Source organism: Myotis daubentonii, chromosome 3, assembly GCF_963259705.1.
Source record: "Myotis daubentonii chromosome 3, mMyoDau2.1, whole genome shotgun sequence".
Classification (NCBI taxonomy): domain Eukaryota; kingdom Metazoa; phylum Chordata; class Mammalia; order Chiroptera; family Vespertilionidae; genus Myotis; species Myotis daubentonii.
Genome location: NC_081842.1, coordinates 165,326,435 through 165,398,523, shown reverse-complemented (window position 1 = coordinate 165,398,523; position 72,089 = coordinate 165,326,435). Strand labels below are relative to the sequence as shown.

The window sequence follows — 72,089 nt, the reverse complement described above, 5'->3', positions numbered from 1 at the left end:
TGCTTTTTTAAATCCAAACAAAATAATAAAGAAAAATAAATATGTTAATGGATTAGTTTTTCTTTTGTGGTTTTAGGAATTTCTTTTTTTTCCCCTCTTAACCATCCAAAGTGAGTTTTTTTTAAAAAAACAAGATGACAGGTATTTAGAATTAAGTTTCAAAAGCACGGAAAACCAACTTTCTCATGCTTGATACGCACGTCAAACTTCCAATATACAGTTAGTGTGCACACGTGCATATACTTATTGTTATTCTGTGATACCATTTAAACTTTAATAGGCATAGTATATGCATATATAATTTATATGTATATATCTATATGTATATATCTATATATAAAATACATTGTGTTTACCTGTAAATCTTGAGATAGAAAACAGGTAGGAAAACCAAACCAACTATTATAATTCTTTACTCTTCAAACACTTGAGTGTCTGCCCTCTGCCAGCATTGTGCTAGGAGCTTAAATTCTAGGGCAAAAAAAAAAAGTTAAATCAAGAGAGGAAAATATTTACTCCTGAATACCAACTGCTTATAATACTGCTTATAAGCATCAGCCATTCTCTCTTCTTCCCCATTATGTGATGTATAGCCATTTGCTTTCACAAATGGTTTGAGTGACACCTGGTGAATAGCTGCTCCCACATTCCACCCACCTTCCAGAGGGGAAATGCCATGCTCATCTTCTAAATTCTGCGCACAGAGATATATACTTATCTTAGAATTAATCGATGATTCATTTCTCCAGATATGACTCTTCTATATCTGGAGAAAGGGGAATAAATGGGGAATAAATGGCATGGACAGGAGTACAGGCAGGAAAGTTCTGAGTCTGAAGGGCAAATTAGAGGATAAAGCTGAGCAGCATCCACTACCTTTGATTGGCTAGAACAGTGGTTCTCAATCTTTCTAATGCCACGACCCTTTAATACAGTTCCTCATGTTGTGGTGACCCCCAACCATAACATTATTTTCGTTGCTACTTCATAGCTGTAATTTTGCTACTGTTATGAATCATAATGTAAATATCTGATATGCAGGATGAATTTTCATTGTTACAAATTGAACATAATTAAAGCATAGTGATTAATCACAAAAACAATATGTAATTATATATGTGTTTTCTGATGGTCGTAGGCGACCCACAGGTTGGCGACCCACAGGGTGAGAACCACTGGGCTAGAGCTTGGGTAGATCAAGTAAAGTGATGAAAATAAAGCTGGAAATTGGAGGTTAATTATGGGTTTGATACAGGGTTAGGTTTCATTTTGTGGAAGGATGACAGTTCAAGGTAATTGAGGGTTTTCTAGTGACCGCTGAGGCTTGGTGGGATGTGGGGGCTGGTCAAGGCTGGTGGACTGAGAAGCAACAAGGCATCCAATGAATGGGAGAACTAAATCAAGTCAAAGAGCAGGTATAATTAAAATAAGGGGAAAGGAGTTTAAACTACCTCTGTTCTGGAAGCTGACTTCTTCCCTCTCCAGTCACTTTAGAAAGATGCTGTAATGCATATTTTCCAGTCCTCACCACCTGGGGGCTGGAAGGGAGGCAGATGAGGTCACTGCAATGCAGTGGTAATAACACAAATTGTATGATTTCAGAGAGCACAGTGTCTGGGCCAGAGCATCCGGCTCCCTGAGAAATCTTCCCCCAGGCTGTCTAGACCAAGTCCACTTTCCATGGTTCTGCGGTCTAGCAGTGGGAGTGCTGCTGCTTTCCTGGTGTGAACTCCGTCCCCCGTCTGCCTCCGACACTCCCCGAGCTGTACTAGGACCCACCGGATTGCAAAGTCCCCCTTCATAGTGCTCTGAAATTTTAATGCTAAAATGCATTGTGAGTACATTTTCATGCAGCAATTAAAGTACATTCCATAAATCAGTGCATAATAAATATTGTTTAATGTATTCGATAAACATTTCCTAAGTCACTTCTATGTGTGAGGCACAGAAATGGGTTTAGGAAATGGAAGACACAGTCCCTGCACCTAAGAAATTTATAGCATTCTAGTCAGGAAAACAGGCAAATAAATAGCAAACTGCAATAGTGTAAAGTGTGTATATTTGTTTCTGTTTGGAGGGTATGTGTGTGTGCAGAACCATGGTCTTCCAAAAAGAATGTGATGCCATTGGCAGGCGGGCCAGTGTTCAGACTTACTCTGGGAGCAGAGAGGAAGGCTGCCTAACTCGGGCTGGTGGTGGTTAAGGAGGGTTTTCTCCAGGAGGTCATCGTATTGCCTCATCATGTCATAAGGCCTGACTTTCCATTGCTGTCTTACAGGCTTAGCTCCTGCAGGAGGAGCAGCGGAAGCGGGAGGAGGAGGAGGACAAGGAGCAGCAACAGTAGTAGGGTAGGAGCCAACACTAGTTAAAGGCTTTTCACAGTGTTCTTTTGACCTCCAAGGATATTTGTTAAAGTTTGCAAATTCCTAGGCCCCCTCTGGTCCCAGAATGAGAGGAGGGATGCTTAGGAGTTTGCATTTTAAACAAGCACCCCAGGTGAGTTTTATGCGTAATAAGCCGTTTGAAAACTATTGGCCTACAATGTGCTGGGTGCTAATCCCAGGGATGCTTGCTGTCCAATTTAATGCAATTATTTTTCAAGCTCCCAGTTTTACCAAAGCAACAAAGGGTAGTAATATTTTAAGAGAATACACTCCCAGGGACATGGCGCTTCTGGGATTAATCTCAAACATGGGCAGTTCTCTTTGATGCAAAGCCAAGAAAATAACAAGAGAAGATACAGTAGACCAATAATCATGACAGTTACTGAGCACTTGACCAGAAAAAAAAAAAAGAAAATCAATCAATCAATAAAAATAAAGGCTTAGCTGTGAATTTCCCTACTCTTGCCAAATATGCACGCCCCCCCACCCCCCCACCCCCGCCCCTCAGTGGGAAAGGCTCTCCAACCACTTAGTTCCTCTACGGGCTGGACTGACTACAACCCATCCTGCCCTCCACTTAGTGAGTGTTACCCCTCTGCCAGCCCTGTGAGACTCTTCCAACAAACCAATCACATCCCCACCTCCATGGGTACCAGGGGGGAGTCTACCCTCTTGGTACAACAGAGCCTGCCTCCTACACCCCCTTCTGACTCATTCTGCTCCCCAGTGTAACCTCCATGTGGCCTGCCTCCTGGCGGTAAGTGCCTTCTTCCCCAACTATAAGTGTATATGACTAATAACTGCTGCCAGTCTCACTCAACCAGTGTTGGGTATTGTGTGTTTGGCCATCTCACACTATTTAGGGTGAGGGATCCCTCTTTCACTGCAGGAGTTGGTCAGAACAGTCATGTTAGTTGAGTTGTGAAGGATGAATGAGATCTAGATAGGTGGGGAAATGGAGAAAAGCAGGTTAGAACTGAGTTATAAAAGAATATGATGTATTTCAGGAGGGACAAGCAGGTTGAGAAGATGTGGGTGTAGTGAAGAGTGAGGCTAAAGAGGCAAGGCATTTGTGCAAAGCTAAGGAGTTTATTATTTTTTTCCTAAAGCACATTAGGGGATTTTACTAACACGTTTTACAACGACCACTCTGGTGGATTTAAAGTCGGGCAACGAAAAAGGCCGAGCAGTCCATAGCAACGCCACCTCAGAAAGCCACGCAGGAAGCGTCAAGAGCTCAGACATAGGCACTGGAGGTGAGCCAGGTTCTGTAGGTACAGAGACAATAGAAGCCATTCAACTCAGTGGCCAGCTGGATGCAGGGCTGGGACCTGGGCAAAGGAAGCATTGAGAATGACTGCTGGACTTGGGTAACCAGGTATGTTGTCTTCAATCACTGAGATAGGAAACACATGAAGAGGAACAGGTTTGTGATTGGGAAGAATTCAATTCTGGACACACTGATTTTGAGAAGTTTGTGAAACCTCCAAGTGATTTTGAAGCAAGAAGGTTAGAATAGCTAACAAAGGCCTCAAGCTCTACCCATACCCTTCTCCATCTTGGCTGGAACATCACAGAGACGAACTTCACTGACCACCTGTTCCCCTGCTTCCTTCTCCACAATTTCCTGTCATCAGGAGGTCCAAAATCGCACTCTGGAGAGGACACAAGGACAAGCTGTCACCCCACCAGTGTCAGAAGCAAAGGACCACTCTATCCCCTTCCTCCTCCTCCCCCGCTTGGCCACATTTAATAAAAACGTTCTACTCAGACTCCATCAAGGCTTCTAGTTCTCTGAAGTCTCCTGCTCTTACTTCTCAAGTGCATACTATCACTTTAATAAATTTACTGTGCTCGCTAAATCCTTCTGTCACGCTCTTGAATCCTTTCTTGTTCTGTGACAAGAACCTGGATTGAGATGAGGCCTCCTTGACCTCTCTGGTGCCACCCTGCATCAGTTTCCAGGTGGCAGTCCATATGGTCCTTCAACCACGTTGGAGACAAAGGTTTGAGAGCACAAAGGTGATACCAATGCCTGGATTCTGATGCAAGCTAAGGGGAATGAAAAGAGGAAAAAGAAAGGAAGACACACCAACTTTTAAAAGGTGATTGTGAGAAGAGATGTCTGCAAAGCAAACTGAGAGAAACCAGGGGTGTCAGAAGAATGATATTCTGAAAGGCAGGATGGGAAAGAAGTTGAGATGTTTACGATGAAACTATAGGATTCAGAGGAAAATTCATAGAGCAAAATTCATGAGGAGGCTAGGGCAAGGCAATTCAGAAAAAGGATAGAGAAATTATGCTTAATAAGAAGGAGGTTCATCACTTCAAATGAAACAGAAGATAAAGACAAAAGGATGCAAATAAGTTTGTAAGTGGGAATAGGGTTAGTATTTTCTTCATTGTGAAAAAAAATTCAAGATAAATTGCCTACCATTGGGTGGAACAAACTCTAAAAAACAGTGTTCCTTATTTGGTTAACCAGCAAGCTGACAATAAAAAGGCAAGGAATTCCAGCAATTTAAGTTTTCATTTATGTGGAAATGAAGTTGGATAGACATAAAAGGGAACATAATCTGTGAAGCACTAAGAAGCTATGATGATAGGTCTATAAACAAGACCACGTGAAACCAGCTAATAAACTCAAAACTTATTCCAGATTTAAAAAAACTGCAAGACATAAAAACTCAAATTACATGAATAAACTGTGAAACAGAATTATGTAGTGTTAATTCCTAAGCAAAATAATATCTCACCAAATAATACATGGGCACAATTCCGTTCAAATGCATTTGTCACACCTACTAAAAGTGCTTTGATTAGAAGTGATGCTTACAATTGGATTTCAGATGGATGCTATAATCAAAATAAACATCCAAAACAAACTGATAAGTCCAAGTTCATATTAGGGCTTTTTTATTAATCATGAGTTAAACTGAGAGTTCATTACTAGAGATGTAAACACCAAGTTTTCCCAAGATCAGATAATTCTCATCACCTGAAGAATATTTTATCTTTTAAACACAAAATGAAATATTTTCTAAGGATAATTTATTATTTCAAAAACAAGAAAAAAATAAATTATGATCTATTTAGTGCAAATTTAATACAAATACACAACAGGTTTTCTTTTATAGAGCATTCATAAGAATAAATAAATTACCAGCATGGGTCAGAACTAATTCTGAATGTGCAAATATACAATTACTAGAGTCCCGGGGCATGAAATCTGTGCACTTGGGGGGTCCCTCAGCCTGGCCTGTGCCCTCTCACAGTCCAGAAGTCCTCAGGGGATGTCTGACCGACGGCCAGTCGGACATCCTTAGCGTTGCCACAGAGGCGGGAGAGGCTACTGCCGCTGCCCTCACCAGCCATGAGCCCAGCTCAGGGCTTCTGGCTGAGCAGTGCTCCTCCTGTGTTGAGTATCTGCCCCCTGGTGGTCAGTGCATGTCATAGCGACTGGTCGTTGTGTTGTCAGCCAAAACTGGCTGTCCAACATCCCCTGAGGGGTCCTGGATTGTGAGTGGGTGCAGGCCAGGCCAAGGGGCCCACTGGGGAGAAATGCGGGAGGTTGGCCATCTGGGAAGGGACTGCGGGAGTGCTCTAGGGTGTGTCTGGCCCATCTCGCTCAGTCCGGATCTCTGGACTCCAGCAGCAAGCTAACTACCAGTCAGAGCATCTGCCCCCTGGTGGTCAGTGCACATCATAGCCAGTGGTTGAGCGGGCTTTAGCATATCATTAGCATATTATGCTTTGATTGGTTGAATGGCTGACCGGAAAACCAGACACTTAGCATATTAGGCTTTTATTATATAGGGTAGAAGATTCAAAGTATATATATATTCTGAAATTTAATGTAATTTTCTATATTAAATTCTTTAGAGCCTAATATTTATTATTTAAGAAAGCATTTCTCAAGGGAAGGGAATAGGGAGATTGGAAGAGATTAACCAAAGAATTTATGCATAGCCCATGGACACAGATAATAGTGTAGTGAAGGCCTGGGGTGGGGTAGGGGCTGGATGGAGGGATGCAAAGGAGGGGGAAAATGGGGGACATCTGTAATACTACTAACAATTATATGTCTATGTATATGCATATGTATATGTATATGTAAGTATTTATAAATATGAAAGCACTTCTCTTAAATAGTATTTAGCTGTTGATTTGTCAGAAATAACTTTTTGTTAAAATATGTGAAAATGTTGGAAAAATAAAAATGATGGGAAGAAATATTAATAATTCCACTAAGACAAATTATTTTGATGAACATCTATCAGGTATCTCTTAAAATGCCTAAGTAAAGGCAGACAATTATATACAAGAGAAATGATACATATTCTGTATCTGCTTTTTAAACTAAATATTCTTAATACTATGCCTTGAACATCTTCCCATGTTAGTAACTATACATCTGCATGGTCATTATAATAGCTACACTGCATTACACTATATGAATATATTGACTTTTTAATCACTCAGTTGATGAAAATTTAAGCTGTTTCTAATATTTTACTATGGTAAGCAATGCTGCAATAAAAACAATCTTGACACATGTCTCTACAGACATGCCTACCTCTTTAGGATGAGTTCCTGTAGTGAGATTAATGGGTCAAAGAGGATTCAGGTTTTAAACTTAAAGACATTGCCATCTGCTCTCTAGGACAGAAATAATATTATACTCCCATTAAGATAGACCATGTGTGTCCATTTCTTGTATTACTAATGAGGTCGAATAGCTCTTTACATAAGTGCTCCTACTTGTACCTATTCTTATATGAATTACCCACTGATGTCCATCTCTCTGATGGGGTGTTCATTATTTACTAATTAATTTTTGAAGAATTCTTTTTTAAAGATTATTAATCTTTATTTGGTATTGGAGATTTTCCTACTTTTCCTACTTTGCTCTTTCTTTCATAGTTTCGGCTTTTGAGTAACACTGTAAGAGCCTTCTTACCTCCCAAATAAGCAGGCATTTAGTTCTTTTACTGAGTAGTGACCAGGCCAGCAGGGAAAAGCAGTTAAGGGTGACCAGGCCAACAGGGAGGGCAGTTAGGGGTGACTGGGCTGGCAGGGGAGGGCAGCTGGGGGGGCCAGGCCTACAGGGGAGGTCAGTTAGGGGCGACCAGGCCAGGAGAGAAGGGCAGTTGGGGGAGATCGGGCCAGCAGGGGAGTGGTTAGGGGGTGATGAGGCTGGCAGGCAGAAGCAGTTAGGGGCAATCAGGCAGGCAGGCAGGCGAGTGGTTAAGAGCCAGTAGTCCTGAATTGTGAGAGGGATGTCTGACTGCCAGTTTAGGCCCGATCCCTAAACCGGCAGTCGGACATCCCCCAAGGGGTCCCAGATTAGAGAGGGTGCAGGCTGGGCTTAGGGACACCCCCCCAACCTCCTGCACAAATTTCATGCACTGGGCCTCTAGTTCTTGAAATAATAGGACTCTAGTAATTAACATGGTAAAAAAATTTCTTATCTGCTGGCACTTGTTTCAACTCATTTTTCCCCTGAATTTCTCTGGCTATTTCCCCTTTTTTCCTCACAAAAAAAGTTCAGAAACTTTTTTCCTTCAGATTTCTAAAAAGTCCTATTGATATTTTGGTATGATTACTTTGAATTTCTAGAGTATGAGGAGAAAGAAACTCTTTATGTGAACCCAAACAAGAATTATTTTTTGAAAATGCTTTTATGTCCCCAGGAAAGTTTTAGAGTTTTCTTTGTAAAGGTCCCATGTTTCTTATAAATTTGGTCACTCATATTTCACTGCTTTTTATATTAGTAGCTAGAGGCCCAGTGCACAAAATTCATGCATGGATGGGGCCACTAGGCCAGGCCAGTGATCAGGGCCTATTGGGGCTGTCTCACCCAGTCCCAATTGGAGCCAGACTGGCCAGGGCCTGGGGGCCTGCTGGCTGCCAGATAGGGCCAGAGCGATGAGGGGAGGAACAGGAGAGCGACCATGGGAGGTTGGCTAGCCATGGGAGGTTGACTGTGGGAGTGCACTGACCACCAGGGGGCAGCTCCTGCATTGAGCATCAGCCCCTTGGTGGTCAGTGCACGTCATAGCGATTGGTAGACTGGTCATTCTGGTCGTTCGGTCATAATGGTCACTTAGGCTTATATATAGAGAGATAGTAGTACTGCTATGGTGAATGTGCTCTTTTTTTTTCCATTATATTTTCTAATTTATCATCTGATTTATATAAATTTTTATATATTTATTATGCAATTAGCCACCATTGTGAATTAATAGTTTTTCCATTTGTTTTCTTATATTCTCTAGGTTTTGAATAACATAACTACAAATAATTATTCTTCTGCATGCTCCCTTCTAATATCTAATTATGTAACATTTTAAAAACTTAAGATATGCCTTATTACTAATTTTCATTAATTTTGCATAGACATAATAAATACTGTCAGTGAATAAACTTAGTTATTTTGGTGATGTCCAGAAAGTTTTAATTATTACTGCTTTTATTTTTCTGGGTTTTGAGGAGGCACATTTACACTTCAAAGGTTGCATTTTCTTTTCTCATTTGCTCTATTTTTTTCTCATCTTTTTTCTCCATATTTTTGGCAAGTGACCAAATTACCCATATGACCAATGATATCTTCCATCATGTCAATTATGCTGATTCGTACATTCTATGGGAATCTGCATTTGGGTTTCCTTTTATTTTTCACGTATTCAGGATACTCCCTTTTCATTCCTCCCCTTTATCTCACGGCTCATATAAATAAAAGAACTTTTGTCTAAACACTTCGTGCAAGACAGAGTCCTGAGTATTTCAGAGACATTATCTTGCTTACTTCTTACACTCCAGGTAGAAATTACTCCCGTGTTACATGTGAGGACATTGAGACTCCAGATGAATAGGTAATTTGCCCAGGACTCCACAGCTGGTCAGTAGTAGAGCCAGGATTTAAAGCCAGGCCATCTACCTCTACAACCCATTCTCTCAGCAACTCCGACACAAGGTTGCATATTCCCTTGGCCCGCCTCCCTGTGTACAAGGGAGCTCAGTTCCTATAAAATCTATACCTGGAGTGAGGTGGCCTCATAAGCACTTTATGTCACTCCTAGTGTCTGCTGGACTAAGGTGTGCGCGTCTGCTGCTTCACGGGAGTCGGGCAAATGTTCTTTGTACAAGTGTCGTACAGCCTCCAGCATTCACTGCAGCTCAGGGGCCCTTCCCTCTCCACCCATTTGCAAGGCTTTCTCTGTGTGACTGGACGTCCAAGGGTACAAAGTGCCCCTGCCTCCTGAATCTTCAGTTACACCACAAATTGAAGCCCGTAGTCCCTAAAATGCAAAGGAAAGTTAGAAGCTGAGGGAGACACAAATCCCCAGCTAGCTCAAATGTTTCTTAGCAATAAGGGGTTTGATTTTCTAGGCAGTGCAGCACCGGGGTCCTGAGTAAGAAGCAGTGGCTGAGTGGAGGCTTTTTTCCTACCTACCTTGCAGCTAACGTAGGTCAACGTACCAAATGATTGACATAGAACTTAGTGTAAATTCCCAATGGGTTTTGGCAAAGGTTTTCCTCTTTAGTTTCTTGTTCAGTTGCAGTCTTGGTGCGTAAGGATAAATGAAGGACTGCTAATCTGTGGCCACATTTAACACACTTTCATGAGCAGCTGTACCACATGAGTGGCTTAGAATCACTCTTAAAGTACATGGAGTGTCCCCACCGATACCTGTGTCAGTGGTCACTGACATAGACCAAAGTACTCTAGATTTCTTTCAATGATATAAAATTTCCTATACTCTTCCCTTAAATGCAGTAAGTTACCACAATATGAGCTATCTCAAAAGCCCTATGGGTTAGTAAAATTGTCTCCTGACAATTTTCAAACGACATTTTAGAAAATCACTACGCTGTAAAGCAGCACTACTGGAGAGAGAATGAAAGACGGAGTGGGATGTTTTCTGTAAGATGTGGCTGAGGACACAGAGCCAGGCCAAGGTGACCTGATAGGTTTTGGTGTTCTTGAGAACTGTCTTGAATGGAAAAAAGCTCTTTACACTGTAGATTGTGGAAACTCCTTGGCACACATAGAATGTCTTGCCTCGATAAAGCTGACCAGAGGATTTTATGAAATGCTACCTGATTGGGTTTTTATTTTTCAGGAGCATCCAAGTTATTTTGTAGGTCTATGGCCAAAGCTACTACGGACTGAGGGAGCTAACTAATGGATCAAAGACAATAAATGTGTAATCGGAAATCCCAGCTACCCTAAGTGTCCCACATCTGTGTCCCCAGGTCACCCCTTGATGGTTAGTTTTATGTTTACAAAGTCACCAGTTGCTTTTAAGTAGATAACCCTCAATAATGCAGGTGGGTCACATTCAATCAGTCAATAGTCTTAAGAATGAAAAATGAGTTTTCCCAGAGAAAGAATTCTGCCTTAAAACTGAAACATCGAAACCCTGCTGGCCTGTCCTATAGATTTAGACTTGTCAGCACCCATAACTGCATAAGAAAAATTTTTTTTAAATCTCTTTAAAAAAATTGCATATATGTGTAATGTGTGTATGCAATACTCCAAAAAATGTTTTGCTTGGCTCTTGCCCCTACACAACTGTAAGCTCAAGGATGTAGACTATGTCTTATATATCTTTGTATCTGCAAATTCTAGCACTGTGCCTTCTCACTCTTATGAACTCAATAAATATTTTGAACTAATGGATGAACAGAATTATCCCTTCATAAAATCAAGAGATAAGTGACAAAGGAGGCAAGCATGACTATAATATGATCAGAAACTAGGAATCTCAGGCAAAATGAAACTCAAAAGCAGGCAGTCCCCTGAGTTACAGCAAGTCAGGAAAGCCAATGGCCTGGAAATTTCAATTCAGGTTTTTATTTTTATTTTTTAAATATATTTTATTGATTTTTTTACAGAGGGGAAGGGAGAGGGATAGAGAGTTAGAAACACTGATGAGAGAGAAACATTGATGAACTGCCTCCTGCACACCTCCTACTGGGGATGTGCCCTCAACCAAGGTACATTCCCTTGACCGGAATCGAACCCGGGACCTTTCAGTCCACAGGCCGATGCTCTATCCACTGAGCCAAACTGGTTAGGGCTAAATTCAGGTTTTTATATCAAAAGCCTACTAAACAATGTTGGCTGAGTTTGAATGTACTAGTCATGTGACCTTTAGCCTGTCCTTTCACCTTCTTAAGCTCAGGGTGACTGATCTATTCATCTCTAACACATTATATGATTCTAAGGTCAAAGCAAATAGGAACAGAAATTCAGATGGTTGAGACATGACATAATCCTTATAGATTCTACAGGTTATTCTCCACTTTGCATCAGGGACAGCACTAGTCCCTGAGGCTGCAGGCACCAACAGTGCAGTAAATACGTTGGCTGAAAACTGGGACTAGAATAGAACTAGAACTACAAGATCCATACAGGTAACATGTCCAATGCTACAAAATCATGAATGTGGTAGTTAATAGAGAGTTTGTCTAGTAACTGAAGTGTATCAAGGGATTGTGAAGTGTGAAGTGAGCAGTATGCTTCAGCTCATTCTATAGATGAGGGGTGATTATTCTGTAAAAGGCAGATTTAGAAAAGAGACAGAGGAAGATGGAGAAGAGTCACTTCAAGATCTGAAACTGCTGGCCATTGTGATCCTTGTAGTCCAGAGGATCCACAGGGTTGCAGGCGAGTTTCCAGGTGCCTGTGGGTCCTTGCCTTCTAAGCTGCCCGCAGGGCTGTAGCCATCATAGCTTTGGCCTGACAGGGAAGGGGGAGACTGGGCCAGGAGGGTCCCAAAGAAGGGCCGAAAGGAACTGAGAGCCAGGCCCTCCAACTGGGGCACCAAAAAGATTCTCACTTTTACAGAATAATGATTCCTTCATCTTTTTGTATGGGAAGGAATCTTTCATTTTAGGATGTATATAACATACTAGTTTCTAGAATCATGATACTGTTTTGTTTTTACTCCTCACCTAAGGATATGTTTTTGTTTTAATTGATTTTGGAAAGAGAGGAGGAGAGGGAGGGCAAGGGGGGGGGGGGGGGAAGAAAGAGAAAGAGAGAGAGAGAGAGAGAGAGAGAGAGATTAATGGATTATCTCCCATACATGCCCAGACCAGGAATTGAACCTGCAATCTAGGTATGTGCCCTGACTAGAATTGAACCTGAAACATTTTGATGTATGGGACAGTACTTCAATCAACTGAGCCACCCTGCCAGGGCAACATTGGTTTTTTAACACTTTTTAAAACATGTTATTTCACAGGGCACTAATTTATAAAAGAAATAGTGAATGAACTTGAAAAATGCTAATAGCAAAACACTTCAGCCATGGCACATACAGCCAGAAGCCAATGACAGCCTTCAATTATAAAAGTTAGCAGGGCTTTCTGTTCACTTATATTAAAGCAGAATTCCATGTCCAGACTAGAAACATGACTGTCATTCAACAGAACAAATCAGGTCAAGAGGACCAACCACATAATGCTACAACAGATAAGAGGCTGTGTTCACAGGAAGAAAAAACAAGACAGGATTAGCAATCAAACCTCATTTCCTTGGACATAATGTTGATGGCAAGATTTCTAAGCAATCACTTCTTTAGTTTAGAGAAAGACTTCCAGCACAGAACACTGTTAGAACGGGGCCATTAGGAGCTATGTAAAAGTGAAGTAAGGCAAGTAAAATATACAATCACAGTTTTTAATTTCCCACAGAATCATTGCAGGTTACCATGTTATGAAAACAAAAGCAGATCATTCTTACTGTGTCTAATTTATTTATTTATTTTTAAAAATATGACCCCCATCACACAAACATATAATTCTAAATCTAATTTGAAAGCAAGTCAGTCAAGAAGTATCTATCTGGAGACTATGCACCAAAAAAAGGCTGCTGGCCCAGAATGTACAGACCACTGGTAATCAACCATGAGCATAGTGAATGTTGTAGTATTTTGGTAAATATTAGAAATTTAACAAATATTGTTTATCTGGCCCTTCCAAGCAGCATGTAGATCCAGACAAGATTAGCTTGGACAAGGGGTCTTGTTTAGTCCCCAAAATCTGCAGAGTCCAATACAGGTTGGGCTAATCAGAGATGAAAGAAACTTTCTAAGGAGAAGTAGGCTTGGAAATCAAGCAGTCTTATTTCCAATTAGCACATTTTAATCAAAGGTATAAAACTAATGATCAGGTAACAGGAATATCTATAATGTACCCCAATGTCAATGACCACAACATTCTACTTCCTACTATGACTGCTTGATTACAGCATAAAGAATATTGTCAGCTACAAAATAAACTGTGCTCCAATGCCCAGGATCTCTAAGGACAAATCTTGTTTTTTAATATAAGAAACTCACTGAATTAAATGAATGCCAATTAAAGCAGAGATAGTGTAAGTAAAACTGGGATAACAGACCTCTAATTACATAGGAAATACATGAAAGAATTAATTATGACACCAAAAGAATCATTTTTCCAGTAGCCCCACTGCTATGGATGATGTTTTCATGAGCCTGGGCCGCCTTCTCCAATGGATACTGAGAACCTATTACAGGTTTCAACCAACCAACTTCCATTCCAGCTTGAAGAGCTGCTGCAAATTGCCGAAATTCTTCCTAAAGTGAAAGAAAAAGGTTTTTGCTTTTTTTTTTTTTTTTTTTTGTAGAGAAACATAGGAGTTGATTTTCAGAAGTATTAAATATTTTCAGAATCTAAAAAAGCATAGTTCTTACAAATGTGTGGCTTTTGTCAACTTATCCAGAATTACAGAAAAAGAGTCCTCTATATTTGTTTGAGACAGTATCTGATTACAAAGTACTTACTGTTCTGAAGTGATTACGAATAGTATCTTCTTTTTCTCTCAAAAGTGTCCTCACTTGGAAAATAAATGATATTGTCACCCTCGTTATCTTCCGGTGACTAAGCCTTAATGCACACATATAGTCAAATAACTAAGTTTAACATCTGCTTAAACTTTCAGCCTGCCTGATTAGGAAAATTTAAGTTACCAAAATCACAATGACTTCTTTTCCTACCTTGGTTGATGAATACAGAGCAACTCCAATCATACTGGCTTCCTTTGCCATGGTGTCCCGGGGGTTTATTTCAATAGGGCCTCTGCTGCCAACAATCTATTATGAAGAACAACATGCTACAGTTAAAGATTACTGCAACATAGTGTTAAATTATGATAAAACTACAAAGTGGTAAAAAAAAAAAAAAGAGAAACACTTACTATTACTCGTCCTCCATATGATAGAAGATTCAAATCATTACTAAGATTTACGTTAGCTAACATTTCAATAATAATATCAATTCCTTTTTCGCCAACAGATTTCTATATAATATAAAAGAATGCAAAATAAATTAAGAAAGCAAGTGAAAAAAATCTATACAAGTTTTAATTGTCCCGTGTATTACAGAAATGTGTTTTGAATGATATAAGCTACAAGACCTCATGGTCTTAAAATTAGATTACTGCAAAACAAAAATATCTTCTTAAAATAACTGGCTGTTTTTCAACTTTGTAAATACTCTTGGAAATTGATACCAGGAGTGAATACTCCATTAATTGTAGGTTTCCTAGACATATAACAAAGGAGTGCCTTTACTCAGTTTTGTGGCAAGTTGATTTAGTGGTAATAAACTCTCACTCATCCTTTCCTTAGTTTGTAATGACCTAGTTTACATAGTAATCAGTAACTAGAAAACTCTAATTCTTTCTCAACATGAGCAAGTACTTTGAGGGTTAGCAAAGTAATCAGTGTTTAGTATATTGCTACTAGAGCACAAATGGAGAACTTCAGAATCTGCTTGAATTCTATTGTAGCAACGGAACATATGCAACCACTCACTAAATGCTACCTAGCTGCTTTGGAGGAAGTAGTGATTAGTCCACCAAATTTTGGAGTCCAAAGCATCTGGTTAACAAATAAATGTTCTTCTCTAGTCTAGACAGATCCAGTTTGTAATCTTAGGATACTTCACCTTCCATGAAAAATTTATACCAATAGAAATTATATTGATAACACCTAACAGATGCAAATATAGAGCTGTGGATTTACTTAAACTGTGACTGGCATTAAATTTTGATAGCTAGAAGACTTGAGAGGCAAAATTTTATTTGGCAAACATAAACAAGACAGAAATAAGAGTGAAAGTTTAAAAATTAGACATCTCTGCTTTTTAAATGAAAATATTAAAACACACATAGGCAAAAAAACATATAGGCATTTGAAAAAAGAGGCAAACAACTTTAAGAGAGTGGTTAAAAAGAACTTATAAAAATGTGTCTCTCAAGAAACAAAATTTTACTTTTATAAAACTGTAGAACAATTTTACCTTAATTTTATCAATATAATTAACCTCTCTGTGATTAAACACTTCATGGGCTCCATTTCGCAAAACGATGTTTTTTCCTTCCTCAGTACCAGCTGTGCCCAAAACCTTTAAGCCATAAGCTCGAGCAATTTGGCATGCTGCTAGTCCTACCTGAAAAACAAAATACAACCCAATAGTTATATTTATTTTTTTAGGGGGAGGGTGCACATTTTTTATTTGTCAATTACAGCTGACATCAGTATTATTTTATATTGCTTTCAGGTGTACAGCCTAATGGTGAGACATATATGACAATTTATGAAGTGATCCTCCAATAAGTCTAGTACGCACCTGGCACCATACATCGTTATTACAATATACTGTATTATTGACTGTATTCCCTATACTTCACATCCACAAGACTATTTTGTAAATACCAATTTGTACTTCTTAATCCCTTTAGCTTTTTTGTCCAGCTTCCCAACCCCCTCCCATCTGGCAACCATCAGTTTGTTCTCTTAACCCAGTGTTTTTAGATTCTTTGCATTCTTGCAAACATTTGTTAAGTATAGATAATGAACTCAAGGTTCTTCTAAGTCCTATTCTATTATTAAGGAAGTTCAAGTATAAATGAGGAAATAAGGACAATAGGTAGCTTTTATTGAGCATTTATGAAATGCCAGGTTCCACACTAAATAATATATATGTATCACTCTGCTTCATCCTCACAAGAAGCCTATGATAGAGTTTATTATTCCTAGTCTATAGATAAGAAAACTGAAATTATAAAATGTAAGTAACTTGCCCAGGTCACAGAGATGGAAACAAGAGCTGGACCAAATCAGACTGCAAATCTTGAGTTTTTAACCAATGCATCAAAATGTTTACTTAGTTTTGTGCAAAGGTACGGGGTTTAGAGATGATCAAAATATGTTCACAGACTTCATACTTTAATTATACATATAAAAATACTCTATAATAAATGTTAGGCCTCTACCATTTAAGTGGAAGAGACAGATACATGGGCAAATTAATTTATTCATCTATATGATAAACACTTATTGAGCGTTTACTATGTGCATGGCATGGTACTTGACCCAAGAAACTTACATTCTAAAGAAGGGAGAAGATGATAAACACATAAACAAATACATGAATAACATAAATTCAGAAAATAAAAAGTATGAAAAAAATAAAACAGCCTACTGGGTTAGAAAGAGATAGGGAGAGGAGGCAGTTCAGTCGTTAGGAAAAGCTGCTGTGAAGAGATGAGGCCTGAATAAGTGAGGGACAAGCCACGTGTGACGATCTGGGAAGCCACGCGGAGAATGCTGCAGGCAGAATGGTCATGGCTAACTTGGTGGAGTGGGGATGAGCGTGGGGTGCTCAAAAGAAAGAGAGACAATGTGGCCTCAGGGGCACATGGGAGAGAGTGGAAGAGGCCAGAGGGGCAGGGAGAGGCCGAGGCACACACGGCCTTGGGGGTGAAGGTTGGGATTATATTAAAGAACCATGCAGAGCTACCAGAGAGCTTAAATTGGGTGTGATTCGATTTAGGCCTTAAAAAGAACACTCAAATTCTGTAAGAGGAAAAAAGAAGGTTTCGGGGAAATTAGAGTAGGAAGACCAGTTAGCAGCTGACAGAGTGGTCAAGAGGTGAAGCTGGCTTGGACTAAAGTGGCCACACCGGAAAGAATAACAAGTTTAGATACAATTTAGAGGTAACCTGAAGGGCCTTTCTCATAGATTGTGGGATGGAGGAAGAAGAAAAATCAAGGATGTCTCCTAGGTCTTTGGCCAGATTAACTGGGTAGATTAATGGGATAAGGAAGATTAGAGAGGATCAAGTTTGTGAAAGCATCAATAAATCACTTTGAACATTCTGAATTGCTCACCTAACTGGTGACATTCAGTAATCAGCTCAATATGGGTATGGACTCAAAAGAGTTTAGAGCTGGAAATAATAAACCTGAGATTTATCAGTTTACAAATGGTATTTAAAGCCATAGGATTAGATGAAATCATTAGATCCACACACACACACACACACACACACACACACACACACACACACACAAAATGTGCTCAGGATAAAGAAGAAATAAACATATACAGATATAAGCAATTATTCAAATTACAATACTAGGCCATATATGTTTAATTACATGCTAAATGAATGGTACAGATAAGTGTCACAAACATTTACAGCAGCATTTCTCAAACTTGGCATTATTGACATTTTGGGCCACATAATTCTTCCCTGTGGGGCTATCCTGTGCATTGAAGGATGTTTAGCATAATGTCTGTCTGCTACCAACCAGATGCCAGAACCCTCTACCCAGATACAACAACCAAAAATGTCCCCAGACACTGCCAAATGTCCCTGAAGGAGGGGAGGGATGATGCAACATCACCCTTTATTAATAACAACTGGCTTAGAGGAAGGCAAAATCATTATGGATTGGGCATGATAGAAAACAAGTGAAATTATTATGGAACCTAATAAAAGTTGTCACAGCATCACAAACTCTCAGGCCTGAGATAGACATGTCAGGCATGCAGGCATGATAAGCCTGAACTCAGTTGGGTTACGACAGGAATTTGTTTAATTGATCCAAAACAGACATATGAAACTCATTGTCTGAGACAGACATTCAATTCCATGAAGTGAACTATGGGATTATTAGCATGATCAATTTTTACTAATTGAGTTTTTAATTTTCAATTAAAAACTTCAGTTAAAAAAGGCCTTTAATAAAACCACATTTTAACCTAGGATTTAATGTAACTGTTTCTCCTTAGCCTCTAACTACATTAAAGGGCACTCAATTGCTATCTTAAAGGCAATGCTTATTCTATTCTTGTCAACAATTATACTAGCCATACTCCCCCAGTAGATTATACAGCATTATGTGTCTACACTTTTCTTCTATTTACTTTGCTGACATTATAATAGGGCACTCCCCACCAAAATATCTGGATAATAGCTGTGCTAGTAAGTTCCACATCAGTTTAAATACACAACATAATCCCAAAGGAATTTGAATTAAACGAGGACAGAAAGTACAAACAGAAGCAAGAAAAGCCCTGTGCTGTTTCCCTCTCACAGGGCAGGGGGATCAGAAGTGCTTCACACACCAGGTCGCCGCCTATCCCTGTCAGTCAAGGATGAGCAAACTCAGCCAGCACAGAGAACAGCGTGGATTTTGCCTTAAAAAAAAAATCATGGTGGAGCGACAGGGCTTTTTACAAGAGGGTAAAGGGAATAAAAGAGATTTTCTCTCCTCTTCCTATTAAAATTTCTCCCTTCTCTACAGAGTACAAGCTGCGCTCTCTGAAAGCCAACGTGATTTAAATAAATTTATGTTTGACAGAGCCTTTCATTATTTAGGGTTGAATTTAATTTAACCCCAAAATAGCCTCTTCGGTGAAGCTAACCAATGAGAGCTCTTGACAAGATATATTTGTCATGTTTTCTCAAGCCCCATAAGGAGAATCTTGGTGTTTTTTAGCAAACAGTCTGATCTGTGAAATCCTTCAGAATTGATCTATTTGAGGTACACACAGGATGCTGGGTGTGAAACCTTGCAATTCATCTATCTAAAGTAACAGAGACACAATGGACTGAACTGTCTGCATTACCTGGCCACCTTCAAAGGTAAATTCACATTTTCAGGACGCCACTCATTATTCTGGAGACAATGTACCGTTTAATAGGTTACTTCTTTCAATCTCCTGTGCAGAATACCTAGTGCTCGGACAGGGTTAAGCAGCTTCCCAAGGTGAGTCTTCAAGCCCTAGCCAGTGATGGCGAACCTCTGACACGCGAACTCATTTTTTTGGTTGATTTTTCTTTGTTAAATGGCATTTAAACATATAAAATAAATATCAAAAATATAAATCTTTGTTTTACTATGGTTGCAAATATCAAAAAATGTCTATATGTGACACGGCACCAGAGTTAAGTTAGGGTTTTTCAAAATGCTGACACGCGGAGATCAAAAGGTTCACCATCACTGCGTCCCTTTCTGCTAAAACTGCAAAATCCTGTCTCTAAAATTTCTAAACCTCTACTTGCAGGATAGAGGTTGTATGGATTTCTTGTTCAGTTCTGACCTCAGAGCTCTAACTTTTCCTCTAAGCTCCTCAAAGACAGATTGACAGCAGGTTTCTTGAAGAGGTTTCTGACGGCCCTGCGTTCGGTGACTTCACCAAAGGGCTTAGTTCATACATTCTGAGTCCCCATTTCCCGCACCACCACTAGCATTTTAAGCCACGGGTTGTGGTGTTAAGGACACAGCTGTATACTTTGCGTGGTGAATGTCATCAAAGCGCAGCAGGCAGGCCGCCGAAGAGAGACAGAAAGGACAAAGAGTTTAGTGTGGCTTTGCAGTGCTGTCTGGGGCAACATATGTAAAACTTTAATGAGCCTTAGGTCCTTATCTAAGGGAATAAGGAATTAGTATTCATCTTAAAGAACTGTTTACAATTCTACATAAGCATTCTTATAACATATGCCACTTGAAGGCAAAAACAAAGCCAGTTTATCTTGGTCCACACTCAACACAGGTGGAAAACCTAATAGATATATTTTCAATGGGGTAATCTGGTGAATTTATTAACCAAGAAATGCTAAACTAATGACAAGGAATCACCTTCAGAAGACAAAACTTACAGAAGCTTTACCACATAAAGGACAAAAAAGCACCCCTGACTATATTTATAAATTTGGTTTTTAAAATGGACTTAGATGTGCAACCCAAAAACAAAAGCTCATTTAAAAATAAACTTAAAGAAAAATACTTACTCCTCCACTAGCCCCATGAACCAGAACACTCTCTCCAGCTTTCCCACGGGCACTACAAAAGAAAGCACAGGTTCATCACCTCCCCTTAAAGCTAATTAAGCCCAGGTACTTTCAATTATTCTCAAGGAACTCCTACCCTCAGTCCAGCTACCACTTACCCAAAGAGGAAACTCATTGTGAGACATTCTCCAGGCTCCAGAGGATCAAACAATGACTCTTCAGAGCCACAGATAAGAGAAAACCTCAGTTCTTTTATTCATGCAACACCCGTTTATGGGAGTCAATGTGTGCCAGGCCCCGTGCTGGATGCGGGATCACCTCATGGTGCTATGCTGAGAGGCTGCAGTCCTTGGAGGCATGCTAGTGAAACTGCTGAAGCTAGAGGAACTGGAGTTTCTCCTTGACTCCCACAGGAAACATCCCAAATCAGGTCCATTATAGCTAGACACAGAGCACTGCCCAAGCAAACACAGTGGCTAGACTATTTAAGAAAACACGTTTACTTTTCCATGCCTTCAAACATCAGGTTGCACCAGCCTTTAAGCCCTCATTTCAGGAAGCAATGTTGAGTCAGCAATGATAAGACCATAATAAGTACAATAAATCTTGTCACAAAGGTTCCCATGTCACCCCTAAAATGTCCAGATCCTCTGAACTCGCTGTGTTTTATTTCTGGTTCACACCACTACTTTTCTATTATACTGAAAACAAGGAATGCGCAGCAAGACAGAGAGGGGGTCCTTCATTATTCCAGATGGACAAGTGCAGTATCACAGCTGTGGTTGGTCCAGATCTGGCTCTGAGAGGATCTCTTGCTTCCTAGAACAATACGGGGTGGCCACAGTCATTATGTTCAGTCTGGGAGTGAGAACACGGTAACCTGGAGTCCTGCTCAAGGCTGTGGGCCCACAGCTGACAAATGGCAATTATGAGCAGTGAATGAAGCTTTCTCCAACCCTCTTGTGGGAGATGAGGGAGTTGGGGGTAGTGAATTAAACTGAGGGTTTCACATGATAAACTACAATAACTATTACTAAAACACTTCAACATTTGAAAAGTTAAAATTCAAATGTAAGGGAATAGGACTACTAATGTTATACTATGGGATATGAAATACTTCCCAATGAATTTTTAAAAATTCTTAACCCCCCTAAACACAATGAGCACATTCTCCTAAATCTCTGGACCTGTGGTGGGTGGAGAAAGAGGAGGCTAACCCTCTCCGAGATCCCCACTGCCATGACCCTTCTACCCTGGTGTGGAGTCACTGTGAGGGTTATTTATGTGTCAGCTTGGCTGGGCCAGGGTGCCAGCTTTAGGTCAAACATTGTTCTGAATGTTTCTTTCAAGGTGTTTTTTGGATAAGAGCAACATTTAAATCAGTAGACTGTGAGTAAAGCAGATTGCTTTCCATGAAATTGATGGGCTCATCTAATCAGTTGAAGGCATTAAAAGAGCAAAAGACTGACTTCTCCCAAAGCAAGAAGGAACTCTGACAGCAGACTGCTTTTGGGCTTAACTGAACTCTTTCCTGAGTCTCCAGCCTGCTGGTATACCTCATACCCCATCAGATTTTTTTTCTTTTTAGACTTATCAAGTCTCTACAATCATGTGAGCCAATTCCTTAAAACCTCTCTCTCTCTCTCTCTCTCTCTCTCTCTCTCTCTCTCTCTCTCTCCACCCTATATAATAAAAGGCTAATATGCAAATCAACCGAACCACAGAATGACCGGTCTCTGTGATGCGCACTGACCACCAGGCGTCAGATGCTCAATGCAGGAGCTGCCCTGTGGTGGTCACCGCACTTCTACAAGGGGAATACAGCTCAGCCAGAAGCCAGGTTCACGGCTGGCGAGTGCAGTGGTAGTGGTGGGGAGCCGCTCCTGCCTCCGCAGTAGCGCTAAGGATGTCCATCAGTCAGACATCCCCCAAGGGCTCCCAGACTGCAAGAGGAAGCAGGCCAGGCTAAGGGACCACCCCCCCCCCCCCGCCCCTGAGTGCAAGAATTTCGTGCACTAGGCCTCTAATATATATATATATATATATATATATATATATATATATATATATATATATATATATATATTAGAGGCCCGGTGCACAAAAATTTGTGCACTCGGGGGGGAGAGGGGGTCTCTCAGCCTGGCCTGTGCCCTCTCGCAGTCTGGGACCCCTCGGGAGATAATGACCTGCTGGCTTAGGCCCGCTCCTGGGTGGCAGAGGGCAGGCCCAATCCCTAGGTGCAGCCCCTGGTCGGGCTCAGAGCAGGGCCGATTGGGGAGTTGGGGTGCCGCCCCCTGTCATGCACAGAGCAGGGCAGATCGGGAGGTTGCGATGCCACCCTCAGTCACGCTCAGGGTAGGGCCGATTGGGGGGTTGGGGCACCACCCCCTGTTACACTCAAGGCAGGGTTGATAGGGAGGTTGCGGCGCCACCCCCTGGTCACGCACAGAGCAGGGTCAATCAGGGGGTTGGGGAGCTCCCCCCTGTCACACACAGAGCAGGGCTGATCAGGGGGTTGGGGAGCTCCCCCCTGTCACGCACAGAGCAGGGCCCATCAGGGGGTTGGGGAGCTCCCCCCTGTCACTCACAGAGCAGGGCCGATAGGGGAGTTGGGGCACCGCATACTGTCACACACAGAGCAGGGCAGATCAAGGGGTTGGGGTGCCGCCACTGTTACACTCAGGGCAGGGCCGATGGGGGGGGGGGGTTGGGGCGCCGCACCCTGTCACACACAGAGCCGCAGGGCGATCAGAGGGTTGGGGAGCTCGCCCTTGTCACGAACAGAGCAGGGCAGATAGGGAGGTTGTGGCCCCACCCCCTGTCACACACAGAGCCGCAGGGCGATCAGGGGGTTTGGTCGCTGCCCCCTGTCACGCTGATCCCGGTGCTCGGAGGCATATTACCCTTTTACTATATAGGATAGAAGCCTGGTGCATGGGTGGGGCTGGCTGGTTTGCCCTAAAGGGTGTCCTGGATCAGGGTGGGGGTCCCGCTTGGGTGCCTGGCCAGCCTGGGTGAGGGAATGATGGCTGTTTGCATCTGGTCACACCCTTTCAGGGTGGGGGTCCCGCTTGGGTGCCTGGCCAGCCTGGGTGAGGGGATGATGGCTGTTTGCATCTGGTCACACACCCTTTAGGGTGGGGGTCCCCACTGGGGTGCCTGGCCAGCCTGGGTGAGGGGCTGAGGGCCGTTTTCAGGTTGGTGGGTGACTGAAGCTCCCAACCTGTCCTTTTTCCCTTTTTTTTTTTTTTTTTTTATTGTGGGCCAGGTTTAGCTCTGAGGCTCAGCTCCAGCTATGAGACCTCCGCTGCTGAAAGCAGGTTTCTGGCCTTTATTTACCTTCTGTATTTGAAACAATGTTGCGGTCCTGCTGGCTAAAGCTTCTATATTTGTTACAATGTTGCTTAGAGTGCAGCTGAGAGGCTGGCAAGGCAGGCGGGGAAGCTTGGCTTGCTCTGTCACTGAAGCAAGCAAGCCTCCCTGTTCGCGTCAGCTGCCTGGCTGCTGGACGCCATCTTGGCTGGCAGTTAATTTGCATATCACCCTGATTAGCCAATAGGAAGGGTAGCGGTTGTACGCTAATTACCATGTTTCTCTTTTATTAGATAGGATCCTTTTTAAAAGAATAGTCTCCATTCAAGGAACAGATTTCCTCTTCCTTCCTCAACCCAATCAGCTTCTGTTTCACAACTCTACTGAAAACAATCTGACTAAAGTTACCAATGACCTCTTAATTGCTAGGCCCAACTGCTATTTTCCAAATACGCCTCACTGCTGCTTCCCTCCTTAGAAGCAAAATCAACTACTACCCCTAACACTATCAACCCTGAATTAGTACTTACTCTGTGCCAGGCTCTATACTAAGAAGTATGCATTACTTCATTTAATTCTTGTCACATGCCTATGAGAAAGGTGCTATTAGTTTTTCAAATCAGTAAACTGAAGCTGAACAGGAAAGTAACGTGACCAAGGTCATATAGCCAGTAGTGGGTAAAGGTAGGACTCCAACCCAGGTCTTCCTTTTTTCAAAGCCCACGAGCTTAACAAATGTTTAATGGACACCATGGCTTCTGGACTCCCTTTGTCTAAGAATAACTCCTTTTGGTTCTCTTGGGACTCTGTCTCGTACCTCCCGACTATACCCTTAAATGTTGATATTCACTAAGGCTCCATTCTCACTCCACTGTTCTTCTCACTCCTGAGGGATTTCAAGCACTTTCATCTTGTCAGCTCTCACCTCCATGCTGATATCCCCAAGGGTACACCTCCAGCCTTCAGGCTTCCGACTCTTTCATCCAACAGCCTGCTGAACTTCTCCATTAGGATGTCTGTCTTAGTTTTAGGTCCAAAACTGAACTCAGCTTCCCTTTGAAACTTTTTCCTCTTTTTTTTTTTTTTTTTTTTTTTTTTTTGGTCACAGTTCAATATTACTCAAGCTAGAAAGCTAGAAGTATTTTTAAGCTCTTCCTTTATCTCATTCTCCACATGTAGTCAACCAAATATTCCCAATTTTACCTCTAAAATTTACCTTTTCTCTTCACCTCTTCCTCTATGACCCTTGCTCTGGCCTAGAAGATACTCCAATAAGACCCTCCCATCTCCTTCTCCTTCCCTATGGTCAAATCCGTCCTCCATACAGCTGATAAGTGATACCAATAATACAAAAAGATGACAATATCAGTCTCCTGAATAAAACATTTCATGAACCCTCAATCCCTTACAAAACAATGTGTGAGCTTTATAATCTAGCTTTTACAATCTGAAACCTACAGATGTGGTGATGACAGCTAACATTTATTGAGAGATTACTTATTCTTTCCCAGTCTTTGCCTTAAAATCTTCTATCCAACAAAACCACATTGCTATAGCTCTCCCCAGATACCATGTTTTCTCACACACCAACTATCCCATTGTCTAGAATGCCCTCTCCCTTCCCAGCTCTTTCACCAGGCTAATTCCCTCTGATCTTTTTCAGATACCCAGGGAATTTGATTAAAATAGAGATTCTCAGGCCTCAGCTATGGAAATTGATCAGTGGGTCTAGGGCACAGCCCTATACTGTACTTTTAAACTGCAGTTTAAAAGTTTTCATGGTTGCATAATCAGATTTTTGAACCATGGCTTTAAAATAATCCAAGCCTTATACCTTGCCAGGAAGACCTATCTCATCACCATAGGCACATCCCTTGCATCTCATAAATCCCTATGCACATCTCCATCATGTACTTTTGACTATAGTATATAACTGTTATTCCTCTTATGTCTACCTCCCTTACTAGACTGTGAGCATCTTGAACACAAAGACAGTGTTTGCTCTTCTTATCCCCAGTAATTAGAACAATCTCCTGAATTAGCAGTTTCCACTTCATAAAAGCTTAATGGTAACTAAATGGTACCCCAAAATGATAAACAGGTGATAAGAAGAAAAGCAATTAATACTGCCCTCCTTTGTTGTTGCTGTGTTGCTGATGGTTGTATAGTTGGCAGTGTTAGTACCTGTGGAGCAGAGCTCGGTACGCAGTGAAATATGGAACACCGAGGGCAGCTCCTTGCTTAAAGTCCAGTTTTTCTGGCAGTGTGTACACAGCGTCATCAGCCGCAACAGCAAACTCTGCATAGCCTCCCGAGATCGTGCCAGCAGTGAAAACTCTGTCACCTTTCTGGGGAAGCAATAAATCAATACATGCATCAGGGATTAAAAATGATATTGAAATGGGTACAATCTCTTTTTTAATGATTCCTTCAAACTTTTTTTTTCAATTACAGTATAATAAAATACAATATTAGTGTACAACATAGGGATTAAACATTTATGTTACTTATGAAGTGAACATCCTGAGCTACAACCCTTTTTAATGCAACTTTATAACAAAAATAAGTATCTATATATTGTTTTCTACATCTTAGGGCAGCCGTGGGCAAACTACGGCCCACGGGCCGGATTCCGCCTGTTTGAAATGAATAAAACTAAAAAAAAAAAAGACCGTACCCTTTTATGTAATGATGTTTACTTTGAATTTATATTAGTTCACACAAACACTCCATCCATGCTTTTGTTCCGGCCTTCCGGTCCAGTTTAAGAACCCATTGTGGTCCTCGAGTCAAAAAGTTTGCCCACCCCTGTCTTAGGGTCTCATAAAAATTATTTTAAAATACTGAATATTTAAAAATATTTTATTAATGGGAATCAGTGAGAAGAAAATTTTATGAGAAAGAGAAAAAAAACAAGAAGAAAGTGAACCTCCAGAATGGTATAATGATGATAATGACAATTAACCTTTATTGAGTGTACTGTGCTAGGTACTGTATTAAGTGTCTTATGAATATTATCAAATTTGATCTTTGCAACAGCTTAAGGGGTATTTTCATTATTTCCACTTTAGATTAATCCTACTATGTAGATAAGGAAATTGAGGGAAACAGTTCAGTCATTTGCTCAGACTAAAGAGTTAGTAAATGGCAGTTAATAGAACAATTTTTGCCCAAAATACTACGGAGAAGAAACAAATAAAAAGTAAGGTTTCTTCCACACACCAACTACCTGTGCTAAATCCTTTCCATAGATTTCTTCACCGCTGCATTTCCTCCATTTTTCATGTTTATAACAAAAAGCAGGCCACTATGCCTGGATGCTGACAGAGGCTGAGCTAGGACAGGCTTCTTCACTTGCCACAGCCCCAGGAACAGCAAACTCTCAGTAAATGTCCCTGTGGCCCTTACTATTGGAGAGCAGATGCACGGGAGGTGAGATAAGGCCCTGGATAAGCATCATAGGCCTGCCCAGAATGCCTGCACATAGGGAATGAGACTGCCAGTACAAACACCTGCCCTAACTTCTCTTTTTGAAAAAAAAAAAGGAAATGTTCCCTGGAATAAGCAAAACATTGAAGCAGTAATTCTCAATATACTTAAATTTGTCCTTTAATTAAGAGATCTGAAAAGGTAACAGCAATATGCAGTGGGGTATAAACAAGCAAGATTCAAAAGGCACCTAGGAGTCAAAGACAAGCATTGCTGTTAGCAGTGTTACCTGTAAATGGTCAAGTATGACTAGGTTAAGAGTAATCCTGTTTTTACAGCTTAAAAACATGTTGCATTAATTTTAACATAATTCAAACATTTACTAAGAATCCACTATATAGAAAGCAGTGCTTTAATTTCTGCAAAAGATCTTAGCAGCAAGAAACTCTCTTTAATCTCAAACATCTTACACTCTAGGAAGAGAGAAAAATAAAGAGCATGGAAATAATTACAAAGTAAGGTAAACATGCTGAGCCATCAAAGACAGATACAAGAAAAAGAAAGGAATGATTTCTAAGATGAGAGACTCAAGCATACCTTTATTGAGAAGTTAATATTTGAAGTAGTTCTTGAAGAACAGGAAAATAATTGAGAACTAGAATTGGGAAGAGTCGTTATGGGTGAAGGAAACAAAGTAAAGGGACAGTGGCAAGAAAGATAAAGCCGGTCTTCATTCCCAATGGATACGTAGTCTAATGTGCGGACTGCAATGGTTAGATAAAAAGAAATAAAAGCTGGAGTGTGGAACCCCCTGAACCCATGTTTATAAGTTTCAGTTTAATTCTGCCAAACAGAAGAATCAATATGAATAAAGACACAGAGATGAAAGAGGATGGGCTATGTAGGGGAGAACAAAAACTTATTACTAAGCTCAGGGAGAGAAGGAATGGGAGATAATATGAAAGAAAAGATAGGTGGGAGAGAGAGCATAAAATAACATAACAAGCGGTTTCAACAACACCCTAAAATCTACACGAAACGAATCCAGTAATTAATTGTGAAACAATCAGAATAACATTTTAGAATACGCCCCTTACAGAGCAAGGACAGATTCAAAGAGGAAGGAGGGAGGGTGGTAAGGTATGTGTCTATTACAGAAATCCAGGTAAGGGCCTATGTAAGACAACCTAAACTAAACTACAGAGAAGAGGAATGGAAAGAGAGAGAAAATGGTTCTAATAAGGGAGAACTGAGTGAGGGAGAGGAAGAAATAAGCCTAAAACCCGGGAAGTCACTAAGGCAGGCATCAGAGAGAGAGGAGCAGAGATGAAGTGAGAGAAGACAGGCTCAGTTGTAGACACACTGAGTAAGCAGTTCTGGAAGATGGACCAAGTGGGTGTCCTGCTCTCTCCTGCATGTCCAACGGGAAAGCCAGACACCTGGGACTAGTGAGCACTGGACAGGCTGCTAGTGTAACTGAGGAACTGATGAACTGATTTTTTTATTTTAAGTTAAATTTGAATTTTCAGTAACCATCAGCCATTTAAATGTGGCTACCACATTGGACACCACGCGTCCAGAGCTTAGAAGCTAGACGTATGGGGGGATCATTTTTAAAATTATATAAATGTCTAACCACTATGCTATAAAGCTGAACCTAATATAACATACTGAATGTCAACTGTAATTGAAAAATAAAAAAAAAAATGTTTGTCTAATACAAAATAATATTTATTTTTTTAAAAAGGAGCCTAAATATTAGGAAAATGTTCATTACCTAAGAGACTTGACATGCCCCTTATGTAAGCATAGAAAATAATTCTTTTATGCGATTAATATTTGGTTGAGCTTAAAATACTACCTCAATAAAAAATTTAGAAAATGTTTATATTAAAAAAGAAAATCCTAAGCAAAAGATACCCATGTGATATGGCAAATGTGGGTGCCCATGAGATCATCTTAAAGAAGGTATACAATAAAAACAGCAGAGGTTTAAGTATGGACAGGGAGCACTGGGCAAACCAAGATTTGAGGAGCATCCAGAGAAAAAGAGGCTTGAAAAGGATACTCTGAAAGGAAGGGCGGGGGAAGAGCAGGAGCAATGATGTCACAGAAGCTGTAGAAAAAGTTTTTTTAAGAAACAGTAAGTGACTGAGAGTGTCAAATGTCACAGAAAAGTCAAGAGAGATAATGACATAAAAGGGCCCATTAACTCCAGCAGTGTAGATGCTATTAGTGACATTAGCAAGAATCATTTTAGTGGAGCGATGGGGGCAGAAGCCAGATTGCCAGGGCTGAGGCGTGGAAAGCTGTAGGAATCTGCCTGTCTCCCATTCAGGGGCCACGTTAATCTTCTGTCTCAGTCCAATTTTGGATAAATGAGTGGCCAAAGTTGAGCAGGTCAAGGAATTATGAGGAAAGATGCTAGAACATGAATATGCGCTCTCTGCTTTAAAAGTCTTTTAGAAAATAAATAACAAAGCCCTGATCATAACATTTTCATTGACTCCATCACCTTGTTCTGAGTCAGAGCTCAGAAAATGTATAGTGACCTTGCAGTTTTTCATTTTTACTTATTATTAGCATTTTCTTTACTTTGTTAAGCTAAATTTGGAGAAAGTATTTAAAAATATGTTGGTTTGTGTATTATCAAGAGTTAGGGAATAGTATAATTTTCTTGCATGTTTTTTTCCTTTACATACTTCTGTTAAATTAAAAGGTTCACCGTTATTTCTGTGGGGATGTGAAGATATAGAAATGACCTTGTACTTATTCCCAACAATACAAATAAACAGGGCCTCTGGCTAAAAGATAATTTCTTTTGTTACTAGAGGAGTCCCCCAAGTGGCAAAAATGGTGTAATGGGGCCTTTGAAAGCCTTAAATACAGACACATTTAAAAAGTATGTTAAAATCTTTTAAGGAAAAATATTAAGCTAAAATAGAAATAACAAAAAATGTAATACCTTGAAAGCAGATACATTTTCTCCAACAGCTTCTATTACCCCAGCCACATCTGAACCGGGAGTATAAGGTAAGGGTGGTTTCCTACTATAAGTACCAGAGCGAATGTATGTGTCCACTGGGTTTACTCCGCATGCATGGACTTTGATTAGAACCTGCAAAGACAATGTACTAGTTTACACAGACTGTTCATGGCTGCTGGGGCTGTCATGATTATGGGAGCTATAACAATGGAGGGGAAAACCTTGCCTTCCATGAGCTCACATTCCAGTTTTGCAAACCCACGTGTAAATAAAATTCTAAGACATAGTAAAATACGTTTTGAGAAAATAGTGATGGAAATAGTTAAGGGGATGTGTGTGGCAGAGACGTCTATGTGCTCATCAAACCTATTTCCTCCTCCTGGGCTCATAGGAAGAACATTGTTTCCTGCCTCACTTACAGTGATGAGGAGCCAAATGACTGCGTTCCAGCCAAGGGGATGTGAACAAAAGTGATGAGAGCCACTTCCAGGCCCGACCCATAAAGACCTTCCTGCTCTGCCCTTTCATGTGACTCCGAAGACAGGTGTTGAAAGTGGCAGAGGAACATGATGGAGGAAGCCTGAGTCCCCAACTCACTGCTGAAGGAGAGCGACTCACCAATATTTTAGAATTTGGGAATTTAGTGAATAATAAATAATTTTCTATTGTTGACTCATTGAGATTTTGAGGTTACCGCTACTATGGAAGCTTACTTTACCTTAACTAATACAGAATTACTTCTACTGTCAGAGTAAGGGAAAGCATTTGAAAGGATGTGGTACTTGCACTGGGCCTTAAAGAATGAGTAGAAATTCTTTGGGATTTGGAGAAAACTGATATTTCAAGTTAAAGGACTATGATGTGCAAAGACAGAAGGAATGAAAGGGCCTTATGGAGAAACCGGATAAAGCTTGATGTTGTTACAGCACAATCTATTGAGAAGGAGAGATAAGAGATAAATCTATAAAAATGGGTATGGCCAAATTATAAAAACTCTCAGAAGGCTTGCGAAGGAAATTAGACTTAGGAGCCATGGAAGGTACAGTAATAAAAGTACATAATTTTTATCAAAAAAGTATATTGTTAAAGTTATTGGAAATGATTAAGCTCTACATTTAAATTCTCTTAAAGCATATGTGAAAAACAAACATGCAGAAGAAAATGGTTTTCTTATTGTACACAAAATAAAAATTGGGGAAGTTTGTAAAAGAATAACTATTCAAAACTACTTATGACTCCATTCAGAAAAATCCAACTACTGCACTGCATAGATGATTATGAACTTCAAAAAACTCTTATATAGCCCTAACCAGTTTGGCTCAGTGGATAGAGCATTGGCCTGCGGACTGAAAGGTCCCAGATTCGATTCCAGTCAAGGTCATGTACCTTGGTTGCAGGCACATCCCCAGTAGGAGGTGTGCAGGAGGCAGCTGATCGATGTTGCTCTCTCATAGATGTTTCTAACTCTCTATCTCTCTCCCTTCCTCTCTGTAAAAAATAAATATATTTTAAAAAAAACAACAAAAAACTCTTATAACAACACTAGAGGCCCAGTGCACAAATTCATGCACAGGTGGAGTCCCTTGGCCTGGCCAGCAATGGGGTGATCCGGGCCGGGGAGAGGGACCACAGGAGGTTGGCCTGCCGCGGGAGGTTGGCTGTGGGAGCGTACTGACCACTGGGGCACAGGTCCTGAGGTGAGCATCTGCCCCCTGGTGGTCAGTGAGCGTCATAGCGACCGGTTGTTTGGTCAACCGGTTGTAACAGTCACTTAGGCTTTTATATATATAGATGTTATTCCTTTTCATATATCTGCTCCACTAATTATTAGAATTATGCCATCTTTGTCAGAGCTCATAGATGTAAACCAGGGGTGGGCAAACTTTTTGACTCGAGGGCCACAATGGGTTCTTAAACTGGACCGGAGGGCCGGAACAAAAGCATGGATGGAGTGTTTGTGTGAACTAATATAAATTCAAAGTAAACATCATTACATAAAAGGGTACGATCTTTTTTTTTTTTTAGTTTTATTAATTTCAAACGGGCAGGATCCGGCCCACGGGCCGTAGTTTGCCCACGGCTGATGTAAACAGTGTAAACTCTGTCCTAATTCAATGTCTTTATAATCATTGTGAGTCTGCTTCTTTTGAATATTAACTTGATGTGCTAGAGCAGTGGTTCTCAACCTTGGCTGCACATTAGAATCACCTGGGAATCTTTTTAAAATCCTGATTTCTGGGCCTCATTCCTCAGAAATCAGGATTTCAAAAAGATTCCCAGGTGATTCTAATGTGCAGCCAAGGTTGAGAACCACTGTGCTAGAGGCTCATACTCTGTAATTATTGACTTTTTTAAAGTAATTATTTCCACCTGGTGGTCTTTTGGAATTGGTACTGCAACATCCGACTGGAATTTCAGCACGTCTGGTCCACCAAATTCAAAAACTCTAATAGCTCTCATCAACTTCTGTCCAGTTGCCATGGCGATCTAGAGACTAAGAAAAAATATTAATGTATTGTCCTATTGTATCTAGGCTATCACTATGTTTTCTCTCCCCCCGGAGGGTCAGATCAAACAATTTTTCATATGACAATTTAAATCACAAGATTACTACTGATTTCATTTCATGTTTAAACACCTTTCATCTTACAAATCCTTCAGCTACAAAGCAAAATGTTACTTCCTGTAGAGATTCAATGCCTTCAACAAGGGAATCAACATGCCCACAAAAACATCTGGATAGGTACAGCATAATGAATATCATAGGCGTCCTTGTGTGTAAGCTTGGGCTGCAACATCTTGGACATTTTAGAAGTTCATGCAAGTTTTATTAACATTAGATAAATAGATCTTCTCTTGTTAGATTATTACTTCAAATACATAAAGAAATACAAAAGATACAATAAACACATTCACCTGCCACCCACCTTTAACAAATCTTAAAATTTTAAAAACCTAAAACATTATAGATATCCCTGAAGCCTCCGGTACCCATCCCCAAACCCACTTCTGTCCCACCCTTCCACGAGGTAACGAGGTAACTATTACCACAAACCCAGTGCTCATCATTCCCAGGCATGATGTTATCTCACTACTACTTGCGAATGCATTACCAAGCAATATATGCTATTGTTTTTGCATGTTTTCAAACTTTGTTTAGATTAGATTGTACTGTACTTAATTCTGCAACTTGCTTTTTCCTCTTAGCGTTATGTTTTTGGTATTTATCAATGCTAAAACACTTTGCTTTATGAAGTTCAGTCAGTTTAACGAAGGAGGAAAAACATTAAAAACTAAAAACACTGCTTTGTATGCCATCTTTTATAAATTACAAGGGTAATTTACAGTTAACCTTTCTGGCCTACCCCCATTAACATTAAAATGAAAAGAAAACAAAGTTTTAAAATAGAGTGGCAGAAACTAGAACTTGAGATGAAAGAATTCAGACTTTTATTGAATGGAAGTTCAACACAGGGCTACTCAGAACAGAGTCCATGCTGATTACAAAATGTCATTCCATGTATGGAGGGAGGGCAGGAATGGAGAGGTCAATGGGAAAAAGGGGAGACTTATGTAATACATTAAACAATAAAGAATTTAATTTTTTTAAAAGCAATCTGATGGTGTTCTTAATAGACAGCTCTAAGTATAATTAGTCAAAAGTTGCATCATTAAAAAACCTTTATTTAAAACGATTTAACATAGTACCCAGCACAGAGAAGAAAGTAACACTTCCATTGCTGAAAGGTTGTTTAGCAATGATATATCCTGAAGGACAACCCTCGGATAAAAGGGGGCAGAAGCGGGCAAAAGGCACAGATCTAGAGCACGGTGGGGCAGCTAAGCAGTCCCTGAGGGTGGGAAGCCCTGTGCAGACTACTTACTCCAGGGCCTCATTACTGTATTTCCATCTTCACTTAAGCTGGGTATTTCTTAGACAAAAATAATTATAAAAAAATAAAACAGGAAAAACAAAAGATTGCCTAGATCAGAGTTTACCATTCTGAAAATAAGAACACCACTTCCTTTTTTCCTTTCTGCCTTCAGCATGGTGTTAGGGAAAGCGTGGGCTTAGAAATCCGTCAGCTCTTAGTATGAATCCCAGCTCTATTGTTCACCAGCCATGTAGCCTTGGGCAAGGCAGTCAAGCTTTTTGCGCCTCTTCATCCGAACACTTTTTACCGTGCTAGTCACATGGCAAGCACCAAGTACAGAACCTGGCCGAGGTTTACTCCTATGTATAGAAGACACCATTATTCCTTTCCCATCTATTTTCTCTTTTCTAATTTCTTATTAATGAAAACATTCTTGATTCTATAATTCTATAATCACCTTTGATTTACTATTACAATATTTACAGGATTCTGGTTGTAAAACCAAGTCCTTAGCCCCAGAGTTCAGAGTCTAGAGAATGATTTAAGCTACACATTAATACCAAAATTGGTCATTATTCATTCAACATTTTTATTTAGCATCAATCGTTAGGGAGGCACTGTGCTAAACTCAGCGAACACAAAGGGCAAAGAGAAAATGCCTCAGCCCCCCCCCCCCCAGCTCCTGCTCACCCCCACTCCCTCCCTCACATGTACACACACACTGGGTAAGATTTGTAGCTCCTTTTCCGCTTTCAGTATCTACTCACTTCTACCTATTCATTTCTTTCATGCACTCGCATTTATCTTTTCACCAACAGACATCACTATTATCCTCAAAAAACTGTAGCAATAATAAAAGCAAAATTACCCTGAAATAGAATCTGTCAAAAATATCTAGCACGTACATTTTTCCCCTCTACATTTTGACATTTTCTAAATGGGGAGAAAAGAACAAAGTAAGGAGGAGACTCATCCTTAATACTGGGTTTAGAAGGTACCCTGCTTTGTCCAAAACTATCACATTATCCTGTGGCGCCGGTAAGGAGACAGGCATGACCTTGACAGCTCTGTCTTCCACTTTGCTTCTGGCCATCTTATTTCCCACTGAGCTTTTGCCACTATGATTGATCAGGCTCCAGTCTGTACTCCTTGCCTTTGAACACCCTCAGCTCCCCACAGGGTCATGATCCACTTCATAATACAGGTACTATGTCAGAAGGTATAATAAAAAGAATAAAATAACACAACACACAATTAGAAATTGTGATAATTCTTAAGCCCCTGCAATACCTGATTTCTTCTCAGAAGCACATCTTTCACATCCATTGATGTAATTATTTTCACAATAGGAAGAGAAGCAATGGTTATTAAAACCACCACCTAATTGTATGAAAAAGTGGAAATAAAATCACCATCCATTTTATGGATGAGAACATATTCCAAGAGGTTAAGAGATTCACCAAGGTCACACAGAGACAATGCTAGAACCCAAGTCCTATGTCCTAAATTTTGTTGGATGATTTTATTCTCTTACTATACAATCCTTTTCATCTCACCCTTTGAAATGTTGGCAAAGAGGACCTTAATTTCTTAGGAATGTACTTTATTATGATGATAGTGAGACAGACTGTTAGAAATATGAAATTTGGCCCAGCCGATGTGGTTTAGTGGTTGAGTGTCAACCTTTGAACCAGGAGGTCATGATTTGATTCCCAGTCAGGATACATGCCCAGGTTGCAGGCTCAATCTTGAGTGTGAGTGTGCAGGAGGCAGCTAATCAATGATTCTCTCTCTCCTGCTCCCTACCTCTCTGAAATTAATAAAAATATATTTTAAAAAATAAAAATATATTTTTAAAAAGAAATATGAAATTCAACTAACCTGCAGGTAGGATTGCATATTTTATGACCAAAGCATCTGCTTACAATTTGAATGATCTCAAACGCCCATAAGTTAGAGGATCTACTAGAGATATACAGGACATTACTCTACAAGGGGAACTAATAATTTCCTTATCTGTAAAATGGGGCCAATACTCCCTAGCATAGAATCTTTGTGAGAAGTAAGAGCAGCGGCCCATGGTGCGTGTGCCGCAGCACACCTAGCATGCAATAAGCTCTGTCATTCAGAGTAAATCACTTGCAGTCAGCAGGTCTGTCACATTGCTTGTGTTTGTTTTTTTTAATTAAAGTGTACTTCAAATGACTTTTTCTATTGATCAAATACAAACTTTTAAATTTTTCACCAGAGTAACTTGGCTTCCATTTTTATTGTTTAATCTGTGAAAGGTTGCTAACCATACTTTGCAAATCTAGGAAATTCAGAATTTAAAATTCTTCCCCAAACAGTGATCTTCTCCATGCAACAATTGAATCCATTAGGTTTAAATGAAAAGTAAAGGATAAAGAAAATGTTAGAAATCTATTTTAACATGGTCAATTTACAAAGCCAGAGCAAAGACACAAAAGTAACATTAAGTAAAAATTTTAGGCAAGAAATAAAAAAACAAAACAAAACCTTGGGAAGACAATCAATCATTATATAACTAGAGGCCTGGCGCACAAGATTCATTAACTGGGGGTGGGGTCCGGGGGAGGGTGTCCCTCAGCCCAGCCTGTGCCCTCTCACAGTCTGGGACCCCTTGGGGGATGTCCACCTGCCAGCTTAGGCCCAATCCCCCCGGGGTTGAGTGTCAACCAGGGATTGGGCCTAAACTGGCAGTCAGACATCCCTCTCGCAGTCGGGGATCCCCTTGCTCCTTATGGCCAGCCTGCAGTGGAGGTGGGAGAGGCTTCTGCCACTGCTGCTTCTGGCTGAACAGCACTCCCCAGAGCTCACTGACCACCAGGGGGCAGCACCTGCATTGAGCGTCTGCCCCCTGGTGGTCAGTGCATGTCATAGTCACCAGTCATTTGGCTGTTGGATCCATTGCACATTAGGATATAATATACTAGGGGCCTGGTGCACGAAATTCGTGCACTGGGTGTGGGGGGAGGGAGTGTCCCTCAGCCCAGCCTGCCCCCTCTCACATACTGGGAGCCCTCAGGTGTTGACCCCCATCACCCTCCAATTGCAGGATCGGCCCCTTGCCCAGGCCTGACGCCTCTGGCCTAGGCGTCCGGCCCGGGCAGCGGGGACCTGCAGTGGCAGCGGGGACCTGCAGTGGCAGCGGGGGGCGCCGCGATCGCGCGGGCTCCGCCCCTGCCCCTGCAGGACGCCTCTGGCTGAGGCGTCCAGCCTGGGCAGCATGGACCTGCAGCTGCAGCGGCCCCGCGATCGTGGGCTCCGCTTTAGGCCCAGGCAAGGGACCCCTAGCTCCCGGGACTGCCAGCTTCGACCGTGCCCAGCTCCCATTGCTGGCTCCACCCCTACTTCCTGCTATCACTGGCCAGGGCGGAAAAGGCACCTGATTCTCTGATCATGGCTGGGGGGCAGGGCAAAGGCAGCCCCAGGGCCGCCTTTGCCCTGCCCCCCAGCTCTTAGCTCCCCCCTGGGTTTCCGATCACTGTCAGTGGCAGGGGGCTTCTTCCTGCTTTCCCTTTCACCTCCCTGCATTGTGCCTACATATGCAAATTAACCGCCATCTTGTTGACAGTTAACTGCCAATCTTAGTTGGCAGTTAATTTGCATATAGCCCTGATTAGCCAATGAAAAGGGTATCGTAAGCCAATTACCATTTTTCTCTTTTATTAGATAGGATTCCTAACCCCAAAGAAATTTTAAAAAGTTAGAAGTGGCCAAGGATAAGTCTCTTCCTGGCTGTGACCTGGGCGGGTGGGTGCTGGCCAGGACCTCCTCCCCACTCACCTCCCACCGGAGAGGGGGGAGGAGGAGTTAGTGACCTACAATTCTAACCTCCTCCCCCCACCCCCACCCCCAGGCTCTCCCGTGGGAACTGAACCGGGCAGGCCACCGGCCCTGCAGCCTCGGGGAGCTGAGCTCCGTGGGGTTTGCTGCTGCTGACCAGGCCTTCCCACAGCCACCCACTAGCTGCGGACAGACAGTCCAAACTTCAGCCTTTCCGTGGTCCAATCATTAACACCCTCCCAGGTCACGGCGCAAGGCTCCTGGAGGGACCGGGTAAACATCCAACCGTGTGTTAACAGGGTGCTTTGTACTTTTTTTTTTCCTTTGAAGATTATTCTAGGTGGGGGAGATGGGAGGAAAAAGGTAAAAAACAAAAACAAACAAAAACAAAAAAAACGAACAAAAACACAAACCACACATTCCTCTCCAAAAGTAAGATGGCAAACCCGATGGACAAGCAGCAGGAAGGCCCGGCAGACAGAGCTCGGGGCCCCTGCAGTTGCAGGAACCAGGGACAAACCAGTTCCCAAGGAGCGCACAGCCTGAACCTCGGGGCGCTGTTTAAAACCACTTACCGGTTCCGGAGAGGGAACCCACACCGCCAAAGCTCCCAGACCCCACCGAAGAGGGGGCGGGCCTGGCCGGCTCCCACGATCCCGGCTCCGCCCCGCGCGCCCGCCCCGCTGCTCCCAGGACACGGCCTCCCGAGAGCGCGACGCCGCGGAAGTTTGGCCCTTCCCGGCACCCGTCGCTCCAATATGGCTGCCCCCAGGACGGGCGAGGGCCGCCGGCATAGTGCAGACCCCAAATCCCTCCCCGCATGGAGCGCCGCGCGGAGTTCAGCAGATGGAAGGCGCAGTGTCTGGGCAAGGCGGACCTCAGCCGGAAGGGCAGCGTGGACGAGGATGTGGCCGAGCTCGTGCAGCTCCTGAATGGGCGAGAACAGTTTTTCACCACCAGCTCCTGCGCGGGGCGCATCCTCCTCCTCGATGCGGTGAGCCTGCTCGGTGCCCTCCCGGCGGCGCCTGCCCGCTAGTGGGAACCCACCCCGGGCGACACCCCGGTGCAGCCTGCTTGTGTGTGTCCTAGTGGGTGGTCTCGGCTTTTTTATCGGTGAAATTTAGAAGTTGGATTAGACCAGGGCCTTAAAAACGTGAGTGTGTCTGTGAGTCACCTGCAGATCTTTGGAAAGTCCGGAGTCTGATCCTGTAGGTGTAGCGCGGGGCCTGCTAGTCCGCCATTCTCACAAACCCCAGAGTGACAGCCCGGGAGTGACCTGCAGTTGCAAGGGCTGAGCATGTGATTTTCCCAAATCGAAGGGAACGTAGACGCCAGCCTGGCGCGGCCGGCTGCTGCACCGCGGCCTGCGGGCCTGGGGGGGCGTGGCCGGGTTAAGGTGGCCCCTGCCTCCCGGCGGCCGCTCCGTCATCGCTGCTCTCAGAGGAAGCAAGCACAGTGTCTATCATATCATCTATCTATCTATCTATCTATCTATCTATCTATCTATCTATCTATCTAATCTATCTATCTATTTCTATCTATCGTGAGATGCGAAGCCCTGAGGCTGTGGCGTGATGCCGCGTCGATTCCAGCCCGGTTCTGGGAATTCCTGGCCGTGTGGCTGGAGGACAGTTATCTAAGCTCACGCCCTCCCTGGGTCATGAAGTGAGGACCATAAAGAGCAGGGATCTTCAGCGACAGGCACCCTGGCGTGCCGCACTAATTTGTAAAACATGCACGACCTGGCTAGTCAGGGGCACTGACCTCTTTTCCCCTGAGGTTGTTAAATACCAAAATGACAACAGCCAGCACAACAGCAGCCGTCGGTGTGAATGAATCAAAACTACACCTGGTTGTTGCTTTTTCAGATTGGCAAAACATATAATTTGTGTGTGTGTGTGTGCTGCAGAATTTTAGTAATTAGTTTATGTGTGCCATGAGATGAAAAAGGTTGAAAATTGCTGGTGTAGAGAAAATGGGGTCGTTAATTTAAAAATCACCACTTGGGATTATTAATTTAAGAAAGCCTACAATATGTTATGTATTCACTGTACTTGCTATTTTTGTAAATATATGATTACGTTAGATTATGTTATTTTTTTATTTTAGAATATAAATGGCTTTGAGGTTCAGAAACAAAACTGTTGCTGGCTCCTAGTTACACACAAGCCTTGTGTAAAAGATGATGTGGTAAGTTTTTATATGTAAATTTAAAGAAATCACACTTTTTAATTCGCAGTCACTTTAAATACAGGTGAAAAATAGAAAATTTAAGGTGATTTTTGTGCATAATTATAATGCCTGAATATTATTCATAAAGCCTAAAGAGAATTCATTATGATGGTTTTTCTGAGTTGTGGGAGATAAAAGTAAAAATATGTATGCAAGCATTACTACAGCCGCTCGACACAACACATCCTCTTGGACATAGCAGAGAGTTCATGGATATCGGACACATATTGGATCCAAAGATTGAATTTTATTTCAGCTATTCTATAACTCAGTAACCTGGTACAAATCATGGAAGGAAAAGGGAGAAAGGGAGCCAGGAATAAGTCATTAGCATTATCTATGTACTAGAGGCCCGGTGCATGGATTCGTGCACCAGTGGGGTCACTTGGTCTGGCCTGCACTCTCTCGCAATCCGGGACCCCTCAGGGGATGTCGGATAGCCAGTTTCGGCCCAATCCCCACAAGCCCGATCCAGACAGGAGGGAGCCCAATCCTGTGCATTGAGCATCTGTCCCCTGACGGTCAGTGTGCGTCATAGCAACCAGTCGTTGGGTTGCTTAGGCTTTATATATATATACTAGAGGCCCAGTGCACAAAATTCGTGTGTGGGGGGGGGGGACCCTCAGCCCGGCCTGCACTCTCTCATAATACAGGACCGCTGGCTCCTAACCACTCACCTGCCTGCCTGCCTGATCACCCCTAACCACTCTGCCTGCCTGCTTGATCACCCCTAACCGCCTCTGCCTGCCTCCCTGATAGCCCCTTACCGTCTCTGCCTGCCTGTCTAATCGCCCCTAACCCCTTTGCCTGTCTGCCTGATACCCCTAACTGCTCCCCTGCTAGCCTAATCTCTCCTAATCACTCTCCCCTGCCGGCCTGATCATGCCTAATCACCTCTGCCTCAGCCCCCGCCACCGTGGCTTTGTCCAGAAGACGTCCAGTCTATCCAGTCTAATTAGCATATTACCCTTTTATTAGAATAGATAGATTACCATTATACTAATATAAATAAATTATACATTACCTGAATTGCTTCTTGAAAATCTTTGTATCATGCTGGATGATTTAGTTGCCTAAATTGAAATGTTTAAATGAGTTCATATAAGTTTGTGTTAATCAGGCATGTACATTACTGGTTCAGGTGCTCAAATGTTGTCCTATGGGTACTCATTCAACTTTCATCTCCTTCCTTGGGTACTAATTCTCTGTGCATATTTGTCCTTATTCTCTTCTGCTACAGATTATCTTTGTGTCAGGAAAGTTAGCTACTAGCAACCCCAGCAGAAAAAGACTTCAGAAGATTCATGTACCATTCCTAAAGGACTCTGAGCCATCCCCCGAGAACAGTTATTTTTGCCAATAGAATGGAATGCTAGCCTTGATCAGACCTAGGCACTTGGCATCTCTGATATTATGATAGTGGGAGTGATGAGTGACAGGGCCATTATTAACAGTCCCGTGTGAAAGAGGGAGGATGCTGCCCAGGAATATTAGGCAAACAGAAATAACAACTGCCCTATATAAATTCTAGCTCAGACATAACAGTCCAACTTCTGTCTAACAACTATTTAAACAGACTTTCTACTATAGTCTTTACATCCCTGTTCCTTAATGGAAAAATCTGTTATGGAATTAAATACAGTAATAGCTTACTTTTGTAAAACGTGGTCAGAAAGAATGATACAGCAGGTATATGGGAGAATTAGAAATCAAGTCTTTTAAAAGAATAAACAGATTAATAAGTTTTTGGAGAAAGGACCAAGAAAGCCGAGTGAAAAGTTATTTCGGGAACAGGATGCTGGAGGAATCTAAAAGTCCTGGGTTCAAAAGAAGAGGATCATATATTTGTGTCTGATACTAACATTTTTTATTTAGATTGCAGCTCTGAAAAAAGCGAATGGTGATGCCACTTTGAAATTCGAACCCCTTATTCTTCATGTGCAGTGTCGAGAGTTGCAGGATGCACAGATTCTGGTAAAACTTTGTAATTATGCTTGAATTTATTAGTATGTGGGTAGACTTAATCTTAAGCCGTACAACTTCTGCCAAAATTTAATGCAGTAGTTTAATTAAGTAGTTTTTAATTAACTGTAGGTTTGGGGTTATATATGTTTCTGCAGTTTGTAGAGTTTAACGGTTTGTCTGATTAGTCAGGTTATCAGAATCTAACAAATTTATTTTTTTACAGCATTCGGTGGCAATAGATTCTGGTTTCAGGAACTCTGGCATAACAGTGGGAAAGAGAGGAAAGACAATGTTGGTAAGATACCTTTTGGCAAAAAGTAATTCTTTGAGCATGAAGTGATCCAGGTTATTGAAATAATTTAGACTTGTACTTAGACTCCTGCCTTTAGTATCTCCTGACTCAGATCTTCTTGCCATTCTCTGTGTTAGAAACCTTCAGTGACTTATTTATTCCTGCAGGGCAAAGTCCCAGAGATATTAGATGTACATTTGCGGTCTTATTTCATAGTACTGTATACTCTCCCACTTTTAACCTGATTCTCTGTGCCCTCCTCATCTTAAATAGCCCCAATTTAATAAGCACCATGATACCATGGAAAGAATCACAGACAGGGGATCTAAAGTCCTCTGCACAAATACTGGCTGGCCCCCGGCTATGCTAAATGAACTTGGGTAAGCTCCCTCAGGGCCTGAATTTTCTTAGCCATACCAGGGGTCCAGCAAACTACTGCCGTAGGGCCAAGTCCAGCCCACAGCGGTGTCGGATCCCACTACACCAATTGGATGAATCACTGTCTAAGATTGCTTTTGTGTTACAGTGGTAAAATTGAGTAGTTATGCCAGATACTATATGGTCCACAAAGTTGAAAATGTTTACTATCTGTCCTTTCTCAGAAAAAGTTTGCTGATCCCTGGACTGGGTAATCGTTAAGGCGCCTTCTAAGCTCCACATCCTCCCTTAGCCTTTTCCTGGCCAAGCTAGCCCCTGGTAAATTTGCCTTATTCTGATCTGCTGTAGTATTTACTGATTGCATTTATTGTTTGGCAGGACATGTATTATTTGCTCTTGAACTAGTTTCAGATTGTCCTCCATTCTAGCTCCCTAGCCTTTCCTATTTTCTATCCTGCTCACATCAATATTTCTTTCTCCGTTTCTCTTCCTCTCTTCCTAATACCAATAAAAAATACATACATTTTAAATTTAGGGAAAAAAGAAGACCCTTGTAAAGCATGACTAACTAGAAAAGCAAAGCCCATAGTACTGGTTTGTGTCCCCATCTCATTCCCTGCTGCATCTGATGACCTAGCAAGAACAGAGCCATTCTTCTACCTTCCTCTCCTTTGTCTTCCATATTCAATTAGTTACAAGTCCTATCACATCTGCCTCTTATATCTCACACCTGAGTCCACCTCTCCAAGCCCTCTGTCATTGCCCCTACTTAAGCCCTCAGTGCCCCTCACCTGCCTTTACAGTGGGCTCCTGACTGGTCTTCTTGCTGTCCATCTTCTTCAGTCCCTCCACCCAGTACTCTCAGAATCCCCCCTTTTGAAAAAGTGAGGGTCTCCAAATATTTTCCCTGATATTCAAGGCCTTACCCAAACTACTTTCCATCTACCTTGTTGATGCTCTTCTGCTAGCATACTTATATTCCAGCCAAATAAAAAATATATCGTGCTCTGTCATGTCTCCATAACTATAAATAAGTTGTTCCTCCCCCATTTTACATGTGGTAAAATTGAACTTATCCTTTAAAATCCCAACTCAAATCCCACCTTCCCACGAAACTGAGGCCTGTCTCATTTAGTTGTATCTCTTCTACATTTCTTTAATGGTTTGTGCGTGTGCACACTCAAGTGCACGTGGGCGGACACGTTTGTGTTCCACCTGTCATAGCACCTATGTTGTGTTACAATTTTTTGTTCACGTGTTTATGTCTTATTTCAAAGTGTAAGCTCTTAAAGGAACCATGTTATATTCATCTTGTACCTTCACATCTTACATAGGGCCTACATTGCAGATACTCAGTAAAGTTTCATTGAATTTATTTTTATTCCTCATGATAGTTTTGGTTGTTGTTCTTAATCTATATCCAGTGTTTGGATTTGCTTGTAACGTGCTGACTATTTCATCAACAGGATTACTAAGGTTGGCCCTAAAGCATCAAGAAAGCAGCCACTTTGTGAGATAGAACGGGCATGGCTTATTCTTATTACTGCACTCCGCTCAGGCAGCACTAAGAGGCTCTTTCAAATCCAGTCCATTTTGATTTTCCCTTGAAGCTTCTGTTGAGATTTCATTTATTTCTTTTCTTTAAATAGTCTATTAAAACTTTCTAAGCTTTAGTGAAATTGAAACTGTTAAAGTTATTGGCTTCTTTGATAGTATCTGCTTCTCTGAAAAATAATGTGTAGAATGACTTTCTTTAGAAATGACTTTACATGAAGGGAAAATCTATTTAATCTCCTGTGATCCAACTGTGTTTAGCTAACTTATATCAAAGCACAAACCTAAATGCTATAATGGAGCTAAACTATGTTTAAACACAACCCTAACTTGGAATTTTCTTTAGTTATCTTCAGTATCTCTAGCACATGAATCATCATGTCTGAATTGCTTGTTCCTTGAAGGCTGTCCGGAGCACACATGGCTTAGAAGTTCCATTAAGCCATAAGGGAAAACTGATGGTGACAGAGGAATATATCGACTTCCTGTTAGAGATAGCAAATCAAAAAATGGAGGAAAACAAGAAGAGAATTGAAAGGTACATTAATTAGATATTTTTATGTTATGTTTCTATGCCTAGATCATCTTTGAAAATATTAATATACACTTCAGTTTAGACTCCCAACTGCTTTTCTGTTTATAGCCTTATCATGAATAATAAAAAGATGATTAAAGTAATAGTAGATGAAAGTAGGCCAGACTGTAATGGGTACTAAATGGGAGCATAAGCTACATGGAGGAGAATGGGACGACTGACTGCCAGCAATGGGTATAAAGGAGCTAAACATAATCACTCAGGTAGGAAAGCCCAGTAGCCATGGGGACCATAACTGATCAAGTTAAAAGCAACCATGGAAGAGGTGCACACTGCCCCTTGGTGTGATCCCCTGGAGATGACCTAACCCAGAATCTCCTTTTTAGGAGAATACAGACTGGTTAATTTTTAGCCTGATAAATATTTTACACCTCTGGTGAGTTTACTACCCATCTCTTATCATGGATTAGATCTAGCATTGCCAGAATTGTCCTAGTAGTAAAGATTATGGCTATTAGTTCACATCTTTATACTTCTCCTGTTCTTAAATTTCACTTAGGATGAATAAAATTTTTACAGTGCTTTCTTTTTTAAACTTTTTTCTAAGAATAGTTTTTTATATACAGAAGTGACTATTATGTTGCCTTTCTTATATAAGGACTAGAGGCCCAGTGCATGAAATTTGTGTACTCGGGGGGCGGGGGGCATCCATCAGCCCGGCCTGTGCTCTCTGGCAGCCCGGGAGCCCTCGGGGGATGTCTGACTGACAGCTTAGGCCTGCTTCTGGCTGGGCAGCGCTCCCCCTATGGGTGCGCACTGACCACCAGGGGGCAGCTCCGGCATTGAGCTCCTGCCCCCTGGTGGTCAGTGCTTGTCATAGCGACCAGTTGTTCCGCAGTTCAGTCGATTTGCATATTAGCCTTTTATTATCTATACATACAAAACCCTACTATGCAAATAGACCAAACAGCAGAACAACCAAACAACCAGTCACTATGACATGTGCTGACCACCAGGAGGCACGTGGACCATGGCAGGCGTTGGCAGTAGGCTGCAGAGAGTGGAACATGGCGGGCGTTAGCCACAGCGGATGGTGGAGCAGGTGAGTGGGGGCACCAGACCAAGGCAGGGCACCGGTCGCTGTCATCGGGCGAGCCTCTGCTGGTTACTGAAAATTATTTGCTCCTGCGCACCGCAGTCCCACCTGGCACTTGCACCTGCTGCCAACATTGGCCCCACTCACACCCACTGCCAGCACCAGAGCCACCGTTCACACCCACTGCCAGCACCTGACGCCAGCCCCGATCACTTGGCACCATCAGTGGGTGCGAGCAGCAGCTGCCTGCCCCAATAGCCCCTTAAGGCTTTTCCACCTCCCCTGCTCCTGAGGGGCAATCGAGGCAGCAGTCACCGCTCACACCCGCTGCTGGCGCCAGCCCCAATCACTCTACGCCATCAGCGGGTGCGAATGGGGCCGGCATCGTCAGCAGGTGGGAGTGGGGCTGCCGGCAGACGGGACTGGGGGCTGCGGCGGGAGGGGCCGGGGGGGTGCAGAGGATGGGCCGAGACCTGCCCCTGTGCCCACCTCAACCTCACGGTCCACAGTTCCTTTCAAGGTGCACAAATTTGTGGGCCCCTAGTATAGGATAATACCACTGACCTACCATCAACAAGATGTGCATCTCAAGTAGTATTGGCCAACTTGATATCATTTATAATTCCCTTTTCCCCTTCTTCCCACCTCCCTTGGCCACCTCTTAATCAGTCAATCTCTACCCAAGTAACTCTTGAATCATTTTCTCTCCCAATCTGCCACTTCCTTCATTCAAGACAATTGCAATATTCACTTGTCTCATTGTAAAATGCTTCTAGTGTGTTTCTCTGCTAAGTGATTCTCCATATCACCATCAGAATCCTATCTGTAAAATACAAAGCAATCCTACTGCTTAACTTGCCTGCTTAAATTTTTTTTTTTAATACCTAGAATTTTCTTTGAAGCAGCTAAGGCTGGAAGTGCTGATGGTGGCAGTCTCATGGTGGAAAGGGGTAGATCTTTTCTCTGGAGCTAGAACTGAGTTCAGATCCAGATTCTACCACAACTTACTCAACTCCCTTGGCTTTGTTTTTCTTATATCTAACTAGGGGGAAATACTTATCTTAAAGAACAATTTTAGTATATATTCAATAGCATCCCTGTAATGATTAGTTCTGGCCCTGTTGTGTCATGGATTCTCCGGATCCAATAGCCCTTCTTATTCAATGACACATGAAGAGAGTAAACCAATAATCACATCAGTATCACCATCCAGGCTTTCTCAACCAGGGCTCCTTATTTGAACAACAGGATTCACAAAATTATTCAAGTGACTATTTCTCAGTTCTCCCAACAACGGTACTTGTCCCATTCTCAATACATTGGAGAGAAATTAATTATTATATACAGTGGATGTCTCAAGGCATTAGCTTAATTTTCTAAGAGAGCTGTGGCTGAGAAAAGGCTAGGTTACCTGGCCACAAAATACTTTGAACAAACATTCTAAATAAAGTAATAATTTCAAGTAAGCAACTGAAGAGTCCCCAGTCATCCCACCAGACTGTAGTGTTTGAACTCTATGTAGGTACTTATTGGCACCATTCCAAACACTTACCGCATCCATTCTGTAGTATTCTGGTGAGGTTGTTGATAAGCATAGGAGGTAGCAAATCAGTTTTTCTGTTTCCTTACTTGAATTTCAACAAGATTATAAATATAGCCCAAGATCAAGTAACTATATTAGTACACCTGGTGAAGTTAATTGAGTCATGTTCACCAGCTATAAAATCAAATTATGCTTTAAATCCACTGACTCAAAGATATGTTTTGAGATTACAGTGTGCATGCTGCTATCAAGAGAGCCATGCTCATCACGTAAAATCAGTGAAAAATTAAAGAAGGGTAAAAAGTGTCTTAAGATACTGATTAGAAGATTACAAGTGAATTCAGAAAGGCTGTACAAATTAGGGAGCTCCTTTGGGAACAGCTGTACTTTCAACCAAATGCAGAGAAAAAGTTACTCTTCTGATGTTGAAAACAGAAAAAAAGAATAAATACTGAAGGTGATGAGCTCTGCAATCAGACATCGAGTACTAAAATTGGTTTGTCATAGGACCAAAGTTTCACAATTAAAATAGCTATAATAAGAGAATTTTTAAAAGTCAAGATCCAAATGAGTAATATTTCATCAACAAGAAATTTTCTGCCAATGTGAAAAATCAAAGCCAAAGGCTAAAATATTTTTAATAGATAAAAGGTCTTGTTTGTGAAAACTAATTTCCAAGCCCCTTTTATTGGGAAAAGTAAGATAATTTTGTACATAATGAATTCTAGGTAAAAAATGTAAAGTTTGGAGATCTACTTACCAATTACCAGAGGAAGGCTGTCTTTGATTCAGTTTATAAGGGACAGGACTGACTTGGGTCAGATGAAACCACCATTTGGCTATAAGCACAGTGAAAATAGCCATGTTCTTTTTACCAACTATGTAATAAGAAAAATAAATGTTCAATAAAGAATAGAATAAAAGGGCTGAATATATTAGCATGTAATATGGTTGATAAAAATGAAGTAAATTGGAGAGAAGTAAATAAGTCTATTTCAGTGGTTGAGTGTTCTTCATTATTATTTATTTTTAACTTTTTGTGGTTAACTATACATAACAAAATTTACCATATTAACCGTTTTAGTGTATGGTTCAGTGCCATTAAGTACGTTCAAATTGTAATGTAACCACCTATCACCACTATCCATCTCCAGAACCTTTACATCATCCCAAATTGAATCTCAATACCCATCCTGTATAATAAAAGCCTAATATGCTAAGTGTCCAACCATTCGTTTGACCAGTTGCTGTGATGCGCACTGACCACCAGGGGTCAGATGCTCCGACCGGTAGGTTAGCTTGCTGCTGGGATCCAGTGGATAGGGTCTGGATGAGATGGGCCAGACACGCCCTGGAGCCCTCCTGCATTCCCTCCCTGGCTCCGATTGTGCACCGCTCGGGTCCCTCAGCCTGGCCTGCGCCCACTCACAATTCAGGACCCCTTCAGGAATGTCGGAGAGCCCGTGTCAGCTGACACCCAATCCCTGCAGGCCAGGCCGAGGGACCCCACCAGTGCACGAATCCATGCACCAGGCCTCTAGTTAAACAATAATTCCCCATTCTCCAAGCTCCAAGCCCCTATTAATCACTATTCTATTTTTACTCTCTCTGAATTTTAAATACTTCATATAGGTGGAATTAAAATTTTTTTCCTTTTGTGTCTGCCTTATTTCACTTAGCAAAATGTCTTCAAGGTTCATCCATGTTGTAGCATATGTCAGAATTGCATTTCTTTTTATGGCTGAATAATACTCCATTGTATTTATATACCATATTTTATATATTGATTAATCTGTCAATGGACATTCAGATTTTTCTTTGTTCACTATTGTGAATAATACTGCTATGAACATGGGTGTATAAATATCTGTTTGAGTCCCTGCTCTTGAATCTTTTGGTGTATACCCAGAAGTGGAATTGCTGGATTATATGGTAATTTTACATTTAATTTTTTTTAAGAACCGCCTTACTGTTTCCCACAGGAACTGTACCATTTTACATTCCCACCAGCAATGAGCAAGGGTTCCCTTTTCTCAACATCCTTACAACATATGTTGTCTTTTTGTATGTGTGTGTTGTTTTTGTGTGTGTGTATGTGTTTAATAATGACCATTCTGACAGGTGAGTTGATACCTCATTTTGGTTTTGATTTGTATTTTTCTGGTGACTAGTGATATTGAGCTTTTTTTCATATACCAGTTGATAACTGCATCCCTTCCTTCTTAGCTTCCTTCTGGATTTTTCTTACTATTCTACCTATTGTTAAAATATTGTTGTACTCTAGGATTCTCTTCCTTGGCCCATAGCTTCAGCTACTTCCCCGTATACTGATGGGTCTTCCAAATCTTCCCCAAGTCATAGGCCCATATACCCAATAATTTTTTGAAGATATGTAACTAAAATATCCTGTCAGTCTTTCCTTAATCCCTTTCTTAGCCTAGTCTCAACCCCAAAGCAATTTCTTTGGTTCAGATTCATATTATCATTTACCAGTATCATTACAGTTTATGCCTCAGTGGAAAACAGAAATATGAATCATATTGACTTGCAATTATTTAATTACATATATACCTTATTTTTCCACTACATGGTCACACTGCAGATAGGACTGACTTCTCCCTCACAACCAACTGCACACGCATGCACGCACACACACACACACATGCGCGCATGCGCACGCACAAAATATCTCTCTGTATCTTATCCTAAAACCTTACATAGTGCCTGGCTCATGGTAGAAACTCAATAAGTATTTATAGAATTAATCATAAACAATAAAGGAGTTTAAAAGTTAACACATATAGAGTTCCCCAAAGCAAGGACAGTTTCATAAGAATAGTGGTTAATAAATGTTTGCTGAACTTAGTTAAGGGACTTTTTCCATCCGTGTGCTCTTTTAAGGCTTCAGAGCCTTCGGATGCTCATTCTGGAACACATGGAAGGTGGCTGAGACATGAGGTGAGCAGGCTCTGGCTACATGGTCCCTGAGTAACGGGCTGAATGGGTGTGATACTGCAGAATATCAACCCAAACAGATTAGAAATGGCAGAAGAGAAGGAGGAGTCAGGATAGCAGATGTCATAGACTCCCCAGAGTTGCTAGTCTTTTTTTTTTTTTTTTTTTTTGATTTCAGAGAGGAAGGGGAAGGGAAAGAGAGATAGAAACATCAATGATGAGAGACAGTCATTGATTGGCTGCCTCCTGCACACCCCACACTGGGGATCAAGCCCACAACCCAGGCATATGCCCTTGACAGGAATCGAACCTGGTACCCTTCAGTCTGCAGGACAACGCTCTGTCCACCTAGCCAAAACAGCTAGGGAGGGAGGGCACTAGTCTTATTTTTAAAAGTGGAACTAAAGCAGGTAAATAAACAACTTGTACATTTCCCTGTATACTTAAGATCAGAAAGGTAAATAATGTAAAGTGAAAAAATATATATTTTTCTATTCTGATAATTTTTCCCTCAATATCCTTTCCCCTCCAATTGTCCTCCCATAATTCCACTCCCATCACCCAATCAGCTTTGCATTCGCCCTTGCAACTGGGACCAGGCACTGGGTTTTTACCAAAGAGCTTGTCATGATCTCACTTGGAGCAAAGTGCCCCCATGTGCTCCCACTTTAATTTATCTTTCTCATGGTGTGTTGAACGTGTCCTTACAGCTCTGCAGCTACCGTTAGACCCTGCCCTCCTTACCTCTGTTTCCAGCACCTGAGACAGGCCATTGCATACATGTTTTTAAATAAAAATGCTAGAGCTTAGTTAAAATCTAAATGCATAATATATGAAAATAGCCTTCTTTGTTACTTAGGAATAATGGAAGCCGAAAAGGTATGAAATTGTGCCTAGATTTTATTAAATTTTCCTTCCTATTTCAGAAGTCAAAGAAATATCAGCTTTTTATTGCAAGTGGTCCTGAAATTGATCTGAAAGACAAGGATTCATTTTCACAGCGCTGGCCGGAAAAGTTCTCTAATGAAGAGAACTGAGTACAAGTTGCCCTGCGGCATGATAATCTTGACAGCAGAGGTAGAAAAACTGAGGACAATTTGATTTTCTTTTCAGGAAAGAAAAGAAACAGTTGCCTGAGTATACATTTCTTTTTACACTCCAAGCTCTTTTTGTTGCCTGTGAGAGCTGAGGAAATTACACTTTGAGAAGTGAACTTTAGAATGCTGTGTAGAGGATCATAGAATGAGTGGAGAGCATGCAATTGAAAAACAAATTTCTGACTTAATGTGTAAGATAGTTTCCCAAAAGACTTTTTGAAAGTTCCCTTAAAAAAGGAAAAGGAGAAAGTATTTGAAGTTTTTATTCTTGGCTTTTAGCACAAAAGTGTCTTTGTTCCATTTACCAGTTGTTTTGTGGTACCTGAAGGATGTAGCTTTGAATTCTTAGGTTCTTTAGTGGAAGATTAAAGTAAGGCACTTGTTCCTCTTTAATTCCTTTTTTTATGTGTGATAGACAAGATATTTTACACAAGCCGTTAATTCTCTGTGGTCATAAAAGAGCAATTTAATCTTATCTATAATTTTATAGGAATAGAATATAGTCAAGAAAAAAACCAACAACAACAAAAAATATGGTTGCCTGAGTCGAACGTACAGGGTTGGGTGGAGAATGATAGAAGATGAAGTTGCATATCATGGATAGCCTCTTATGATCAGCAAGGATGATTCTCACCATTTTGTGGCATGCTTGCATTTGTGTTTTAGATTAAATAAGTCATTCTGTTGGGTCATTATATTAAGCTATTCTAAATAGGCAGATTGGAAGATGAGACGAAAACCAGTCATTGAAGTCACCCAGGATGATGGTCAGACCTAGAGAGATCAAACCAAGTGTAGAAGTTTTCATAAACATAAGGGACTGAACAGAATTTTGGTAGATGACATAAGGGGAAGATGCAGGAGTTTAGTCTGGCAAAGTTTTGGTGAGCCATTTGAATTCTGACCTTGTCTCAACTCTGTGGTGGTGGAGTCAGCAGTCTCCACTTGAGAGGAATGAAGGGCAAATGGTGTCTTCGTGGGAGAGCCAAGTTTCAGTTCAGTAAAGATGTACAGGATGCATTTAATGAAGAGGTTACCACGGAACAGAGTCTACAGAATTGTATGTCAGCTAATGTTTTTCAAAGCCTTTTGCTTGTAACACTTACTGTACAGTTTTTCCTTTTATTATACCTCCACCATTGAGATTGATTTACTCATTGAAGTAATATCTATGAACACCTATTATGCCAGGCTTAGTGCTAGATATCAACGGGTAGAGTGTTGAGTATGTTAAGTTCTTGAAATATGGACAGGTTGTGTAGCAATCATGTTAGGTATAATTAGACTTGTGTGGAGTATTTGGGAATAGGTGGATATCTTAGGTTTTTTTAGGGATATTTCAGAGCCTTTGCAAGTAGAACTAAGCCTGTTCATTGAATTAAAGAAAGAAGAAAATTGGTCCAAATAGCAATCTATTCTGTAGATGTCAAAAACTTCCTGTCATAGTCTCCCATTAAAATAGGACACACAAGCATGACAAGATCCCTATGATGGATTTCTCATTTGCGATGAGAGAACAAGGGAGGTCTCAACCTCCCAGGCTTTCTAATTTGGGACCTAGGCTAATAAGTTACCTTTTTTGAAAGGTATTTATTCACTTATTTGGCATATTTTTGCTGAATGTGTTAGCATTGTACTGTATGCTAAGAATATAACAAAAAACAAGATAGATGGGGAGTCTTGGTCTCATGGAGTTTATCATCTATAAAAATAGTCATTATAGAGAACTTATTCTGTGCCAGGCATTGTGCTAGGTACTTACATGTATCCCCTATAACAGGGGTCCTCAAACTTTTTAAACAGGGGGCCAGTTCACTGTCCCTCAGACAGTTGGAGGGCCGGACTATAGTTTTAAAAAAAAACAAAACTATGAACAAATTCCTATGCACACTGCACATATCTTATTTTGAAGTAAAAAAACAAAACGGGAACAAATACAATATTAGTATTTGCATGTGGTCCGCAGGCCGTAGTTTGAGGACCCCTGCTCTATAACCTCTGACAACCCTTCTAGATACAGGATAATGTCCAATTTTATAAATGAAAAAATCGGGACCAGAGAGGTTGGAATTAGCCAGCCTCAGCATTCCCAGGACAAGCTGGTGTGAAGCACATGCAGCACATTTGCCACCTCGATGCCTCCCACATATGCTGAAGGCCACTATCAGGCAGCATCTTATCAGGTGTTAATGTGGGAGCAGAAAAGAAACGAAGCCCAATTTTCAAGGAGAAAACAGTATATCGGATGACAGAATTTAACACTGAAACTCCCGTAGAAAAATGAGTAAAGGAAAAGAACAATTCACATTAAAAAAATAATAATTCAAATAGCTAATGCAAAACATTCAATTTCACTTGCCAACAAATAAATGAGGATTAAAATAATGAGCCATAGCCAGTTTGGCTCAGTGGATAGAGTGTAAGCCTGCAGACTGGGTTCAATTCCGGTCAAGGGCACATGCCTGGATTGAGGGCTCGATCCCCAGTGTCGGGTGTGCAGGAGGCAGCCGATCAATGATTCTCTCTCATCATTGATGTTTCTATTTCTCTCCCTCTCTCTTCCTCTCTGAAATCAATAAAAATATATTTTAAAAAAAGAAATAATGAGATACTGTTATCACCTATTCAAGTAAAGCATGTATTTTTATGGTAATATTCAGTATATGAGTGAAGTGGTCTCTCAGGTATTAATATTAGAAGCATATTAAGTATCCATTCTGGAAAACAGTATTTTTCAAGAACCTTAAAATGTTTATACCTTTAACCATGTAGTTACATTTCTAGGTGTCTGTCCTCAGGGAAGAGCTAGAAATTCAGATCACATTGTTTTCAAAAATGTTTGTCACATTGTTGTTTGTATTAGGGAAAATTTGAAAATAAATTACAACCAATGTAGATGCCATAATGTTATACTATCATTAAAAAGTGTTATTTTGGCCGAACTGGTTTGGCTCAGCGGATAGAGCGTCGGCCTGCGGACTCAAGGGTCCCAGGTTCGATTCCGGTCAGGGGCATGTACCTTGGTTGCGGGCGCATCCCCACTGGGGGGTGTGCAGGAGGCAGCTGGTCGATGTTTCTGTCTCATCGATGTTTCTGGCTCTCTGTCCCTCTCCCTTCTTCTCTGTAAAAAATCAATAAAATAAAAAAAAAAAAGTGTTATTTTGTAGCTCATTTGATTGATATAGAAAATGTTTTCAAGAAACTTTGAAAAACAGTATAAAACTATATGTAATACCACAATTGTGTAAAAGACGGTAGGTATATGTGTACATGTATAAATACATTAATTCAGAATACATTAATAAACTAGAAAGAATAAAAATATTAAGAATCACTATTTGTATTTATAACTGCACATTATTTCCAAATTCTCTAAAATAAGTTTCTACTACATGTATGATTTTTTTTTATAAAGAAAAAAATTGTTTTTACCTTCTTTGTTTGACAGGTATATGTGGAATAGAACATGAGGTAGAATAGAAATTGTCAAGAAGTGATTCCAGCCCTACCTCGTTTGCTCAGTGGATAGAGAGAGCATTGGCCTTCGGACTTAAGAGTCCCAGGTTCAATTCCAGTCAAGGGCATATGCCCGGGTTGCGGGCTTGATCCCCAGTATGGGGCATGCAGGAGGCAACCAATCAATGTTTCTCTCTCATCATTGATGTTTCTACCTCTCTACCTCTCCCTTCCTCTCTGAAATCAATAAAAATATATTTTTTTTAAAAAATAAGTGATTCCAACTCAATTTTCAAGACTGTTCTTAGTAGAAAACATATTCTGTTCCACAATTAAACAATAATAAAAGCAAAAATCATGTTATTTCTTTGACTCGTTTTATATTAAGGTTAATATGAGATCAAATTTATATAATTTAAGTTCTAGATGTATTTCAGTCATCCAGTTTCAAAACACTGATGTAACAGTAGTACTTATGTCTTTATAGGTTTTACAACTGCCTACAACATGCTTTGGAAAGAGAAAGTATTACTGACTTATATCCCAAAGAGAAAATCATCAAGAAAAGTAATTCATATTCTCATAAGAAAAAAAGAAACCGAGAAAAAGCAGATGGCAAATGTGTTACTGAAGACAATGATAAAGAACTTGAAAATGATGATGATCCTGAAGTCAATGTAACTATCTTCCCTGAAGATTACTGAGATTTGGTTCTACAGTGTCTTTGGTGGAATAATGTTTCTAATAATTATTACAAAGCTGCTCTTTATAAGAGTATTTTAGTTTATTGAGTGTATCAGACATTCAGAAAAGCAAAATTTAATTTTCCTCTATAGTTTAGAGACACCCATCTTATAAACATAGATGCCTTTTTAAACTAGATATGTATAGTATTTATTCATTAAGTACCATCTTTTAAATCACAGAAATTCATTATAAAAAAAAAATTATGGTTGTTAATACATCTCCTCTTTTAATTTCTACTTCTGCAAAACAACTATCATACCCTTTCAAGAGAACCTGAACATTAGGAATATTTGAATTAAAATTATTGCAATGTTTAACTTATTTTTAACATTTATTGCACCTCAGAATCATCTGTAGATTATGAAAAAATACAGAAAGGAACTGAGAATCTCCAGGGACAGTTAGCATGTGTATTTTTTTTAAAGCTCTCACATGCTTTAATTGTCAACTACAGGCTAAGAACCCCGTGAGCATTCCCAGCTTTCTGTTCAAGCCATCTCATCCATTCCATCAGCCTTCACTTCTGAAGCACTCCCAGCTCTCCTGCCTGCCCAGACTCTTGTGCCCGGCTAACTGCTGAGCCCCTTCAGTAGAGCTGTTACTTGATGGAAGTTTTTGTTTCTTTCCTGATTCTTTGGCTAGAGAGAGCAGGCCTTTATTGACTTTTCCTTCTTTTTTCTGAGCCCATTGGCATTTCTGGTTGCTGGCTTTTCCAGTGCTGGGGGTATGCAAGGCAAAAGGCAAACCCAGTGAACTCACTCTGTTGCTCTTCAGGTCCTGTGAACTCCAGCTGGTCCTCCCTCTCCAGCTTTTAGTCATCTTCTTTACAAAATGTTGAGTTTTTAGTGACACTTAGTGGAAAGAACAGGAAAAAGTATATATACACCATCTTCCCAGAATCAGAAGTCTATGTTAAATTACTGCTAGTATCACGTCAGGCTATGGTTGAGGACACCGGAACCCAGCCACATAGCCACAGATTCCTTTATTCAACGCTGCTCCCATCTCCCAGCTGGCATGCTTGGCTGCTCTGGCTTTAGGCTGCTGGAGCCTCCACCCTAAAACAGAAGGAAGTGCCTAGACGTCTGTTTGCTATCCCCCTGCCCTGACACCCACCACCGCACAGCCAATAATGACAAAGGCTGCACATGGTGACTTCGTTGCCTAGAAAGGGGATGAACTTGGACGTGCAATTGCCATCTGAGTTCCGAGTGGCATCAGGCTGAGGCTGGAACTTCACCCGAATCCTATCACATGTTTTCTACTCCCTGATCCACTTCTGGGAGCTCCTGATTAATCCATCACTTGCAGTGGTGTCTTCTGGAAGAACATGACATAACACAGGTGTTGACATTATGTTGGATGTATTTTAAAAAGTGATGGCATATACTTATTTGAAAGAGTTGCTGTTTTAATATGCTAGAATTTATATTTTTGGTATTTAGACAACGCTGTAAACATGATGCAAATCTATGATGTTAAGCACATGATTTTAAAAATTCTTTTGGGGCAGTAACTATTGAGGATCACTTTTATAATACATCCTATATAATAAAAGCCTAATATGCTAAGTGTCCAGTGGCCCAGTTGGCTGTTCAATCAAAGTGTAATATGCTAATGACATGCTAAGGCCGCTCAACCGCTTGCTATGACCTGCACTTAACACCAGGGGGCTGACAGTCGACTGGTCGACCAGTTGGTATGACATGCACTGACCACCAAGGGGCAGACGCTCCGACCAGTAGGTTAGCTTGCTGCTAGAGTCCGGCCAATCAGGACTGAGTGAGATGGGCCAGATGTGCCCTGGAGCCCCTCTTTGGCTGGCCAACCTCCCACATCCCTCCCCGGCCTTAATTATGCACCAGTGGGGTACCTCGGCCTGGCCTTTGCCCTCTCGCAATCTGGGACCCCTCAGGGGATGTCGGAGAGCCAGTTTCAGCCCGATCCTGCAGGCCAGGCCAAGGGACAACACTGGTGCATGATTTCGTGCACCAGGCCTCTAGTCCTATATAATAAAAGCCTAGGTGGCATCGCATGATGTCACAAGATGGCCGCCACCACATCATCACAGAGATGGCCACCCCATGTCGTCACAAGATGGCCACCACAATATGGCCACCCCCCACATTGCCACAAGATGATCACCACAAGATGGCCGCCACAAGATGGTTACCCCCACATTGTCACAAGATGATCACCACAAGATGGTCGCCACAGATGGTCATCACAAGATGTCTGCCACAAGATGGCCGCAGGGGAGGGCAGTTGGAGGTGACCAGGCTGGCAGGGGAGCAGTTAGATTAGGAGCCAGTGATCCCAGATTGTGTGGGGCTTGTCCCTGCAGGATCAGGCCTAAACCAGTAGTCAGACTTCCCCTGAAGGGTCCCAGATTGGACAGGGTGCAGGCCGGGCTGAGGGGCAGTCCCTCCCCCCAGGGTACAAATTTCATGCACCGGGCCTTCAGTACTATTATAGGAACCTAGTTGTGGGAATAATGGATTCTAGGTGAAGGAGTACTAGAAGTCCAATCAAGGAGATACCATATCGTTTAGGTCATAAAGAACAAGAGATAGGTTCACTTGACAGAGAAATAAATAAATAAATAAATAAATTCAAAAAACCTCTTGCAGGCAGAGGAATGCGTAACATAATCAATGCACCTAACAGCATGATGTATATTCAGTAGTGTAAAGATTCCAGGAAAACTGAAATACAGCATGTGGTATGAAATCAGTGAAGCTGCTTGAAGCCCAATGGTGAAGCCTTGTGGTGTAGGGAGGAGGTAGACTTGTGTTTCCTAAACAGGGCTGTGCATCAGAATTAGCCAGGGTACGACAGAGCATGGGGGACTGTGTTCTAATCTAAACCACCTACTTCCAGGTTGTACCCTGCATCTCTCAAACCAGAATCTTCAATCTGGAGTCCAGAAATTTTCATTCATTCATTCATTCATTCATTCATTCATTCATTTATTGATTTATTGATTTAATATTTTTATTGATTTCACAGAGGAAGTGAGAAGGAGAGAGAGTTAGAAACATCAATGATGAGAGAGAATCTTTGATCGGCTGCCTCCTGAACACCCCCTACTGGGGATCGAGTCCACAACCCAGGCATATGCCCTGAGCAGGAATCAAACCATGACTGCCTGGTTCATAGGTCAATGCTCAACCATTGAGCCACGCCGGCCAGGTGAGAAATCTTTATTTTTTTAAACAACTCATCTAAGTGATTTGGATAAAATTAGACCAGCACTCTTAGAATTCACTGGTAACAGACTTAATCCTAAAGGTACTGAAAAATCTTTAATTAAAGATTTTTTAATTACAAAAAAGGTAGCATGACTAGATGTTGCAATGTATCTGTGAAGGCTAAGCAGGTGCTTCCAAAATGTTAATTAGTGAAGTGGCTGTCCTTATCCTTAGGTCTAAGGCAGCTGCCAGGAGGAGTGGCAGCCTACACAGCTGTGTAAGTTGAACTCTGCACAACTCCAGGAAGGGACATTCCCCATCGATGACAATATGAATGACACCCCATGAACCTGTGCAGTGCACATTCCTACATACTAACATATACAGCCGTTCTGCCAGAAGGGAATTGGGCCAGGAAAGAAATCTTAGTCTTTATATTCTTAGAATGTCTGGAACATTTCTTCTAATTTCATGAATAGAATATGGAAAAACCTGCAATGTAGGTAGATGGAAAAAGAAGAGAATTTAAAAATAAGTCCTACATACATGGGGACTATAGGAAAAGTGTTGGGGTGGGCTTGGGGAAGGGTGTTCTGTGGTAGAATGACTATGCATTCTGCTATTTAGAAATATGTCTAAAGGGCTCAGAATTCAGTGACTTTCCTTCACTCATTTAAACTGATCCCTGAGGGACCTATGTATCCCAAAGGTCCATAACCTGAGTATATGCCTGAGAATCTGGAAGAAGGGAGCTGCCTCCTAATGCCTTTACCTAGGGTAACCTCTTAGGTCAGTAGAGAAGGGAGACCATGTGTTGGTCATCAAACCACCAAGGAGATATTGAATCCCATTCATTCTTTAGCATCCCTAAATATATTTTATTTATATGTTCAATCCACATACCTTATCAAAAATAATAACCACAAGTGGGCAATTTAGTAAAAACTTAATATAAGATCTTATTGAGAAATACCTTCTGGTTTATTTTCATTGTTATTGATCTACCCCAAATAAAAGAATTTTTTTTCTTCCCCTAGGATGGAGGCAAGCATTTTTATTCCTAAGGCCTTGTTTCTCCATTCCTCTATATCATCTATGAATTAACTACAGTTAAATCTTGAACAATGCAGGAGTTAGGGGTACCAACCCCTGCACAGTCAAAATTTGAATATAATTATTGACTCTTTAAAAACTTAAATAATAATAGCCTACAGTTGACTGGAAACTTACCAACAATATAAACAACAGATGAACACATATTTTGTATGTTATATATATATCATATATTATATATTATATCTTACTAGAGGCCCGGTGCACGAAATTCATGCTCTTGGGCGGGGGGGGGGGGGGGGGCGGGGGGGGAAGTCCCTCAGCCCAGCCTGTGCCCTCTTGCAGTCAGAGAGCCCTCAGAGGATGTCCAACTGAAGGCTTAGACCCGCTCCTCATGTCATAGTGACCGGTCGTTCCACCATCAGGCCAAAACAGTTCTCCGACATCCCCCGAGGGGTCCCAAATTGCAAGAAGGCACAGGCCAGGCCAAGGGACCCACTGGTGCACAATCAGGGCTGGGGAGGAATGTGGGAGGTTGGCCAGCTGGGGAGGGACTGCAGGAGGGCTCCAGGGCATGTCCAGCCCATCTCACTCAGTCCCGATCGGCCAGACCCCAGCAGCAAGCTAACCTACCAGCCAGAGTGTCTGCCCCCTGGTGGTCAGTGCACATCATAGCAACTGGTCGGCCGGTCGACTGTCTGCCCCCTGGTGGTCAGGGCACGTCATAGCAAGTGGTTGAGTGGCCTTAGCATATCATTAGCATATTACAGTTTGATTGGTTGAACGGCTGACCAGGTGACCAAACACTTAGCATATTAGGCTTTTATTATATAGGACTAGAGGCCCAGTGCATGAAATTCTTGCACTGGGGGGGCATCCCTCAGACCGACCTGCACCCTCTTGCAATCTGGGACCCCCTTGGGGGATGTCCGACTGCCCCCTGAGGGATCAGGCCTAAACCGGCAGTTGGACTTTCCTTTCGCAATCCAGGACTGCTGACTCCTAACTGCTCACTTACCTGCCTGATTACCCCTAACCACTCACCTGCCTGCCTGATTGTCCCTAATTATTCTGCCTGCCTGCCTGATCTCCCCTAACTGCTCACCTGCCTGCCTGATTATGCCTAACCACTCTGCCTGCCTGCCTCATCACCCCTAACCACTTGTCTGCCTGCCTCATCACCCTAACCACTTGCCTACCTGCCTGATTGCCCCTAACTGCTCTGCCTGCCTGCCTCATCGCCCCTAACTGCTCACCTGCCTGCTTGCCTCATCACCCCTAACCACTTGTCTGCCTGCCTGATCGCCCCTAACCACCTCTGCCTGCCTGCCTTATTACTCCTAACTGATTGCCTGCCTGCCTGATTGCCCCTAACTGCCTCTGCCTCAGCCCCTGCCACCATGGCATCGTCCGGAATGTCATTCGGCTGTCCGGTCTAATTAGCATATTATGCTTCTAATATTATAGATAATAAAGTATGCTAGAGAAAAGAAAATGTTATTAAGAAAATTATAAGAGGAAATACATTTACACTATTTATTGAAAAAAAAATCCACATATAAGTGGAACCATGTTTTTCAAAGGGTCACTTGTAGTTTTGTGTTCTAGAAGAGAGAAAAAAAGTCAGATTTGTTGAGAAATGGAGATGGAAACTAAGAAACATGCCTTTGTTTTTGAAATTCTGAGCCAAGGTCATAAACTAGTGGCCAAGGGATGGCCAACCAGATGTGTTTTATTTGGCCCACACAGAGGGTATTTTTCCTAATTGAGCCAATTATTTTAAAATATGATGATTTCATGTTTTTAAGTACATCTCTTGCTTTTCTTTAAAAATTGGAAGATCTGGCTACACTAGAACCACATGACAACACTTAGCAGAGCCAAGTACTGGCTGTCCCTTTGGACAAGACTTGTTTTCCTGCTCAGCACAGTCATAGCACCCCCTACTGGCTCCCTGGCTTACCTGCTGCAGTCGTTCCACCTTCAAAGCCTGGTCCTGTGGGCCCCAGTGCTAGCAACTCCTGGTTAGAACTTTGGGGAGAACTAAACAATGTCATGACGTTGGTATATTATACGATAAATGTTTGAGAAGGACTGGCTACATACTTTGCGAAGGCCAGTTCAAAGTGAAAATGTGGGACCCCTTGTTAAAAAATTGTTTAAGCATTACAAAATGACGATATAGCATTAAGTCAAGTGGGGGCACGTCTAAGCATGGGGCCCTGTGCAACCGCACAGGCTATGCACCCAAGAAGCCAGCCATGTTTCTCATCAAACTTTTATCTACTAGTTTTGCCATCTAGTCACAGTTTTTGTCTGAATCAGCTATTACTGTGATGACTTTGCTGGCAAAATAGTAAATTGCTATTTTCATTATTCTTTCTACATCTACTAATTGACATTCTATAGGGTGTCCCAAAAATGTATACACACCTTAACAGTGGATAGCTCAATTTTGAAAATGAAATGTATTTAATAAACACTGCTTTTAAAATTATTCAAAGTGTGTGTATATAGTATTTTTAGGGGGACACTCTATATTTATAAAGAAATCTTCCCTTTCCCTGTGTATGTGTGTGATCAGTATGGACACATGGACTCTTATTTTATTCATTGAGCTCTAATTCATGCTATCATTCTTTTTGTTAATGCTTCTACTGTCCCAGATGTGGACAGTGGGGGGTCAAATTGGCTTCTGTGCTCTTTTCATGCCCCCTTCAGGTTTTGAGCATTTCCTTATTTTTTTTTAAAATATATTTTATTGATTTTTTTACAGAGAGGAAGTGAGAGAGATAGAGAGTTAGAAACATCGATGAGAGAGCAACATCGATCAGCTGCCTCCTGCACATCCCCTACTGGGGATGTGCCCGCAGCCCAGGTACATGCCCTTGACCGGAATCGAACCTGGGACCTTTCAGTCCGCAGGCCGACGCTCTATCCACTGAGCCAAACCAGTTTCGGCGAGCATTTCCTTATTATTTCACACAAAATGTTCCAGGTTCGGCCCAGCCATAGAAAAAGTAGAAGAGCTTTCGTTCCTTGTATTGAGAAACTATGTCCTGAACCCTAAGTGTGTTTATGACAGCAAGTTTTTTTTTAATAATTATGAAATGATTCATCAGTGTATAATAGTCAGTACGTGATAATTATTCAAAAGTTGGATCTTGCAGTTTACATGACCCATAAGTTATGTTGACATAAATGACATCTAAGATTGTCTACTAAGTTCGTTTCTCTGTGATGTATCAGCAGGAATGTTCATATAATTACACAGAAATGCTGTCTCATTATAATTAATTTAATGAATTCCTTTGTTCCTCAGCTTTTCAGGACTCAATACTACCTATTTTCCAGGATATGGTGAGACTTAAATAAACTGTTCTTAAACCCTTGGAGAAAAGCACTATGTAGAGATCAAGAAATTCTGGCTCATTTCATTTTACTTAACAATTGCCAATAACTTATTCAAACTGCCTGTTAATGTTGCAGATAATTTGTACGAATAGTTTAAAATGAGGCAAAAGCAAATTAGTAAGTCACATGAACTAGCCAATGTTTCCCACAGCAACAGGCATGTAGTCAAATTGAAGATTAAGTCATTAGTTCTATACAGGGTAAAGAAAGAGAATTCCCAAACACAGCATTTTCACAAGCAGCCACCAGGTGGCAGAGCACTACACACAGTGGAACCGGCAGAGCAGCTTGAACCTCATTTAAGACTGAGGCGTTAAGTGTGGGCTTTGGTTTGATGAATTTTCTTTATAAAGCCAATTACAGAATACCTTAATATTTAAATTTTTAACTGCTATTTAGAAAAAAATATTTCCTCCTCTTATTCTTCTAAAAAATGACGTCATGTTATGTCAAATTATATTTTCATCACTTGGCATTTTTATAAAACCCACATATCCGGAAGTTTTCACCTTTGTTGTTCTAGTGTGCCAGTAAAATTATAGTCTATCTAATTATAGTATAAAATAAAAGAAATATTTGGAACAAGCTTTACTTCAAATTTTAGTAGGTTTGAGTTTAAAATCTATATGTAGTTAGAATTGTCATATCTTTAAGTATATTCAAACATGAATAAAATGTATGTATACAGAATTCATAAAAAAATCACTGTTTTACAAATTCAAAAGATGAATCTATACATTGATTTGTGTACAGGTCTCTAAGGAATTGATACCTCCCTATGTACATGTATATGAAATCTACAGGTGTCCTAGAAAAAGAGTGAGTAATTATTTAAATTGATCAAGATTACAGAGTTCCATGTCAAATTTTTCTTTAGAATTTTGAATGTTACTACTCCTCATGCTGTTATGTTTGTTCTTTATGTTAAATGTAATGTTCAATACTTAGACAAGTCATTATAAAATTTAAATATCTACATTTAGTCACCAAGTCTGTAATATATAATCCACTGCTGTTGGTTTAAAACAATCATTCTAACATTGATGTTCACTGATTCAGATGACAATGGATTCTTGATTTTATACAACGGTTGACAGATTATTTTGGATCCCTTGCTTTTGAGGGACTTTTATGACACTGAATTTTCTTTAGGATCATGTATGTAAAATGTAAATAGTACACTTTCAATTTAGAGAGCCATGCTGAGGATTTCAAAATACAGCACAGCTGCACACTTAAGACGATAATTGTGGTTTGGTGGTGAAAACGTAGAGGTGAATTAAGAGAACCTCTAAGTGAAGGCTGATAGGACACAGTGCCCCTAAATACACAGATAAAGATAATCAAATGCTGAGAAATTTTAACAATTGTTTTCCTACCACTGCTAGTGTGTGTTAGATGCAGTGGCAGTAACAACGGGTTTATCCCTTTAATCTCTAGTTTACACTTTGCACTTGAAAAGCAAAGAGACATTTTTTCTTAAATATTCCATTTGTGTTTTCACTTACAAACTTCTGGAGGTACTTGGCACGTGTTCCTCCGTGAACTTACATTTTTCTTTCTTGCTTGGATCTCCTTTTTGGACCCTAAACTTAACTGTTTGCCCAGACTTCTCTATAATGCACTCTAAGCAAATCAGTCCTCTAAATGAGAAAATACTATTTGTGGGGACATTCTTCCACTCAAGGAATGAAGAATGGTTCTTTAAAAGGGTTGCATTTCACAAGCCGTATTGATAGTCCCTTCTTTTTTCTCTTTCCATATTTTTAAAGCTGAAAAACTCCATCTGATGTCTTAACCCTTGGCTGGTCGGTCAGCGGGCTGCTGCCCTGTTGATGTTGAGCAATCTAAATACAGAAATGAGCGTATAGCTTGCATCAGTTCCAGTATCATGCCTTGTTTCTATGGAAAATACATGATTTGATTTAATTACATAATCTGTCGTTCTCTTAGCCAGGGCTTCCAACAGGGCCAAACAATTCTGAAGCAGGTTTGCCTTTTTCTTTTCTTTTCTTTTTTTAAGAGGGCTAATCAGAAGGGATTTGTGATATGGAAATCACTAAGAGGTAATTATGAATGATTTTGTGCAATTCAAAAGTGAAAAATTCCTCCCAAAGCCCCAACTCTTTGAGTCTATTTTGTTTTAAAATAATGGAAGTTTGTTGCCTTACTTCCCTTTCACACTAGTGTTGTGCATGGATATCTCAAATCCAAAAATGAAAATATGCTCCTATAAAGAAAGATGAATAGATTACAAGTGACAATAAGAAATGACACATAATATACCTCTAGAAGGAGAAATTTCCACATGATGACAGACAACGGAATTTATTCCATGAAAATAATATTAATAGCGGGTTTTGATACAGAGATTTTTTCATTGTTTCTTTATAATCAGAGAAGAAAAACGTTTTTCAGAAAACTTTCCATAGTCTGTTGACATGAACATTATTTTTTCCTATTAAAGTAGAAACTAGTAATTACATTTTTTAAATGACACTCTGGTAATTATGTATTTTAAATATGAATCCTGATGTTTAATTAGGTCATATGACTAATATCAGCTTGCGTTAGCAGCAGATTATCAAATCCTAGCAATGCCTCCTTAGAGAAATGCAAGAAGAAAAGGCTGTTATAATTGTGATACTTAAATAGAATAAACCATAATGCAGTACAGTATTCTTTACCTATTTCAATGTTTACTAATGTTATTGAGTAATGCAGTTTATTATCATGTCATGTTCTTAGATAATTACTCTGGTGGCAATAAGCACATAGGAATAAGCATGCTGTTTTTTGGCGTGTGTTTTTTTCTCCCAGGAAAGCTTTCAATTTAAGCACAGAGTAGAATTAAGAATACATATTTGAAAGTGGTGTTGTGTATTTTTATCACACAGAAATATATATATATGATATATATAATACATAGTGGTAATTTTTTTCTGAGATTACATTGTGATTGGATGTTAGATAAGTAATTTTTAACTTTTAACTTATATCAGAAATCTGTATGCCATTAACTCTTTCACTTTTTTCTAATTTTCACTAATAAATAATGCAGTGCAAATTAAATCTCTTATTTTTAATATAATTATCTATTATTTACATCAATAGTTTCTAAAAAGCTTAAACATATACTTAGATTTTGTATTTTAATGTTTGATTTTGCACTTATTACAATGAGTTCGGGGTTTTCCTTCATTTTCGTTCTAATCCCTCCTTGCTTCTATAAACCACACTGACTGGCATTTACTAGTTTTATTTATTTGGCACAAACACAAGAAAGGTATAATGGAGTTTAGGTATTCAAGGGTTCATGCAGCCCTCTTTCAGGAGCATTTTTCTTATTAAAGAGATCCCTTTACAAGGTACGCGTTGCACTTCTTTGATACCTGTGGGAATTGTATTCCTTAATATTATATTCCTCCCCAAAATTTGCTCTTTAAGATACAAAAGTTAACTGTTAAATAGCTACCAAATTCATTTGTGCAGATTTAATGATACAAATGCTTTTGAATACTTATGAATTTTAAAGTCTCCTTATAACGCGTCTAATGAATTACACAGTTAAAACAACTTGAGTACTTTTCCATTTAGTCCATAAAAGCTAGGATTTCCTATATACAGGTAACTTTACTACTCAAGAAGTCTGCCTTGAAATTGTTCCACACACATTGCCCTGGACGATGCTACCAGAATTTTTATTAAAAAATCCTGCCTTTTTCCCTTGTAGGTATATATGTTGTAACTCATAGCTATAAATATATGTATTTTGTAATGAGAGAAAAATTCCTTTCTGAATGACAAAAATCTAATATTGCTTGAGTGGATTTGAAGATTAGATATTTTATTGAATGGGAAAAATAAAAGAAATTGCTTTTATCATTCACTTTGTGTCTTTTTGTGTTGAAAGCAGTTAATTGTATTATAAGCAGTGACAAAATGTGTGTACTAATGTTACTATATTTATAAACAATATTTGGAACTTATGATTTACTTTAAGAAATCTATTTCTTAACACTAGGGGTCATTTTAGCTTGTGGTAATATTGTAAGATATTTAGTTTTAGTGAAAGAGAAGGTCAGGAATATGATATTTCCTAGAAAAGTGCTATCCTGGAAAAACATTTTCCTGGGCTTAGATCCCTAATTTTTCCCCTAGTTGGACTATGAATAGATTCCATTACTTGGTCTAATTTTTAAAATGTCAAACAAAGTGTGCTTTGATTTTCTTATCTAAAGTTCATTTTTGTTACTTCTACTAAAATGTCCAGGCTGCTTTTGAGGTTCAGATCCTGTTTTTGGCTGTGTTCGCTATTTAATATTTTGTCAGCTCTTGGGTTTGCTTGGTCCTTTTCTTCAGGACCACATTCCCATCCTCCTGAGCCTCACTGAAAGTCTTCCATATTTTCCACTGACTTTCAAACTGCTATGAAGGATAGCAAAAAGCATCCATCAGAGTGGAGGTGTTTTTGTTTTGTTTTTTCCCACATAACAAAATGAATACTTTCCATGACTATATCTCAGATTTCCCTACTCTGAAGTTTTTAAAATTGCAAGCTCCTTCCTGGAAGTACTTTGTGTTCTCCCTTTGGCACTTAATAATATATCAATTCCTTATTTTTGTGTGTGAAAATTCACTTTAAGGCCATGGTACTGGACATGAAAGATGATATAAGGAAATGCCGTGTTCTTTTTCAGAGTAGCGTTATGTATTTTAGAATGCACTATAGATTATGTAATATGAATTATGATTTTGTTTATATTGAATGGAGTGTGTAATTGCAAGCTATAAATCATTTCTGGGTATCTGAAAAATGTAGCCTTCCTACTCTAGTTACACACATAAATAAAGATAGTTGTATTTGTTTTTCTAAATCCAGTTTTAAAAATCTGCTTAAAATCTGTTGTGCTTCAGAAAGCATAGTGTATTCTTTTTAACATTTTCAATTGAAAGTCAAAGTATTTCCTTTGATTCAAAAACTAGATATGTTTTCTATTTCTAGTATGTTTAGACCTGTGGAATATACCAAGAGAAAGTTATGTTTTCTACTAAAAATGAGCATATAATAAAAATGTCCATTAAGCTTACATTGATATGATAGGGAGTTCCACTTTTTCTTAGAATTATGGCCTGAATTTCCAGACATGTCAATGATGCTGTTCAGAGCTATGGCTGCACAGGCCTGTGTTCTGCTCACAAGGCTTGCCTACCTGAAAAGAAAAATGAAAGAACAATACTGTGTTTTGGTTCTGCTCCTAATTGTCCATTCTGTTTCAAGTAACTGGGGAAAATGAAAGAGACTAAAGTATGTTTTTAGTAGATAAAGTTTTAATGTTCTCATACCTAAGGACTAAAGGGTTCTAAACTGCAGGGAAGTTTTATTACTAGCTTAATGGAAAATGGCAAAACATGCATAAACAATATTAGTGCTCACACTATAGGCTTAAAGTTACACGTTGATGGTTAGCATATCCTGTTGCAAAAATCCGGATGTCTGTACTAGATGAAGTTAACATGCCACATTCCTAAAAAGTCCATAATTTAAAGTCATTTGGAAGAATGATGTTGAAAGAATAGGTTGTAATGCAAAAGGTGTGGTGGTGGGAATTTTAATTTAGCCAAGTTTTAACTTAATCTCTGTCTTTTACCAGCTGTGTGACCTCTAGGAAGTTACTACCCTTTCTCAGCTTTTGTTCCCTCACCTACATAATAATTAAGAGGCTGAAAATTGTGGTCTCCACTATCTTTCCTGTGTTGGTGATTCAATGTATATTTCTGGCCTATACTCTTAACAACTAATTTTCTTTCTCAGAAGGCATCATGGCCCTACCCTCTTTTGTATAGTATTAGATAAACATGCTCAGCTGCTTTGTAATGAGAATGTAGTGTATACACAGTGTGTGTCTTCCTCAGTAGATATAATTACATTAATCTTCAAAATAGTACCTATGTAAAAGGTACCTCACTTTTATGGGTCTAACATGTTAATGAAGGGATTAGCACATATATAGTCATTCTAATGTAGAAGCTCTAAAATAAGAGAGTAGAAGATAACTGTATATTACTATGTTTCTAGTAACAGAAACCTTACTGGAGCCAAATCCATCAACACTGCAACTCTGAAAGAAAAACCCAGTGGAGCCGTTAACAGTATTATTTTTTATGAAGTCAAATTCTCTGAAAGGTCAAAGTCCTTTCCAAAACAGTGATACTCATGGATATTCACTCAAACTTATTTGTAAATGTCTATTAAAAAATTTGACAACTCCTCTCTTTCCCTTTTTCTTTGGAGACTCGTAACTCTGACCTTATTGGAACAGGTGACATGGCATAAAATATCAGCATTTAAAAAAACATATTTCCAATATCTATTAGTTGCTATTCTTGAATGGCAGCAACAAGATTTGGTGTCATAAAAATGGTCGCCCCCAAGAGAAACACATTATAAGAGCAACTCCTTCCCACCCTCCTCCCTCCCCTGAAATGATAACAATTTGCTAAATTGTTGGGAAGTTGTTATAATTCCTTTTCCAAATTATTACTCGCCCTTTAGGTTAGAAATGAGGCCAGGGTTAGCAATCAGCTATAAATGGTAGGATTTTTCAAGTAAGAAGCACTTGTCTGATTGTGAAGTGGAGGCCATTACTGTCTTGATTGGGCCTTTTTTTTTTTTTTTCAGCTTGCTTGATTTGTGGTTGAGAGCGAACATTCACTCCTGTACTGTGAGCAATCAAAGCCTCCCTCCTCTCATTTTTTGCTTAGCGATTTAGGGTCCACTACTTTGGCACAGCTGCCACCTTTTAGCCTCCATCATGCAGAATATATTCTTTAAAAAGGAGGGGGGATGGGAGCAGGTAACTAATGTGCATTCGGCTTCTTGATGTACCTATTTTATATTTTCAGAGAGAACTTTTTCACTCAAGAACCATCATGTTGGAACTTGGACTTCTACACTCAATAAATAAGTTTGGATGGAGACTTGAAGCTTGTTAAAGTTTATTTTCCATTTCTTTATTTATCCCACCAAAAACAAACAAACAAACAAAAAGGTTTGGGAGACAAAGCTGACACTGAGTCATTATAGGGCACTTTTAGCCTTGCACTAGCGTAGTCTTTGTTCTCTGGGAAATGATACATAAACAAGGGCTTTTTTCTTTGCTTCTGTTTTGGAGGGCATTTCATAAGTTTCACACCAAATTTAAGGTCTCTAGACTCTACTAAGAATATAAATGAGTCTTAAGATACCTAGGAATAGAATTGCTGAGTCATACAGTAAATTTATGTTTAGGTTAGAAACTGCCAAACTGTTTTTGCAAAATGGGTGCATCATTTTCTATTCCCAACAGCCAGGTATGAGAGTTCCAATTTCACCATGTTCTTGACAACTCTTGTTACTGTCCATTGTTTTCATTATAACCATTCTAGTGGGTGAAACATTTACCTCGTGGTTTTGATTTGTATTTCCCTAATGACTAATGATGATAATAATCTTTTCATGGGCTTATTTGCTATTTATATATTTCTTTTGAGAAATGTCTATTCAAATCTTTTGCCCATTTTCAATCAGGTTGTTTTCTTATTATTGACCCGTAAGAAACTCTTTATATATTCTGGATACAAGTGCCTTATGGGATTTATGATTTGCAAATATTTTCCTTCAAGTCTGTGGGTTAAGTTTTCAGTTTCTTGCTAATGTATTTAAACCACACAAAAAATTTTAATTTAGAGCAATTCACTTTTGAACTCCTAATGGAGCACAACATTGCATCAGTTCTGAATGTAATTCTTTAAAGAGTCAGGGAGAAAGAGAAATAAAAGCTTAAAAACAAAATCAATAATTATACTTGGGTCAGTGTGAGAAAAGGACTAAATTGTCTTGCTAATCCATTGCCTTTAAAGTAATCTGAAAGCTTTCACCAAGAGAAAAAGTTTTGTGTGTTTTTGAACTCTTCATTGCTAACTTTATGTGGGTTATTTGAATCTTATCCTAACTAGGGTTGAGGAATTCAAAATTCAGCCTTGCCCTGGTGACAAATGGTTTTGAACAATGGTCTTATCTAAGGGAACCCAAAGCCACAAACGAGACTCCTTGTGCACCCACCTCTGAGTGACAGTAAATGGCTGAAGAAAAAAGTTAGGATGCAAAGAGGCTTATTCTCAGGCAGGAGCCCCTGAACTTTACCCTCCCAGGACCACAGCTTTACCTTATTTGTGAAATGCCTTCTTCTTAGGTCCACCACATAGTGATTAGTAACAGCAGCAGCTTTACAACCATTGCTGAATGCCATGTTTTCCGGACAAATTTGGTAGAGATGTAGATAAACGACTACCAACAAATGCATCTGCTTGGGAGTTCCTCTAGGGGAAAAGAGGAAGAAAACAGAAGCCTACTTTGAGGCAGACCCAGACCTTGTTTGCAATGCCCATGGCTCCGCTCTAGTGCAGCAGAGGTGTATGTGCCATGCTTTGAGCAATAGAATGGCAAGCATTTCGATGCTTTTCGGAGTCTATAGTTTCAAAGTACCCAGCAATGCAATCTTCAGAAAATTAAATAATTGACTGTTAAGTTTTCTTTGCAAGTCCAGATTTTCATCTGGCATTTGTTGAGCATCATAAACAAGATATGCCCATAATGCTGTTTGGTTACATCTTGCTTCT

General features: G+C 40.5%; 2 protein-coding genes across 5 annotated transcripts; one reads left to right on the top strand and one right to left on the bottom strand.

Annotated features, from left to right (window-relative positions):
* Positions 1 to 13,132: 13,132 nt before the first annotated feature.
* On the bottom strand, positions 13,133 to 38,489 carry CRYZ (crystallin zeta). Of its 3 annotated transcripts, none has more exons than XM_059689167.1 (9): positions 38,367 to 38,489; positions 32,609 to 32,732; positions 30,218 to 30,370; positions 26,008 to 26,171; positions 20,509 to 20,560; positions 15,723 to 15,872; positions 14,617 to 14,718; positions 14,417 to 14,512; positions 13,133 to 13,996 (listed from the first exon to the last, which is right to left on the bottom strand). In XM_059689167.1, the coding sequence occupies exons 2-9, from the start codon at positions 32,717 to 32,719 to the stop codon at positions 13,832 to 13,834; spliced, it is 993 nt and encodes a 330-aa protein (XP_059545150.1). In that variant the 5' UTR covers positions 32,720 to 32,732; positions 38,367 to 38,489; the 3' UTR covers positions 13,133 to 13,831. The 3 variants fall into 3 exon arrangements, with proteins under 3 accessions (XP_059545150.1, XP_059545149.1, XP_059545151.1); XM_059689166.1 differs by lacking the exon at positions 38,367 to 38,489 and adding an exon at positions 35,404 to 35,496; XM_059689168.1 differs by lacking the exons at positions 13,133 to 13,996; positions 38,367 to 38,489 and adding exons at positions 14,232 to 14,256; positions 35,404 to 35,498.
* Positions 38,490 to 38,638: 149 nt separating this feature from the next.
* On the top strand, positions 38,639 to 55,987 carry TYW3 (tRNA-yW synthesizing protein 3 homolog). 2 transcript variants are annotated; one of them, XM_059689169.1, is made up of 6 exons: positions 38,640 to 38,914; positions 40,030 to 40,110; positions 42,028 to 42,126; positions 42,341 to 42,412; positions 44,746 to 44,879; positions 55,511 to 55,987. In XM_059689169.1, the coding sequence occupies exons 1-6, from the start codon at positions 38,741 to 38,743 to the stop codon at positions 55,725 to 55,727; spliced, it is 777 nt and encodes a 258-aa protein (XP_059545152.1). In that variant the 5' UTR covers positions 38,640 to 38,740; the 3' UTR covers positions 55,728 to 55,987. The 2 variants fall into 2 exon arrangements, with proteins under 2 accessions (XP_059545153.1, XP_059545152.1); XM_059689170.1 differs by lacking the exon at positions 42,341 to 42,412 and having other exon boundaries at positions 38,639 to 38,914.
* Positions 55,988 to 72,089: the final 16,102 nt, after the last annotated feature.

Coding starts and splice junctions, on each gene's coding strand:
- CRYZ (XM_059689167.1), bottom strand. CDS start 32,719: ATGGCAACTGGACAGAAGTTGATGAGAGCTATTAGAGTTTTTGAATTT. Junction 14,513..14,616: donor CATATGGAGGACGAGTAATA/GTAAGTGTTTCT, acceptor TCTTCATAATAG/ATTGTTGGCAGCAGAGGCCC. Junction 13,997..14,416: donor CTCTGTATTCATCAACCAAG/GTAGGAAAAGAA, acceptor CTTTCACTTTAG/GAAGAATTTCGGCAATTTGC.
- TYW3 (XM_059689169.1), top strand. CDS start 38,741: ATGGAGCGCCGCGCGGAGTTCAGCAGATGGAAGGCGCAGTGTCTGGGC. Junction 40,111..42,027: donor CTTGTGTAAAAGATGATGTG/GTAAGTTTTTAT, acceptor TTTTTTATTTAG/ATTGCAGCTCTGAAAAAAGC. Junction 42,127..42,340: donor TGCAGGATGCACAGATTCTG/GTAAAACTTTGT, acceptor ATTTTTTTACAG/CATTCGGTGGCAATAGATTC.